This window comes from Brachyistius frenatus, unplaced genomic scaffold, assembly GCF_029030835.1.
Source record: "Brachyistius frenatus isolate BFR_SWC_R1_liver_20210118 unplaced genomic scaffold, ASM2903083v1 Contig_25, whole genome shotgun sequence".
Lineage (NCBI taxonomy): Eukaryota > Metazoa > Chordata > Actinopteri > Embiotocidae > Brachyistius > Brachyistius frenatus.
In genome coordinates this window covers 1560929-1631954 of record NW_027210624.1, presented here as the reverse complement: position 1 = coordinate 1631954, position 71026 = coordinate 1560929, and the positions used below count along the sequence as shown (strand labels likewise).

The 71026-nt window shown below is 41.1% G+C and overlaps 5 protein-coding genes across 10 annotated transcripts; 3 read left to right on the top strand and 2 right to left on the bottom strand.

Moving 5' to 3' along the window:
* Positions 1 to 3782: 3782 nt before the first annotated feature.
* LOC138620575 (agouti-signaling protein-like) lies at positions 3783 to 7576 on the bottom strand. The gene is made up of 3 exons (XM_069697912.1): positions 7444 to 7576; positions 4232 to 4308; positions 3783 to 3992 (listed from the first exon to the last, which is right to left on the bottom strand). The coding sequence occupies exons 1-3, from the start codon at positions 7574 to 7576 to the stop codon at positions 3783 to 3785; spliced, it is 420 nt and encodes a 139-aa protein (XP_069554013.1).
* An 11519-nt stretch (positions 7577 to 19095) lies between these two features.
* snx16 (sorting nexin 16) lies at positions 19096 to 31904 on the bottom strand. 5 transcript variants are annotated; one of them, XM_069697996.1, is made up of 9 exons: positions 31777 to 31904; positions 30186 to 30714; positions 29390 to 29476; positions 26839 to 26987; positions 26476 to 26545; positions 24910 to 25046; positions 24578 to 24700; positions 21334 to 21370; positions 19267 to 19353 (listed from the first exon to the last, which is right to left on the bottom strand). In XM_069697996.1, the coding sequence occupies exons 2-8, from the start codon at positions 30591 to 30593 to the stop codon at positions 21352 to 21354; spliced, it is 993 nt and encodes a 330-aa protein (XP_069554097.1). In that variant the 5' UTR covers positions 30594 to 30714; positions 31777 to 31904; the 3' UTR covers positions 19267 to 19353; positions 21334 to 21351. The 5 variants fall into 5 exon arrangements, with proteins under 5 accessions (XP_069554095.1, XP_069554097.1, XP_069554099.1 ...); XM_069697998.1 differs by having other exon boundaries at positions 21334 to 21367; XM_069697995.1 differs by having other exon boundaries at positions 19270 to 19353; positions 21329 to 21370.
* Positions 31905 to 33184: 1280 nt separating this feature from the next.
* Positions 33185 to 41521, top strand: LOC138620627 (leukocyte elastase inhibitor-like). Its single transcript, XM_069697993.1, has 11 exons — positions 33185 to 33229; positions 33334 to 33360; positions 33494 to 33675; positions 35211 to 35369; positions 36072 to 36233; positions 37110 to 37227; positions 37969 to 38111; positions 39988 to 40065; positions 40360 to 40449; positions 40613 to 40793; positions 40896 to 41521. Exons 3-11 carry the CDS (start codon positions 33499 to 33501, stop codon positions 41120 to 41122), a joined length of 1335 nt encoding a protein of 444 aa, XP_069554094.1. The 5' UTR covers positions 33185 to 33229; positions 33334 to 33360; positions 33494 to 33498; the 3' UTR covers positions 41123 to 41521.
* A 2066-nt stretch (positions 41522 to 43587) lies between these two features.
* LOC138620625 (leukocyte elastase inhibitor-like) lies at positions 43588 to 53669 on the top strand. 2 transcript variants are annotated; one of them, XM_069697991.1, is made up of 10 exons: positions 43588 to 43737; positions 44829 to 45010; positions 48074 to 48181; positions 49758 to 49898; positions 50146 to 50263; positions 50728 to 50870; positions 52052 to 52129; positions 52924 to 53013; positions 53089 to 53269; positions 53406 to 53669. In XM_069697991.1, the coding sequence occupies exons 2-10, from the start codon at positions 44834 to 44836 to the stop codon at positions 53630 to 53632; spliced, it is 1263 nt and encodes a 420-aa protein (XP_069554092.1). In that variant the 5' UTR covers positions 43588 to 43737; positions 44829 to 44833; the 3' UTR covers positions 53633 to 53669. The 2 variants fall into 2 exon arrangements, with proteins under 2 accessions (XP_069554092.1, XP_069554091.1); XM_069697990.1 differs by lacking the exon at positions 48074 to 48181 and having other exon boundaries at positions 43597 to 43737.
* Positions 53670 to 56435: 2766 nt separating this feature from the next.
* pigm (phosphatidylinositol glycan anchor biosynthesis, class M) lies at positions 56436 to 62173 on the top strand. The gene is made up of 8 exons (XM_069697989.1): positions 56436 to 56820; positions 58286 to 58459; positions 58591 to 58711; positions 58848 to 59085; positions 59316 to 59419; positions 59587 to 59741; positions 60277 to 60378; positions 60984 to 62173. The coding sequence occupies exons 1-8, from the start codon at positions 56650 to 56652 to the stop codon at positions 61143 to 61145; spliced, it is 1227 nt and encodes a 408-aa protein (XP_069554090.1). The 5' UTR covers positions 56436 to 56649; the 3' UTR covers positions 61146 to 62173.
* Positions 62174 to 71026: the final 8853 nt, after the last annotated feature.

Below are 71026 nucleotides of genomic sequence, written 5' to 3'. Positions count from 1 at the left end.
ATATTGTCATTTTAGTAATGTAGAATTTGTCTTCATAATGTCTGAGGAATATATTGACCTAACCTCATCTTTTCTCTCTGACTTTGCATTTCCTGCACTACATTTCCCGCCTGTTAGCTTGCTAAATTGTTAGCCTCTGTGGCTTCTAGACTGCATCCATGTTGGTGTTGCCTTGCAAAGTTTTTTATGACTTAACGACTTGAACGCCAACCATACAGTGCACACTTTACAAATTCCCATGTTGTAACCACGAGCTCACAAGTTTCATTTGAACGCAGCATATGTAGAGGTCTTGATTATTGTGATGAGTTGCTGCAGCTCTTCTTTTTTAGGCTTTCTCTTCTTTCCCATGAAAGTACGGTGTATGTAATGTCTTTACACAGGTTCCATATGAATTATTAATATCATTTATTAATATTGCTGAACCTTTGTGTTTGTTAGTGCCCACATTATAGCACTTTGTTGAAAATGTATTGGTGAAAATTTGCCGTGTGATAAGATGTTTTCACATATCCTCCATGTGCTACCATTGAATAAAAAGATTTCTAAAACTTTCCCATATACTTTTCTCATGTTGTCATATGTTGCAACATCTGGTAAACATGTGCCATACACGTGATCACGTGTCCCATGGGAAACAAATATGTGTTTTTTTTGTAAGCAGAGTCTTGGTGTTTGGCAACTCTGCAAACATTACACCTATGAAATCTGCAGTGAAGAGGATCCAAAAGAATGGAGAAGGGGAAATGAATGGTAGCTGGCAGTATACAAACTCTTTGATCACATGCTTCCTGACATCAGTGTGTTACTTCATGGTCAGACACCTTTCGACACACCACAGGGCTTTTGGGCGCTACATAGCAACTTATACATCAAGAGGAAGAAGCAGAGCCTGTCGAGCATCTGAGGCTTTTCAGGAAATTTAAAGAAAATAGACAAATGTGTTGCAAAGGACTGCACGTGACAGAGTCCTCATACAGACACCCAGTCAAACTGGATCACGAAGCTGTGAGGAGCCATCTCACCTGATTTTCAAATCCGTCCATCAGCTTGTTGCTCTGGGACCATGGATGACCTCTGTGTATACAAAAACAGTGCCTGTTCCTTTCCGCTCACCCACACGGCCCAGACCCTGTGATATTGCTTTTCTGAGATATAATTTATTCAGGAAGCCAGGATATTATATTCTAGACAACTGAGGAAATTGGAAGGACATCAGCCAACTCACTTTGTTTCACAACAAATGTGAAATAATTCTTTACTTTTACAGCCGACTTCCTTTTGAGCATTTTGGGTCTCCCCCATTAGTTTGGAGGGAGATAACAGCCAGAGGTGCAGACCTGACCCACTTGTGTACTTTATATTTCTTGAGCTGGATGATGAATTAAAATATTTGAATTGTACACAGCATCATGGATATATAATACAAATTAATTTTTCAGGGTTGGATTTTTAGCTTTGTTTGTCAGTACATGATCTCTCATCGATTGGTTTGGGGAGAAGTTTGTCTTCAGGGTGTTCTTTCTGAGAGGGTCAGGGGTAGGGGAAGAGGGAAGGGGTAGGATTGTGTTAGATACGCTTTCTGGTAGACAACCCAGAGGGCAAAGTTGTCTCTCACACTCTAATGATCAAATCTGTCCACCATGCTGTTCATGTAGTTGCCTGTGTATTTTCTAAACCAGCTTTTTTTTTGTTGGTATCTACCTCACTTTAGATTACAGTAACACCCCACGAGAAATAACAATCTGATTACATGTATTTGTTATATCTGAAAAGTATGTCCATGTGTATTGACTATTTTCTAACTTTTGCAACTTATGGAACACATTGGTCCTTGTGACAATAAAAAGACATGAAAACAGACAAACACACACACATGTTTACTGGGAAAATCTCAACAGTAAACTTGACATGAGTAAATGGATCTGACTTTTACAGACCATATAAAAATGTCCAGACGACGATTATGGAGCTCAGGAGTTAAACTGAGGATGACCACGATATAACAGCTGTTTTGAATGGAGTCTTTAAACTGACTCTTTGTGTGACAGCTTACCTACTTATTGTGATTAAATCCTGGCTGATTCTGTTGTCCTTGAGGATTAATTATGAATAATAATGTACCACTATTGTACCATTTATGTAAACGTGCACAGCTGTCTCGCTTTGACGACACTCATATGGACCCAGCTGCTGTATGAAGCTGCAGGTATTTAATACATTCCAACTTCTACAAACAACTGTAAGCCACAAACTAAACTTTAGCTTGTGACGTTTTGTTTTTACATAAACTTTTGGTGAATCTCATTAATCGAACCAGGTAGGCTCTTTATCACAGTTAGTTGTACAACTTTCATGGACATTCCATTTTCATATTTGTCATGAAACTTGTTTTGGCTGTGTGAGAACGTAACACTGAATCATAAAGCTACAAATGCCAACCCTGTCTCACACATAACTGTGGTATTGATCTTCTCATCTAACTCTCAGCAAGAGGCTGAATGAGGACATTCCCTGAAATGTCAAGCTATGTGTTACTGATGTAAAAGATGCTTATTGAGCCACAATGTTTGCAAAGAAGCTGCTGTTCCCGGAAAACCGTTTCTGACTGTGATGCTGAACTGCAATGAATTTTCTTTGAGGTGTAAAATCTTTTTTTTATTTTTACTGAATTTGCTCACATTTTAGCAATGAGGGATGCTTTCATTCTCCAAATCTCACCATCCAATTAAACCCTTATTCAGGTTTGAACTGTGGTGACTACATACCATTTTCCCTAAAGAATACACATTAAAGACAGCAGATATAGGTTCATGTAAAAAGACCATTTAGCTTGAATTCATTTCCAAGAGAGAATTAAATAACTCACTGATTACGACCAAAGATTAGTCTGCAAAGAATGCTCTTTAATTAGATAAAGCTCTCGTGTAATTGACACAATTCTGGACATTATAATATCATAAAAGATAACAAAACAATACAAAACATGTATATGTATTCACAGGACACTGGTGCTCCAAGAACTAGTGAAATTCAACAACAACGTCAGCAATATCACAAATAACAATAAGGATCATGATAATACCTGTAGCGGTGCTCCGTCTGATTTATCCAAAAATAAGCCACAAATGAGGTGACTTTCTTTCTGAATGACAGGAGATCTTTTTTTTTTTTTTTCCAAGAAAAACATTTACTGAAAACACCAAATATTACACTCTGTCACACGATAGAAAAACTATTTGATCCCGTGTCTAATGCAGCTCTCTGTTTGGCACCTGCTGCCATCATGACGTCATTAAATCACAAATAACAAATGGAACGTCAATTGTTAACATTAAATGGACATGAACTTTTCTTTCAATATATTTTCCATCACTACTTCCTGCAAAATGAGCATGAATCAGAAATTTAATTATTAATATTCCTGAAATTCAAATTAACTAATATTATACACTTGTGGCTCTTACAATACTGATAACAGACAATATATTGTTCAAAGGAATTTACATAAGAATAAATGAGTTTTAGGAGAGTTTAAGCTTACGTATATGGTGGGTAGTTTATCAAGCCTTTCGAAAGAGGTGTAAAAGTCATTTAGTTAGGTTTAATTTACCGTCTTAAGAGGCTGGCATTGTGACGTCATGCCTGCTGTCCCATCAGTCTGTGTGTTGAGGTGGTCCAGTAAACTGCTGCAACACAATTGTGGCGGTGTGGGTGAGGGCATTGCTGTTCACGGGCAAGTAGCGTGCGCTGCAGTTTATTTTTTGTCTCAGCATTGTGCTCTATCCTTTCTTGTTGCATTGTGAGTTTACCCTCCAACAGAAGCAGATCGTATTGAAGAAGTGGCAGTGGCATGTAGCACACGGGTCACAGCAACCAGACTGGGGAAAACAGCTTTGTGTAAGCTGAGAGCAGTTGGAGATCACAGGATCTGTTGTCACTTTGGCAGGAGGAGCAATGTTTTTCGGAGCAACAGGAACCACTCTTGGCCTCTGGAGGGTGAAGAAAGCAGAAATTTTAAGAGTGTAAGAAAAACAATCTGAGTCTTGTGGAGTGTTTCAGTATTATTGTCTCAACTTCTTGTTTTGATGAAAGGTTTAGTCTTTGTTTCCTGGAATCAATTTGGAATGCTTTATGGTTCCAGATATTCACATTTATTGAAGGGGGCACCATGAACAGCTAGGGCCCACAGCTGTCAATGTTTCATGTGGCTGGCAGATGTCCATCTTACCGGCACATGAATCCTTTGACGTTCGTATTGTCCTCTCCTGGCAAACAGCGGTCTCACTCTGCCTTTGTTCAAAGACCCTGTTGAAACAACATTGAGAATATTTGATCTGGTAAAAATGCCTCAGAACATCTCTGCCAGCCTGCTTTGTGTCTAACCTTTGTTCACCAGCAGCCCCAGTTTGTGGCTGTTGTATTCAGCTCAGTATCATATTAAAGTGTGTAATACACCTGTCATCACGAGAGGAGGCCGTGTTTCGGGGAAGACGGAGGTCATGTGATGGAGGTAGTGAAGTACAATGATTGATGAAGTCTGAAGTCTTAGTTGGATGGAACAAACACAGGACATCGCTTACTTACATCAACAAATTTAAGTTACGAACGTAGAATTTGAACCCCAAACATGATCTTTTTCACACACTGACCAAGTAGCTTTGTTGCCTAAAAATAAGACACCTTACTTTTCTGACACGCAGTGGACCGAGGAGGGTATCACATGCTGTGACGTAATGTTGGGTTGATATATCACCTTGTGTGTGCTCTGAATCTGGCATCCTATTTTATATAATTAAATTGCAGTCATCTTTGAAATCCCAGGTTGTTTAATAACACATACAAGAGATTTGTATGAAAGTCTTCTACATAATAAAAAATCATTTTTAAACATAGTTCCCAAGGTGTGGCTATATTTCTGGACCAGTTGTCAGGGAATGTCATCTCTACATGACGCAAGAAAAATAGTAATGTGATTTTTTTTTTTTTGGCATAAAATTGTAATATTCTACAATATAACAACAAATGTCGACAAATATAAATGATAGTAAAACTTTTTTGTTTGACATCAAACAAATCGAGTAGGTATTAATCACTAAGGTATCATTTCCAGAAACAATGGCACAGCAAAGACACAGTTACTACTCATGGCACTGAGACATCACTACAGTCACTAAAGCACAGCGTAAAAACACAGTTGCTCAGCAACAGCAACGTGGTCGGTGACCAGAAGCCACAGAGGCAAGTAGATTATCAAGTTTACAAGTGGGTAATATAAAGCAGGAAATGCAAAAGCACAGAGGGGAAGTTGAGACTGTTGGGAAGATCAACATTTTCCTCAGACGTAGGCTATTACCTAAGTTATGAAGATAAACTCTCCATGACTAAAAACAATATATTAGCTTAATCTCCAACAAAAAAATTAACCTCATTTTGCTGCCATTTCTTTAAACGTCAGCAAACACATCACAACTCTTGAAATTGGAGTTTCCAGGGTGGTAAATAACTCAAGAGTACAACTTATCCACGAACGCAGTTAACACGACTCCATTTAAAGATATTCCTGCTACAAGTCAGCAGATGCTTGTAATCTTCTCATAAATCTGTATGAGCTACTGTTAACAGTTCCTTCCTAAAACCCAAAACACAAATAAACACCATCTTTACACAAATTCATGTTTTGTCCCATGAGAGGAGAACTCCATATTAAAAGATCGGCATGTACTTTCCTGTAGAACTGTACCACAATTGAAAATATATAGAGCCCTAAAGGCCCCAAGTCACATATTTTAGACTTTAGTTGCTGAAATTGTGCAACAATAAATCTGGACAAACATAAAATTGTCTCATTTAAGAGATAAATCACTCAAATACTTTAACTATGAACACGTGTGAACCTGACCACAAGCGATACATCAGAGAATAGGACTCCCTTACACGCCTAAGTATTCCTGTCACTCTGTGTCGTTTACCATCTAAACACTCACTGCATGTTCACTTCCACTACTCTTCCTCCTCCTCCTCCGCTCCCTTCACTGGTTACCAGTAGCTGCTCACATCCATTTCAAAACATTGGTACTTGCGTACCGTGCTGTGAGCAGATCGGGTCCAGTGTACATCCAGGACATGGTCCAACCTTACATCCCAGCCCGCTCCCTCCGCTCTGCTTCTACCAATCGGCTTGTCCCTCCCTCACTTCGAGCTAAACACTCTACAAAATCAAATCAAGACTGTTTTCTGTCCCAGCTCCTAAATGATGGAATGAGTTCCCCACCGACATCAGGACAGCAGAAACTCTGTACATCTTTCGCCGCAAACTAAAAACACACCTCTTCAGACTTTACCTTGAATCGTAGAACTTTAGTAGCTAAATGTCACTTACTGATAGAACTTTGTAGTTTAGCTTTCTTGAAGAAATTGTATTTTCTTGATTCTTGTTGTTCTGGGTTTTGTTGAAATGCACTTATTGTAAGTCGCTTTGGATAAAAGCATCAGCTAAAAGTCTGACTGGTTCCACTTAGGCTGAACAATATTTCTGCTGCTGCTTTTTAAAAGGCATTGTGACTACAGTGTGAATTTTTTTTTTTTTTTTTAATGCAGTGGACATAAATCACCCACATACACATAGACCTCAATATGAATTGGTGACCATTCATTATTCTTTTCACATCACATTGCGCCTAATTCCCCACAGTCTCTCTGATCGGCTTTCGGTCACATCACAGAATATACACATCTGGATCAGTCTGAGGTCTTTACAATGATCATGGACCACCAACATGACCAGAAATAGACTATATACAACACAGGCAGGATTGTAGGTCAAGTTCAGCGTCTTTTTTTTTGTTGGTTTTGTGAACAACATAAATTGACCTAAAATGTTGAAGACAAAGCACATGACATATTCTATATTTCACACTTGGACTGAAATTCATTAATGTGAAGTGAGTGGATAGAGTTTGAGGTCTCTTCAAATTTGACAAAATTTGCACTTAGCATGACAAACTGTACAGTTGCATCACGTTAGCAGGTTGATAGTAAACCCATAATAATAACGCTAAATAGGAAATTGCATGGTCATAATGTATAATAACGCAGTCAATTTTACGCGAGTACCACATCTCTACAGTTCCGTATTTTCTTTATAAAAAATAATAGCCGCTTTGCAGTTCATACTGTATGGGATTTTTTAATTTTTTTATATGGTATTTAATTGTGCTTATTTAGAGCCTACCTTTGTCATCATTTTCTACAATAATTTGTATTTCCAGGACGCTTTTTAAATCACTTCTATTTTCTTTTCATAGATTTCAGAATTTCCTTTTACTGAGTGTTGGTTTTCATGATTGCTTTTCTCAATTTCTGTATTTATGAGCGGTTTTCTCTGATTAAAACCATTAGCGTCCGTGCGTAACGAAGAGGAGCGCAGCCCCCGGCACTCACCTGTGCTCCGAGGCGCCTGGGCCTCGCCGAGAGACAAACTGCTCTCGGCTGCCTGGAGATCGTTGCGCGCGAAGAGACGCGAGCTCACCAAGGCCAAATGCAACATGCACAAACACAAGACTGCCAGCTTCATCCTGACTGACCGGCCACTTCTTCTACGACGCAACAAAGGAGCAGGAAAGATCTCGTCTTGCTGTTGCCATCTGAAGCTTGTTAAAATATAACTTAGTGCCTTGCTCCTCTGTCTCTGCCTCTCACTCGTCTCCAACTTTAACTTATTTGAGAGGCAGGCTTACACACGTGGAGTACACGCCCCCCTGTTTTGTCTGGACGCCTGTCAGCAGAATTAACACCAGTGACCTCCATGGTTTTAGTTTATAGTCCACTCTTATAGATTATTTTCTTATTACATTGTTGTCCTTTTTATAGAAATAGTTTCTGTGGCTTTAAGGCAAGCAGGTTTGTACAGGGGTTTAACTTTTATTTCTCTGATATAGAAACTCGAAATCTAATAAAAGAATGTTAAAACATAAAACCGTATCTATTTATTTATTTGTACTATTCTATTTTGATCATACAAACATACAAATTTACAGTGTAACCTACTTATTCAAAGTGTCAGTGCTAATTTTACAATAGCAGTAAAAAGCCTCAATATTTGAGAAAAATAACATAATTGCAGCGTTTTCCCTGGCCTTACCATCTTTTTCTTCTTTGGTTTAATATACACTAATTATTGAGGTGTTATTTGTGGCTTGGAAGCGGTCTCGCCTACTTCAGAAGGCAGTTCTCTGACAAGCAGAGTCGCCGCGGCGGATCCAGCTCACCTGGGGCCTTCTGGACGAGCCTACAAATCTGGCCCCTGCTCCACTCTCTCTTCCATCCACCCGGCTTCAACAAATGTGTATTTGCACTTTCAACCACTCACACACATCCACCCACTGCTCACATTGCTGATATTGCACATTTCCATGAGTAGCGAATGCAGCGAATTATATAAATTTTTTTAAGGAAACACGATGAGCATATTTGCAGACTTTCCTAACATGCCTTGAAAGGGAGTTAAAAGACCTCCTATTTTAATAGCTTGAAGTCATGGATCATTCCTCTCTCTTTGATGAGTTGATAAAAAACACAATGATAACCACACTTAGTACAGCGGGACAAGTAGCTCCAGCAGCTACATGATATCATACGAACTCTGAAAAAGTAAATTCGTTGTAAACATTTGCTGGGTGTGACTGAACTGTTACTTATCAAACCAAAGATCTTGTATTGTTTTTTTGCACCTCATGAATTGACTGATGAATCAGCTGAGTTGAGATACCTCACAGTTTTAAAGCAGCAGGAGGACCCTCATTAGTAAGATGAAGCGCGCGGAAATGATTTACTTTTATGAACTGGATGTGCAATCATATCCACCGTGATAAAGAAAATCAGCTACCAAAGGCAGCAGCTTAACTGGCCTTAACTAAAGCATCACATTGAAATCTTACAATCTTAATTGTCACTGATGGGTTTGGATTGTTGGCCAGTAGTTCATCAAAACATGCTGTGCTTCAGGGCGTACACTCCCTCAGTTCCCCCGTTGATAGAGAATGTTAAACCCATGTGGATGCATTTTATAATGCATCATTAGGAACTAAAATGTCAGTCCCATATTTGATTTGGGATCTGATAAGATATGTTTGAACAACATCTGGTTTCCATGTGTTTATACAGCTATCTCTGATTGGTTAAATAAACGCATCTCAAGGCATCCAACGCTCCTTTTCTTTTTTCTGAAAGACCCCCTTATTCCTCTACATCTGTTAACACCGAGATGAAAACCAGACGTTCTTCTCTTAGACAAATCATAATACACTCAGAAAAACCTGGACACTATGAGAAAGGTCATGTTACAGCCTTTCTCTTTGAGAAGTGACGGTCTAAAAGGAAGAAAGTAGTCACATTTGTCTCCCTATTTGAAATATGTTCTGCCACCCACAGTTTGGATGACCTTCGAGGTTCAAAAAGCACTTTTGAAAACTACAGCACACTGGTTAATGAGAATAAATTGGAAAGAACTCAAACAGAAGCAACACTAGTCAGGCCTCGGTGGCAGAGAATTCATGAATAAAGTAAAAACTCCATCAGGATTCAATACCACAGGAAACCACAGGTCAGGCCTCGCAGCAGATGATTTCAGGCAAACATGTACTTTAAGAAGGCACTATGGAGTCTGCAACAGAGCAAAGAATCAAAAACAGCAGCAATTTTACTTACGTGTTCCCAGATTAATTACATTTGATGTACAAAGTATGTATGCAAAGAGCATTTCAGAGAGACAGAGTCTCTCAGCAGGGAGGATGGAGAGGGGTGAACAACTCGGTGAAAGACTGTGTGGGCAAATAGTGCAAGACTTGAAGAATAATGTTTCTTGACGTAAAACTTCAAAGAATTTGGAGATTTCAGTACATAATATGATTCCAAGATTCAGAGAATCTGGAGAAATCTCTGTACACAAGGGACGAGGAAGAAAATCAACATGGCATGGGTAGCTTGCACACCTGAGGAACCGTGAATGCTGAATGACAGGATTTGGAGCAACATATGCTGCCATTCAGACAACATCTTGTTTAGGGAACTTGTCACGAATAGAAAACATTTGCAGCATCATGAAATAGAAAATATCTTTCTTTCAAAACTTTAGCAACTGGTCTTTTCAGTTCCCAAACATTTAAAGAGTGTTGTTAAAAGAAGAAGTGATGCAGCTCAGTGGTAAACATGAACCTGTCCCCACTTTTTTAAAATGTGTTGCTGGCATCAAATTCAAAATAAGCATATATTTTTAGTACAACAATAACATTTCTCAGTTTCAACATTTGATATGTTGTCATTGGTCCATTTTTGATTAAACATGGGTTTATATGATTTGCAAATCATTGCATTCAGTTTTTTTTATTTACATTTAACACCGTGTCCCAACTTCTTTTGAAAAGGGGTTGTCTAACTTTGAACAGAAGGCCAAAACAAGTCCCATAATACTTCACTCCGTCAAGAAAAATCTGACCCAGGTGCTTCGTTTCCAACTAGTAGCATTGTGCTCAACGTCCCAGTTATTTAGGGACCTCCTTCAATGTTAGAAGAATCTGTCAGTCATCATTGCATTGTTCTCATGTTGGAATAAGTCATGACAGTTTGAGAGTGAGCCGTTATTCAGCTAGATGGGCTTCATTCGTCATAGTCTTACTGCATTAATCTGGAATGCACAGAGACTGCTCACCTTACTGAGGTCAGGACTCGCCAATAAATTTGATTGACAAATATCAATTCAAGATGTAACTCCCTAAAGCAGCCTAAATGACTCCCCTGAGAGGCTTTTTACCACTTTGGGAAGTTCACACTCTTGAACACGGTGAAGAGTTGACCTCAGCCACCTCCCCCACAGAGGACAGAAATAAGCAGTGCAAAAACAGAGACACACAACACCCCAAATAAGGAAGAGGGCGAGATGCAAGCCTGACTTCAAAGCTCCCAGTAAAATTTCAAAACTTATCCTAAAACTAATTCGCATCCCACAAAGAGGTGCAGCAGAGGTGTTGGTGTCTCAAATCTTGATTTGAGTAAATGAATGTTGCTGAAGAGCGGGAGAAAGTGTGACTGAAGCCAAAACGGTAGGAGTGATGGTAACGTAAGGAGGAAGAGGAAATCAAAACACCTCATGTGTGGAGGGTGCAACATTGGCCATCACCAGTTGGAGCTTTTGGCCTACGAACTGCAATACATCTTAGAGTCAAGTAGAGGGTAAAGATCAATAGTGAAAAAACATCGACCTAATACGATGACTCCACAGTACAATCCACATACACAAAGTATCAGTAGTCCTCTGGGACACCCTTGTTCGAACTTAATACAGCAAGCAGTCGTTTATGAGCACTTGGTGACAGTGGTTTCATTAGGAAAAACTGGTACAATATTAACGTCTCCACAGTTGTTTCCCTTCAGTTGTTTTTATCATCACTTGGCCGTTACCAAAAAAAAAAGGCGTAAGTCTTCTCTACAATCCATCATTTTACAGACCTGACATGTTCATGTTGCATTGTATTCCTCAAGGATCACACACTAAAGCTCTCATAGAAGCTGCTTGACCCAGTATACTCTTGCTTTGTAAAAGTTATCCTGTATTTTATGTTGTTACATCACTTTCAATATTAATTCCATAAGCCAACATAGGATAATGGACTTTACTACTGCAATAACACTTTGGAAACCTCAAGACACCAGTAGATAATCAACTCTCTTCTCGGCCCAGTTTCTGTAAAAGATTGTTTACACGCATACACTAATCAACCATAATCAGCCACTTCTGACTAGTGAAGCGTCAAGTACAAAAACATAAAATCCTCCTTTCATTTAGATAAACTGGGTCAGGCAAATATTAGGAACACTTATCCGTATAACGCAGTGCAGTCCAACCGCACCACAAATTACAGTCTCCAAAATGACCATTAAATTAAATTAAGACTCATTTCAGTCAGACTGTATAAGAACTAAAGATTATAATCAACCTGAAGGAAGGATTTGGCTGAAGGAAGGATTTGGCTGTGAAACTTTATGTTTCAATCTCAGAGGTTTTGATTTGATTATTGCATCATGCACCAACAGAATGGCCCGCTTCAACAGGCTTACAAAACAACATTTTTCAGAAAACCAGAACCAGAAAGAGTAACAAGATAAATTACAAGTGATTGTGAACAAATAAACTGACGTTGTTTCTGTGCTTTTGCAACAAAGGCTGCATACCACTTAACCCAGATATTCTTTACTCATTATTTACGGGGACAAAACAGAAGAAAATATGATTCATTTGCAACTTTACCCAAATCACATAATTCACACAGTCTGTTTTCCTTCTGGATGTTTCTTAAATCTGTCAACTTTCAGGGCACAGAGGAAGATCTGCTGCTCTCAGGGGTGCAACTTTGATTGGTTTTAATGTAAAGGCTGATGGGTGTGTAAACCACTACACCACATTCATGTATGTCGTATTTTCTGACTTACATAAGTTCCAACAATCCTCACAACTCTTCACATCCATCCATCCATCCATTATCTATACCCGCTTTATCCTGAACAGGGTCACGGGAGGGGCTGGAGCCTATCCCAGCTCACTTTGGGGGAAGGCAGGGTTCACCTGGACAGATCGCCAGTCCATCACAGGGCCAACACGTATAGACAGACAGAAACAAAGACCATTCACGCTCCCATTCACACCTAAGGGACATTTGTAGAACCACCAATCAACCTGAGGTGCATGTTTCTGGATGGTGGGAGGAAGTCGGAGCACCCGGAGAGAACCCACGCAGGCACAGGGAGAACATGCAGACTCCACCCAGAAAGGTCAAGGCCCGTATTCCAACCCAACAAGTCTTCACATCGTAGAATTTGTTTTTTATATTGCTGAAGTAAATTCGTGCTGTACTCCCGTCTGTCTTTTTTTTTTTTTAAATGTTTAAGCCTAAAAGCCTTCAACATGTGCATGAACTTTTTCCCTGAAGACATTCTTATTCTTATCATTAACCAGCGAGGAGGAGTGGCAGCAATCTTCCACTCAAATTTATCAATTAATCCAAAGCCTAAACTTAGTTATAAATCATTTGAGACTCTGACTCTTTGTCTCTCACACCCAAACTGGAAAGCACAGAAACCGATTCTATTTGTTGTTGTTTATCTATGTAATATGAATAAAATCAGGAAAATCCTTCCTCAGCGTGACACAGAAGAACTCATTCATGCGTTTGTTACTTCCAGGCTAGATTATTGTAATTCCTTGTTATTAGGATGTCCAAATTACTCATTAAAAACCTTACAGCTGATCCAAAATGCTGCAGCAAGAGTACTGACGGGATTTAGCAAGAGAGATCATATTTCTCCAGTTTTAGCTTCTCTTCACTGGCTTCCTGTGAAATCAAGAATAGAATTTAAATTATCTTGATGACTTACAAAGCTCTACATGACCAGGCTCCATCATATCTCTCTTTTTTCTTTTGCAGATGTCCCGTCATGGAGCTGCATGTCTCTGTCCTGCGCTTGTCGTCTCCACCAACAGTTCATGTTTTGGATCTCTATGCTGTCCTTTTCTCTCTCTGCTCTCCTCTCACCCCAACCGGTCGAGGCAGATGGCTCCGCCCACCTCTGAGCCTGGTTCTGTCGGAGGTTTCTTCCTGTTAAGAGGGAGTTTTTCCTTCCCTCTGTTGGAGGTTTTTCTCCCTTGCTCTTCCCTCCTAGCCAATGTGGGAATTGTTGAATTGTTGGGTTTCTCTGTATAATGTTGTAACGTCTTGCTGTAAGGACTTTAATGTGTTAAGTGCCATGAAATAACCTGTGTTGTGATTTGGCGCTATAGAAATAAAGTTGAATTGAAATAAAGTTGAATTCTTTTCTTTTCAGATCTGCACAGTCCTCACTGAGAATAGATCCCAGTGTTGCTCTCAATTTGAATAAATTTCTACCTAATTATGCAACTTGATCTGAAGAATTTCTTGTGCCTGAAAAATCTTCATGCGCTCACAGCTGCCATATAAAATCTGGCTGTCTGTGAAATTTATAACATTCAGAGTCTTGTTAAGTCATTAGCTCTGCAGTTTAGTCCCACAGATTAGATTTTTCAATCTTCCCCAATTGGTACACTTCACATACTTAAACATGTCTGTCATGTCAGGTGATATATTTTTGTCTGTAACTTGTTTATAACCTGCCCTACAGATGACTTGTGGAAAATCCCTTCAGTTAAAGTCACATGAATTCACATACCGACGCGTGCCGAGTTCTAGTTGAAAACCTTTGGCTTTAAATCTGAAAGTGAAAACTCACCAAAAGTCTGTGGTCCTGAAGGTCAACATGTCCTCTCTGCTCTAGGATTCAGGCAAATCTTGTCTGATGCTCCAGGGCATTTTGGTGATAGATGATGCCAGGGGGAGTGAAAAAATGTCTTTAACATCAATCATCAACCGGTGAGACTGTTCAGGTTTAGATTGAGAAACATTAGTCTCAGTCTTTTTGCATTATGTCGTTCATGGGCTTCATGTTGAAGAGTTTTCAGAAAACTAACTGAGCCAAAGTTAGTACTTGATCACATCTGACGACTTCTAGCACAGAAACATTTCCCAGATGTCTGGGATTCCTGCTGTTTTCTCTTTGTGAAGTTTGAATACGGGTTTGCAGCAGAGGTCAGAGTGTGTCTGCTGGGCTCAGCGAGCCCACAACACCAAAGCTCAGGCTTCTGCCCGTCCACTTGGGGCTGCAACCCCGTATCACAGCAAAGCGTGAAACAGACACGTCCGCCCACTCCAGCAAATCGTGATAAAGCGAAGCTTTGGGCTGTCGAGGTGTGTCCCTGTAGTGGACAAAAATGAAGCCTACTGCATGCTTTGAGCCATGTGATATACAGGAAAATGAAACTTTTTGCAAAAACACAGGGTTGGGGTCAGAAAAAAAAAAAAAAAAAACTTGGTTGGTGTTAGGAAACAATAAACAACTCAAGAAAAGTGTTGTCACCTCCTGCATTTGAACCTCATCATCCCATATGGCAGTTTAAAATGCCCTTTGTACTTGGTCTCAAAACCTGTTTTTTGTGACCTTGGTCACATGATCCTGCATCACGTGACATTTAAGTGTGTGTCAGTTTCACACTTACAGAATGTGTAACTTTCACACCTAGACAGGCCAAAGCGTGGCTTTCTCACGTTTTGCTGTAGTGGACGGGCGTGTCTGTTTCATGCTTTGCCGTGATACGGGGTTGCTGGCTCCTAGATTTGCTTTCCTCAGCATTTATCCAGGACTTTGGCCACGTCATTGTAAGGTGGTAGCCTTTCCAGGTGCTTTCAGACTGTTCAGCTCATCTGCCTTTGGTCACAGAATCCAAAATCTTTTGCACTTTGACATCCTTAACAGTTTTTGGGACCTGTTCATACACCTGTTTATATATTACTGTGTATTTTAAACTTAGTATTTTATTGTATTTTAATGTTTCGGGCACCTACGACATTTTATTTTCCCTCTGGAGATTAATAAAGAAATCTTTCTATCTATTCCCAGACCTACTGTACTCTAATTGCAAATCAGGCCCAGAGAGTTGGGCTAACCTCATCACACCCAGCTGTTCCACTTCTTTTAATGCAGCAGTTGTTCAAACAGCCCCATCATTAAAAAAAATCTGTCAGTAAATCAAAAGATGGCCGATGGATAAAATGATATCTCATGTTCTTAAGAGCCATTATTACTCTTCATAATGTGAAAACATTCTACATACACGAGTAAAAAAGTTTATTTAGTGTATGCAGGTTGCGTGTGTATACTGTAGGTTTTTATTTTACATTCTATTCTATTGTAATTTTTGTATTTCTTTTTTTCCACCTGTACCTTCTATCCTTAAGCTGCTGTAATCACTGAATTTCCCCAGTGTGGGATTAATAAAGTCTTACCTCAATAAGTGCATCTTAAACCTTTATTTCCACATAAGCTGGTGAGTCACAGCAGACAAAAAAGATGATGTACCTTTGGGGTAAGTGACATCAACCTGTGCTGCTGTCTGTCTGAGCTGTGACTGACAGCCTGTCTTTTAAATTGACAATGTAGGACATACACTTACCTCATGTAACCTTACCTTTGGTTTAACTGCTGCTGTTGGAAAAATATTACAGTATCGAGAAAAAAAAAAAAAAAAAAAGGCAGATCAGGAAAATTGACTTAACATTTCAGACTCTAATGTCATGGTATCATGAAGCAGCTTCAAATTAAAAACATGCAGTTTCATTTAAAATTATAATTTTTTTTCCTGAATAAAAGCTGGTCGGTGATTCATTTCTAACTTTATCACAGACATCAGGAAGATCTTTTATTATCACGGACAACAACAAGAGACAGACCACCTGCTTTCCTGATCACCCATTACGCTGCTGAGGTTATTATCGGTCAACACGCACATCTGCCAAAAGCCTGTTTGAAGCGTAACACATTGTAAAGTCAAATTGCTGAAATCTGCAGAACAACAACAGGTCTTACATGGGTGCTCCAACTATTTACTGCTCAGACTCACGCTCTCAGGAGTCTTCGCAACAAAGATATATTTAGGGTCCGAACAGGAATTCAAGGAATTATTATTATTCTAAACTCATGAAACAGGCGTGACGAAAAATGACATATTTTAGTGTTTTCACGTGTGGGCGTTGGTAAAAGACTCGCTGGTTCGCTTTTACTTTTTTGGCAGTAAAAGTTGATCCCTTTTTAAAATGTTAGCCTCTTAACTTCTCAGCAGACTTATCAGACCTTTAACACAAACCTTTGACCCTATAAAAGACTTCAAACGTGACGAAACAGGAAACAGACATGTATTCAATATATCACTTCGTGTTTAATTGTGTGTGAATTAAATATTTCTGATAAACGTCTCTGCTATAGCACGTGGAACAGTATACATCTCAGATCTATTCAGTGAATTATCCCTTTAAATCTGGGGCATTATTGGTGATATCAAATGTTACTCATAGAAATTTTTAAAAGTGCAACTACAGGTGTATATCTGAACTAAGAAGCAACAATGATCCATGTCATATTACAAAAAAACTTGTCATATTCGGTCGATTTCCGAGCAACGCCATTTACACAGGAGAGTTATCTAAAACAGTGTTTCCATCCGAGGGACAGAGTGCATCTATAAAGCTATTCATACACATGGAGAACAAAAGCAACGTGAAAGATATTCAAGGCACTTAGAATTACGTGAAAATTTACAGCGCAAAATATAAACAAAAGTCAATAAAGTGAATCAAATATTAACATATCAGATCCAGTCGGGAATCAAGACAGACTCAGTGATGGAAAAAGGCTTCGGTCTCACAATAAACATTAAAAAAAACAAGATCCTAGCGAACATTACGTGTTGCCATTCATCCATAAAGTGCATCACGTGACCTTTTCCAGGCCGGGTTTGAGACCATTCAACATCAGCTGCGTCTATTTATACACTTTATCAACTCATATTCTGAGAGTGACAACAACAGCTTGTCGGCACGGACCACCACGTGTGAAACCTCGGCTTCTCCAGTGGTGTTTAGGTCTAAAAATATGGCTTTTTGTGGAGAATTTGTTTATCTACTGAACAGTCTTGAAGCAGACACAGAGCCAAAAAGGCTGAACCAGTACGATGTTTTTCCACCTCAACTTCAAGGGCCATGATTTCTGAAAACCAAGACAAGGAAGTGTAACGTCCTCTTTCTTTCTGAAATGTGTAGATCTCAGGTCAGAGCTACAGGATTTTTCAAGGTAATTTAGCACCGCAATGATACAGGGGTGTGTGTGTGTGTGTGTGTCCTCTTAATGCCCTTCTGGACTGAAATTGAGGTTCATTGAAAAGTAAATGAATGGGCTTAAAGGGCACATTTCACCCAAATGACACACTTTCTTTAAGGGGTATCTCACCCTATTGGAATTTTGAATGCCATTAAAAACAACGAGGTCAGTGGATTATCTTGATGAAACAGAATAAAGTTGCAGTCGAGTTTTACAAATGTCATTTAAAATACTTCGCGCACAAGGAGCAACATTTGATTCCCCTAAATTTGATCAAGATATTGGCAGAAATCATAGAGGTGGACATCTTCAAATCTTCAGCAGATAACAAAATAAAACTGCAGGGCTGCACACCTGTAACGCGGGGTGTACACGCCTGCAAGAGATGAGTAGAAATGTCTTATCTTTTAACAAATTTGGTAAACTGATCCTTTAATTACACCTGCGACACCAACCTTAGCAGACCGTTGAGACATCTAAACAAGTCCAGGTCCAGTCTCCACTCTTTTAACAGGAGAGGTCTGCTGTTTATATTCATGCAGTGAATTCAAGTTGGCATAATCAAGGTCTTGAAGCGGCATATGTTGACGGGGGCCGTTACATTCCTCGGCTCTCTCTCTGGACACGGTATGTTTCAGATTGTCCCTCACAGGACGCGGTTCACCACGAATCACACATGACACTAAAAACGAGCGGGAACGCATGTTTGGATGAAAACTGAAGTTTCTCAACAAAGGACGTCTGTCTACGATGATGGCAGTCAATGGCAGTACGAAGCAATGACAAACGGAAAGTTACCGATCCTCTGTGATACCCATCTGGTTACCGAGTGCTCATCCTGAGTCTGACTTTGTATTTACTTCTACAGCCACAGGGGGGCGCTGTTCCTCTGGTTGCAGAAGGGGGGGCTCTTGTCACTAATAAGGAGCCATAAGGCGATGCAGAAACTGATGAGATGATGGTTCAGGTTTTCTGTAGATTGTCACACTTGTGAAAGTCATCGAAGCACTAGTGTGAGTCTTCAACTTGTCTCTCTCTTTTTTTTTTTTTTGGTCAAGAGGCCAAACTTTGGCTTTGTGAGCGCAGGACCGAATCGATCCAATCTGGCGCAGCAGGAAATTCAAAAGTGAACTGAGGGCCGAGTCTGAGGTTGTCAAAGTCTTCTGTAGGTTCCAGATAAAACATCCCCATAACCCGTTGAGTAGTGAAACAGATAGTTTCAATGTAAAACCATTCCCTCTTAACTATACACAGATGTTCAAGAGATGATGCATCAAATCCAACGTCAAGACTGGAAGGTGAAACAGCGTCTTCCGTCTGGAGGGTGGAAAACTGAAATGCGATGATGTCGTTCAAAACGACTGAAAAAAAAACAAGAGATGGGTGCGGAGTACTAATCCAGCTTAAAAAACATTGTTGGAAGTAGTGAAGCAGTGGAGGATGAAAGAGGAGGTTTGTCATTCGTGTTCCAGCTTCTTGTGGTACAGCTGAGTGACCTGGATGACCGGAGGAGAGACGCCGAGCGTCGGCCCGCACCAACAGGCGGAGGATCTCACCGGCTCGACCTCGCACCGTCCACTGGAGAGAGGGAAGTCACAGCAGAGGAAACACACTCAGCATTTGACTCAAATTAAATGGAATATGAGAAGTTTTAAGACTCAGACAACATGAAGGCCGACAGACCGAGAGGATCCGGGAGGAAATGTAGAGGGCAGACACTCCAATCGCTCAATTTGAGAATGAAGCTATTAATGCTACAACACCACAGTTAAAAGGTCCACCGAGAACACAGAGGACCACGGCTTTTCTCTCCGACTCTTCCATCTGTTCCTGCATCACTGACCACAGAGAAACGTGTCGGGGCCTTTTACTACTGGTCTGCATCCTCAAATATAACATATAGCACACAAAATATTGTAAGAGTTTGCGATTTAAAAAGTTCAGAGACGGCTCTTGTTGTGATCAAACGAAGCTCAGCACGGAAACGTGCACAGAGGAGGAGGAGGAAGCTCTGCCATTGGTGAAGAAGTACTCCCGAGTTACATCCCTTGACCAACATCAGCGCCTGACCTGCACACGTTTTTGTGACCCCCGTTTTGCACGTTTGCGATTTCACCGTCGACATGAGCAGACGGAAAAATCTAATTTTGTGTCAAGACTCCGGAAGTCGGCAACAAAGAGTCTTGAAACGCTTCAGAAAGCCAATGAAGCAACTCGGCGGAACGAAGTGCTTCAGGTCAGGAGCAACCTGCTGGTTTTCGTTGCCATTTGTGGGGTTGTGCACCGTGAATTTGTCCCCCAGGTACAAACTGTCAACACAGAGTTCTCCTGTGACTTTCTGAGGGGAAACGTTTGGTACAATTAACCTGAAAACATGTCTGCTCATTCAACACAGTTGTACTGTTCCCCAAACATGTGTCGGGTCCACAGTGAAACCTCAAACGCGAGTGCGTTTGTATGTGCGGTTGCGCTTCCTTTTTTTTTGTTGTTTAACCTATTTGATTTTCCTCCTTTGTTTCAAGCCCAGCGTATTGAAGTGTTTGCTGCAGTGTTTCATGTTGACCCGATGAAGCCACGAGCTGAAACGCATCGGTCAAACAAGAAAGTTGTTCCACGCGCTGCAAGTACCGCTGAGGAAAATCTCAAATGTGCACGAACCAGCGGCCACAAAAACGTGTCCAACTTGGGAGCCTATATTGATCAAGCTACGTAACGTGGGAGTATTTATTCACAGACATTAAAGCTCCGCTGCTGCACAACAAGAACCGTCTCCAAACGTTCTGACTGCGCCTCGCACACAGCACCAGGAATCCACGTTATTTGTGAGCAGCTGAGATCTGAGCCCGACTCTGCATAATCAGAAGTGATTGATACGACAGATGGAGAGAGGAAGAAAGAGAAACCTGAAGTCCAACAACCTACGATGTCCACATAAGTGAGCTCACATCACCAGCGGGAGGAGAGGCGCTGACAGCATGTGTTAGTCATACATGAAGCAGGGATGCAAGTGTTACAGCCAAAAGCTTCACAGAAACACGCAGTCCAACAAACACACAGCTGAGGGCAAATCATTTTCAGGTTTACATCATTCAAAGAGCGGAAACAACCGGAGGGTCTGTAATGTTACTGCAGTCAACACATTTAAATTGTAGCATGCAACAGTGCTGATAAATAAAAGTTGTCAATTTGACTCTCTGTTTATTGGCCATCTCGGTGAAGGAACTTTCCTGAAAGTGAACTCACCCCAGCTTCAATTAACATCCGGACCGCAAGCACTTAAAAGATAGGTTGGGTTTTTTTGGCAAGTAAATCCTAACACAGTACCAACATGTAAAATGTGCAGGCAGAACAAACACAACAATCAACTGCACATTTAACTTCAGAGTAATGTATTACGACAGACTTGAAAACAATCTGAACCGATCCTTTAACACCCCGACGCCACAAAACAAGGACACCTTTATCGTACAGGTCATGATGGGATGCGTGTTACTGTGAAGAAGAAGATGAAAGGACCAGAGGGTTTAGCCTGCTGAGATGGAGTTTGAAGTACCTCACATGTTATGGGCTCTTTTTTCAGATTGGGGCAGCACTGCTGTGAAATATGAGGGTTAAAAAAAAACACAAGAAGTGAGGTGAAAATGTGTAGAAAACAAAACAAACTAAAGGGTTTGACTGTGAGGAGCATAATGACATTGACAATCACCTTTACTTTTGAAATAATAAATATCTAATTAATTACTACTACCAGTGATTTATTACAAAAATAAAACAATCAGAGACTGATTTATTTACTCAGACAAGCACTTCAGTCTAAACGTATGGCTCTGATGAGGGCCTGAATTGCATTAATTGAAACTCCGGGTTGAGCTGTCCCCGAATAAAGATTCTCCTGGTTGAATAATATTTGTATAGTACATGAAACCAGGAGTTGATTATTCCTCATACATTTATATCAATTTAATGATTCAAATGCATATATATTTTTGGGGCATCAAAAAAATGTTCAAGTTCTGGGTGTGACAAAGAATGTAAGAAGTAACTTTGTTAAAACTGTGATACACTACAGAAAAAGACAAAACTGTAATTATGAGCTTTTAAAATGTAACTTGTACAAGAGCGCACACGAAGCCAGACGCCTTTTAAAGGAACTCTACGAAAGCAGTGATGATTCTGAATGTGTGGAAACAACCAGCGATTAGACTGAACTTCTTATTTCAACATAGGAACTAGCGACTACAGTGCTTTAGTTTAGTTCAATTTAATATTATTCTATTTTTATATAAGTTGTATATAATGTGCATTTAAATTAATTTACCTCTATTTTATATTCTGTAATTTATTGCTTTGCCCTGTACATGCTACTGTCACACCAACATTTCCCATTGTGGGATTAATAAAGTACCTATTTCTCTACAGTGATGACCGGAGGGTGATAAAAGGACCTGCAGCATGCGTATCTAATAAATCTATCGAACCAGATCCAGGGCGCCATCTGTCTTGACTCTGCTCTTGCTTTCAGCTTTTACTGTCTAGAACAACTTTGCATTGATGTAGCCGCACCGTCGTAATGAAACATTAACGGGTTTTTATTTCTGTTTATGGGGTGTGTGACATTTGAATTTAAACTTTGGCTTCTCTGGACACTTTACGACTGACGAGTCAGTAACCTAATCACTGCTGTCAGCATGTGCTTCACAGCGGCTACAACTCCTGCTGTCAATGTCATTCTCCCACTGGACCACCTCCCTACAGGGAAAACCTGAACAAAGCTTTCTGTGTGTTATTTATACCGTTTTTAACAAGTCCTAGTTGGAGTCTTGTTCTTTCTTAGACTAATGTAAACTTTGTTGACCTTTTCTCACCGGCTATCACTTTGTTCAGACTGCAGGAAGATCCGATTTTTCTCTCATATCAGCTCTTTAGGGACAGACTGTCCGCAACTGACCAGATCAGATTTGGTGTGTCCAGACTGATCCAGACATCTCCAACCTGTCTGCAGGGGTTGCTGTGGTAACGACGTACGCGCAGCTACGCTGGTGGCGCAGCTTTCCAACTCGGAAGCTGTCGGCACAGAAGTGGCAGCAGACAGTTTATTTCCGCATCTTTCTGTGGACTGTTGTCGTCGTCGTCCTCCACAGCGCTCTGCCGGCGGCCGCGTAGATTCTGTTCACTCTTGTCTCTCTAGAAATGACGTTGTCTGAGCCAGCAGAGCGTCCGGACTGAGACGCATCTGTAGAAATGTGATTGGAATCACATTTTTACAGCACCTCCAAATGTGGTTTGGATCCAGATTGCGAAAATCGTAGTTCATGTGTTTTTTTTTGCTGTTCAGACTTTCAAAAATCAATCTGGATATGATAAAAAAAATCTGATCTGGGCTGGCGGTCTGAACAAAGCCTTCGTGGAATACTTCAGGCCAGCTCTACTTTGAGTTATACGTTTCTTGATATTAGAACGCCAGAAAATCCAGCAAATACATCAAAATACTGGAATAATCACCAATATTAGAGCCTCAGTGAACACACATTGTTCACCACCCACTTTATGGCCAGATACATTTCAAAGTTCCTCCAGCATTTGATCCTATTTTTGGAATTGCAGGTTTGAACATGCTGTTCATCTGGAACCTTTCTGCGTGTCAGATCCTTAATGAAAAGTTTTTACATGTAGTGGAGTAAGTTTCCATTGTGGTATTTATGCTTTTGCTGAAAGACTTTTCACACTATGGGGAGAAATGCATTTAAAACGTGTGCTCCACGAGTCTTGTTGCTGTATGAAATCAATACTTAATAATTGAATTAGGTGGTAGAGGCCAGCCCGCACTGTTCAGGACCTTTCAATCAAGTTCACCGCCGTAGATCGTCAATCAGTCACTTAAGAGAAATCCATGTCTGTAGAGGAGACGGGCCTTTTTTACCCTCCTGTTCTGTCACACGGCTGAAACCAAGCGGCAAACAACAGTGATGTCACCCGTCGGTTTGTGAACGGCTGTGATGAAGCCTCGAGTTCGGATACTGGCCGTCACCATCTTGCGAGCGGTTTGGAGACGGTTGTGACCATATTAGGACCAGCTGGGGAGGAGCGAGCGCGGGATCTGACTCGATCTGACTGGAAACCCGACGATACTAAGTCGCACCCAGCGATAGTAGAAACCTGACTGCAGCACAGGACTGTCAATCAAACAGACACGCCCCCAAAAACATCTTTTTGAAGCTTTTTTTCTAATTAATGACGGATTATTTTCAGATGGACCGCCAGAAAGTAGGAGGGACTTTAACTGTTAAAAACTTGATAACTTGTGGAAAAAGAAGTTGAATGGGAGTCTGTGGAGCCGGAGGTTGTTTTTTTTTTAAGGTACAACTGCATCAGCCTCTTTATTCAGACCTGGAAGCTACGAACACATTTATATTCAGTCTGTGGCTGAAACATCCGCAGGCAGCCTGTTAACTCAACCTTACTATTATATTACTTACTATATAGACTGAATTGAATTGAATTAACCTGACGGGTGGAACGAAGGCCTCAGTGCATAAATGCTCCTTAAGGTGATAAATGTTCAGCATTCAGTCTTCCATCCCTGAGCTACTTTTTAAAAGCATTAGAAAATTAACTGTGGGTTCAAACCAAGAGTGGTTAAAGATGTAGTGAGATTTACTGGGGAGTGTTAAATTAATTACTTTAATTCATATTGATTTGATTAAACGTGTTGTTTGTGTGTGTTGCCGCTGCCTACGACTTACTTCCTTATTGTGACAAGCTTCGGTGTGTGTGTGAGTGTGTGTGTGTGTGTGTGTGTTACCCCGTGTCGGCAGGCATGTCCTGGTCGGCCTCTATAGCGGACGACTGCACGTCTGCATCAGCGCTGCTCTCGCTGCCCTGAGCTGAGAGACCACACGGAGACTCGGGACTCGCAGCTTCACTACTGAGACACGGACACACAGACAATACACAATCAGATGGACTTAGTTCCACCTTCAATGTTGTTCATGATAATGCAGTTAAGGAGCACATGCTGTGAACAACATGTGACCTGTATCTGTGTCCTGAATGTGTTTATCTACCCTCATTGGTACATCTTGTACTTACTGTGTGTGTGTGTGTGTGTGTGTGTGTGTGTGTGTGTCTACTGACTTGACATGCTTCTCCAGCTGCAGGATGGCCTGCTCCCTCTCCTCCAGCCTCCTCTTCAGGGAAGTGATCTCCTTCTGCTTCTCCTGCAGCTCCTTCTGGAGGCGGTAGTTGCTCTCCTCCAGAGTCTCACAGAACGCCTGGACGGACAGACGGAGAACATTTAAACCCAAAATTACATTTTTAATGGTTTCTATGCCGTGTGTGTGTGCGTATGTGTGTGTGTGCGTGTGTGCATGCGTGGTGCCAGTTGCTGAGTCTGACAGGCAGTCGAGGAGGAGAGCAGACTCACGACATGCAGGCGAGCATCTCCTTTGGTTGCGTGTTATTTAAATACCGGTAATAAGCCTGCTGATTTTAGTTGACAGGCAACAGAGGAGAAGACGAGGACGAGACTAGTAGATGCAAAAGCCTTCAACGGGCAAACACGAAGACAAACTGTACTTTCATCTCAAGTCATTTTCTAAATCCGTTTTAAACATACATACATAGGTTTACAGTGTCAGATAAAGTAGGCTGTTTTACGAGGGCAGCTGTAGGCGACAGGGCAACTGGACAAACGTATTGTCTGGTGTGATGAGAGTCTGTCTCCATCGTACATTCAGCGGCGGGGCGCATTTGAAAAGGTTAATGGTCAATTTTATAATACGCTGTGGATCCTTATCCTGTTACAGAAGCTGTCATCAACTGTCTGCATGACATTTGCATCCAGAGTTTTCCTGACGTGAACTCCCATCCAGCCCCTCTGTCCAGACAGCTTCCTGTTCCACCTGCTGCCGCACGACCACACAGCAGAATATTTCCCGACAGTTGGCAGCAGGTATCCAAATGTTGCTTTGCAGATTTTAGACGTAGATTTCGTGATGAGGTGAAGTTTCCCTCTGATGACTCGTCCATGTAGATCCTGTTTGTGCACCCGTCTGCTGCCCTCTTGCAGGGTCATATGGGGGTTTTCTGTGTTGCCTTTCTGCCCAGCATTTTTCTTCCACTGCTGCCCTTAACAACAATTTCTTACTGACAGTTAAGGCAGCAGAAACTGCAAGTGAGAAGATATTTTTTTTTTATAGCCTTCACTGCTTCGTAAGGAATCAGTCAGCTTCATTTTGAACCTTCAGTCAGCTGCTTGGAAAAGCTCTCAGGTGTTGAGATTTAGCAAAAGGTATGAAGAGTCCACATTTATCAGGATTTAGAGTTTCTGATGACATTTCTAAAAAGTCCTAACAAGTCACTGACGACCTAATGAGTTAATGAAACTCTGAGACTTTTCAAGTCTGCTCAACATATGTATGTTCCTGCAACTTACCAACGTGCAAAGTGAATATATAATGTTGAGCTCGTATCTCAGCATGTTACCACATCAGAGGAACATTATGACAACATCTGTAAGACTGTGTTGCATCACCCACATGCGGACATGCGTGTCCCCGTGAGGTTAACAAATCAAACTGGTTTGTAGTTCCACAGGAAACTCTTAACATTGGAAGGAAATATTGGGTTCCACGGTTTTAGTTCCAGAAATCATCAAAATACATCATTTGTTTTTCATGCATTGCATATTTGCACACTTACCCTGCTCTCCTCCAGACTATCAAAAGGCCCTGGAGGGTCATCGAGACACAGAAACTCTCTCACTGCCAGGCTGTCAACGAGAACAAAGGATGTAACATAAGAGTGTGAGCGTGTATGTGAGAGATTGTTGTTTTGAACGGACCAGCGTGCTCAGTTCAAAAATGAAAAAATACTTCATTAACTTTATAAAATAGCCCGACGCTGCTATCAGTAATCTATGTGGAGATAAATATGCATTCTGTGTAACACCGATCCAACCAAACACAAAATAAAGAGTTAGGAAAACAACTGTGTCTGCACTGATGTCTCAGCATGACACAACACACGGGTCAGTGACTGTATTTCTAACATGGTGTCACACACCAGTTGGAAATGTCCTTGTGTGCGACCAGGTTTTGCAAAAACGCCTGAAGTCCCAACAGCCTGTCCTCCAGGAAGTCACTGTCGTAGTTATCTTTGAACCACCGCTTGGGAGGCAGCGAGAGGCGGAAGCCTGGAAACATCTCCTTCAGCTGGACAGAAAACACACACACACACACACACACACACACACACACACACACACACACACACACACACACACACACACACACACACACACACACACACACACACACACGGGAGTGAGTATCACATGATCGCCCCTGCATACACCTACAGCAGTTAATAAAACAATACATGTCAGCGCTCAAGCCAACGTAATGATTTGATCAAAGAGATTTGTGTGGACGTAATGGGATAAACAGTAGTGTACACACACACACACACACACACACACACACACACACACACACACACACACACACACACACACACACACACCTCCTCCAATCCACATCCCTGATTAAATAACCACAATGTAGAGGTTTCACAATTAAAAACTACCTCCACATTTAATATAAATGTTAATTATAATGTTTTTATTTTTTCATTTCTTCTGTAAATTAAAACATAACTTGATATTTTGAATTACACATCATGTATATTTGGCTAAATAAAAGAGTGATAATTTGTTTTAAGAGGAAACGTGGAAAAACAGTCTCCTCTTTTGACTTAACTGGAATTCTTTATTAAATCTACTCATGTGTTCGTTTGTACTGTGGCTTAATAAACCTGCCACCCTGCAGCCAAGTACAACCACACTTGATGCATTTTTTTTGTGGCATTACAAAAATTTGAGTTTCTCAAAATGTGGATAAATGGTTATTATATTAAAACATTGACACATTTTGATATAAAAAAAAAAAAATGTCTTCAATTTGAGTACAAAACTGCATAACGTGACACAATACTGATCAAGTAATTGTGTTGTCACATGCAACAATAGATCTGGTAAAGGCTGCAGAAAACTGCACTGATACGACCGTCTCCTCACAAACGGTTCCTACAGCCATGTGAGTCCAGAACAAAAAAAAAAAAACGCTGCATCTGTTGCCAGACCTTCCTTTAACCCCGGCCTCATCCTGAATGACTGAATATAACAGGATTAAATATTCTTCACATGTAAAACCAGACAGCTTCTAAAATTTCACCTGTGACCCCACAGCGTCTCAGCGGGTTGGAGGGCAAGTTTCATAGGAACACTTGTGGAGTGATGTTTATGATACCTGGAACACATTTTGGGACTCTTTTGAAAACACAAATAGGAGACATGTGCTTTATACTGGGATGTGCTAAGAAGTTTTTTTTATAGACGTTGGGATACTTTTTTTTGAAACCCTTGATCTTCAAGGAACGAGGACGCCAGTCGGCTTCCTTTACGTAATTCAGCCATTTTTAGTTAAAGTTGCTGCATGTATTTAAAGAGAAATATTCCCAAATGCTTCTCTTACATCAATTCACTGACCCGTTTGCCTCCTTTTTGACAGACGTCAGCTGTTCAGTGTCCTGTGATGACTGCCTCAAAGTTAACCATGCCGACCTCCATCTATCTCTGCCATCAATCCGTCTTCACTTTAAAAATGTTTGTAATCAGCACTAGGAGTCCATTTTCTTATCAAGAAGTGAACGTGTGTGTGTGTGTGTGTGTGTGTGTGTGTGTGTGTGTGTGTGTGTGTGTGTGTGTGTGTGTGTGTGTGTGTGTGTGTGTGTGTGTGTGCGTCACACCTTCTTGTTTTCATACTTGGTAGCCGGAGCCATTGGCATGACCCGAGAGTGAAGCGATGTTGGGTGAGGTCCACGCTACAACACAAATGCTGTGGAGGCGGTGCTGTGTGTTACAAACTTAATCAAGTGGTGACAGGGTTCGGTTCTCTGCTGACCCGTCTCAAAAAAACTGTGTTCGGCTTCTCTCACAGCTGGCGAGCTCTCCTAAATAACTTCACTGCTTCTTGTAATATTTTTAAGACAATTAGACGGAGAAAAATCATCGAAAGATTTGCGCCAAATTGCTGAAGTTAATAAAATAAATAGTGAAATGTGTGATGAATGAGACTTCTACAAACACAAACAGCATGATCCACGGAAATGGAGGAAAAGAAGCGCATGCTTCCTCTGTCTTCTCTCCTTTCAATGTAAGGTGATCTCAGCTCCTGTGTTTTCATTCATTTCGCTTTGGATTAATGTGTCTGTATCACTTTTAATAGTTTTAATCAATCATCATTTTTTTCAGGTTTTTACCCCCACATACAATATTGTCAAAGGGCTTAATTTTGTCTCCCTCTTTAATCTACGACCAAACTATCCTTCCCGAAACCGCCAGAGAGTCGTCCTGCTCGTTGGCTCAGGCCTGTTGGGCTGTTTGGGAACAGAAGGCTTCATTGTGCGCCGCTAATCACTTCCACAGAGCACTCAAAAACAACAGAAAGCACGCTGAAAGCAAAAGCGTTGATGGACGAAACCAGTTTCTGCAAACATGGAAGGGACGGACGGTTACAGAAGGAGGTTTCACACAGACAAACACATCCGGACACACCTTGTCGTTGAGTCTGGAGAAGTCTGTGTACCTTCTGAACACAACCCAGCTCTCATCTGGAGTCTTCTTCACCAGGACCTTGTAGACCTGCAGCAGAGAAAACAAACTGAAAGACTGCAGAGGTAGATACATGTTGCACTTTTTAACAGGTGGACTTGTGAGAAATTGTTCTAATATACACAAAATACAAAATGCTTACAACGAAAAATCACACAAAACAACCCGATAAAGACTGAACTGAGGAGCATCTATGTATTTAAATGTAATTTTCTACTATCATCATTCAAATATTTTGTTACAAATGCACTGTCTGGCATACAAATGATCCCCAAACATTGGTAAACAAAGCTCATAGTGAAGCTACAGCGCTTTAGGTGCTGTGAAAAAACACTTGTGTGCCGCTCCCAATTATAATGGTGAGAAAACCCTGATGGAGCGACTTCATTGTTCACTCACATATTGTAATACACTGTAAATGTAACGGACTTCTGTCCTGTTGTTTCCCACATTTTACCCCAATTATACCCAAAATTCAGCTCCTATAAGGGAGTGAAGTGAACTTCTTCCTCTGGAAGTGTAGAAAGACTTGTCTCCTCCTGTTTTATCAAGTGTTTGTAGGATCTAAATGATGACGAGTCTGTGTGCTGAATAAATGTTGACACTAGAGTTTCAGTTTCTATGAAGGCCTCTCCCATTATGCTTGTTCTGTTTAGTGCATAGAGACTTGATAATGGAGCACTTAAGCTGAAATGAGCACATTGATTCGAGGATATTAACAAATGCTCTGGGTTCATACCGTGAACTTGGCTCTCTCCTCCATGACCTCATACCCCAGTAAAGTGGGGGTGATGGGCCTCTCCTCCACTTGCTGGCTCCCAACAGGATCCGATATGGAGCGAGGGCAGCTCGAGTACTCCACCGAGGTTTCCAGCGTCCCGTTGACCCGGGCCAGCGTCACGGAGCTCTGGAGGGGCGGCGGTGTACGGCTGCGGCCGGCTCTGTCCGAGCATCGGGACTGACTCCGCGAACCTGAGCATCCTCTTCCGTGGTCCTCGCCGGGGACCTTGGTGACGGGGGAGGAAGAGTCCGAGCTGCTGGAGACGCTCCCAAGTGATGAAGCTCGCTGTGGCCGTCTCGGCTTGTTGCTACCGCCTGACAAGGCTCGGTCCATGGGCACGGCGACAGGCACAAAGGGTGATGCCATCCTGAGTTGCGTGCTCCCGCCCCGCCACCGCAGTCGTCAGTAAAGCTTTTCACACCGATGTGTGATGATGAAGTCTGGTCGCGATGCTCCGCCCGCGGGGCTGACGATGCCTTTGAAGACCCTTTGCAAAAAAAAAAAAAGGATCAGAAGAGTTCGGTGTAAGATTGTATTTGGGAAGATTTAAATTGCAAACATCTTCCAAAACTTGCACAAATGTGGCCCTGTGTGTCAACACACATTACCCTGAAGTCAGTGTACCAGACTGGAAGGGCACATCAATTATTGACTTGAGCCACATGTCATTCATAATTTATGATATCTTCTTTTTTTTTTTTTAATATATTTTATATAAAATTCATTATGGGAAAAAGCCTGTAAAAGATGTGCAGATAATCAGTGTGTCGTTGGATCAGCTGCATGAGGAAAGAGCCTTAAGAAAGAGCCTCGATGCTTCGGGTTGAGATAAAGGAGGAAGAAGCTGCATGATGGTGAAGACAGATGTCTTCTGCAGCTGGTTAAACATGACGAAGGAGCTGGGATCCAACGTGTCTCGCATTATTATCCAGCTTCGCACTTTAACTCTCGTTTTTAAAGTCAGGTGACTAAAAACCGCAGCGAGCCTTTGATGGGTTCAATTAGCAGCCGAGCTAACGTGACTGCGGCAGGACGAACTCCATTAACAAAACGTGGCAATTAAGTTAATGCGACGCTCCCATGCGTTTCTATTTATGGACAGTCGGCAGCTACAATGACAAAAGACTTTAGAGCACAAAGGTAATATAACATATAAAATACCGCTGCTTTGCCTGATGTTATATTCTCACTGCTACAGCTAACGCTGACGCTAACTAGTCTCAGTTAATTACTATTCACATCAACCCAAACAAAGTCAACTAACTCTAATTTTTTATTAAAGTCAGACCTGCTTATGATAATAGTCTCAAGCCGAATTGGGCGGACATTCCCAATACGTCATTAAAAGTCTTTATTTATCTTCTTTGAAGCATTTTGCCGATCATTTATGAGCCAACGCTTTAACCGACAGATTTCTGACCGGGGTTTGGTGTGTCCGCCGTCCCGCTGAAAGAGGCTATCGCCTTACGTTCACGTTAGCTGAGCGAGCTACCGCGGACAGCGTGGACGAAGCTCGGGACGGCGCGGAGTGAAAACGACTTTGGCTTACCGTGGGAGTGCAAAATATCCTTCCCCACCGGAAAATGATGTTCCTATACACATAAAACCCAACGTGTGCTTGTCCCGGTGTTGTTTATCCGCTGTCCTGTCTCCTCCTGTGTCCTCTTCATGTTCGCAGACCGCAGCAGTAACTGAAGGTGACCGCACGAGGGCGCTGCGACACCCATAATATTATTACATTACATTTAATTCAGCAGCGTGAAAAAGAAAGAAGTTTGAAGTGGTTATCAGTGCGTGCCAACGCCGGTGACAGCACATATTGGCCCTGAATCATGTGCAGAGTTAGTTCTTTGTCATCTTATATTGTTTACAGTCTGATGTAATATCGACAGGCCCGTTTAGGCCTGTGTAGCTCCTGAGAAGTAGCTGTCACTGATGAATCCTGGAAAAAGCAGACCGAAACCACGCCAGGAGGTACATTTGTTAAATGTAATTGGTTACTCACACTTACCAAGTTATTTTGCACAAAGTAGGCATATCATAAAACTCTACTAATTCCAGTTTGAACTTCAACCCAAATCAAGTTGTAGGGAATTCCTCATTTTGGCTTCACGAAACTAAAGACTTTTTTTTTTTTTTTTTAAAGCAGACACAACAAAGGATTAGGACTTCCAAACAGATTAATTTCAAAGATTTGCAGCCCTTTAACACCAGAGACGGAAGAACAGTGTTGGTGATTGCTGAGAAATTCAGCCCTCTGTCATCATGCAATGGCCCGACTCCGCCAAACTAATGCTCACAGCTTCAGTTTTCCTCCAGTGAATTTGGGTCTGGGTATGGAAGGCTAATCCTGCAGCAGCCAAAATTGTGATCGCAAGTTTTTAAATGCTTATGCTCCACCCAAATAAATGCAACGGATGCGTCATTAAATTGGCAAACCAATATGTTTTTGTTTTTTATAACCCAAACTAAATAAAAATCTGAGCACCTTATTTTTGTTTGTTTTTTCCTATTGAACCATTTAAATCCCATTATTGCCATGGCATTCATGTACATGATGAATGGAGGTAAACATAAAAATGTTCAGCGTTAAAAGCAAAATAATAATAATAATAAAAACAGAAACATTTCTCCCATCCTGTTTTGTTGATCTCCTGAAGAAACTGATGAATAATGTTCCACTTTGATCACCTCAAATTGACTTTATCTTTGTGGACTTTATCAGAGCAAACATCTTCATCTTAGCATCCATTCATTCTTTCAGACCCTTTTTGTATCAGTTATTCATGTGGAGTGGTTTGGAAACGGCTTTAAAACACACCTACTGGCACCAGTCAAGCACCCTATTACAGTGGGTGTAGCTTTCACTGATGGGTGTTATCTCTGGATTCTTTGTCACACTGAAGCCACGCCTGGTGTGTCTGAGTATAAATCATCAGAGATAGTTTTAACAGAGCTTTATTTTACTGAAACGGTGTGGATCACTTGTTGGTTTAAAGAAGAGTGTCTGTCAGTAAGTACAGGATGTTTCTCACTGTCACTTGATTTTAATGATGAGAATAAAAATCAGGCTTTAAACAACTAACAGTTGATTCTTTTGACCAGGTTTATCAGGTTCGACAGAGATTTAAAGGTGAGTGAAAAGATTATGATGAGGGAATGATGGGTATTTGTCGACACATGTCTGGGAGGATAGCATTGAACACTGTCTTAATTCTAACTAATATATGTTTCACATAATTCAACAAATCTGCTCTTTGCACCAGACACAATGGCACCATCAACCCCTCTGTCCAAGGCCAACACCACCTTCTCTCTGGCAATGCTCAGAAAGCTGAGTGAGGACGACAAGACGGCGAATGTCTTCTTCTCCTCTTTCAGCATCTCTTCGGCCCTGGCCATGGTGATGCTGGGTGCTCGGGGCAACACATCTAGACAGATGTCAGAGGTAACAGAACGCACACACAGTGAAAAATAACGGCATAAAAGTTACAGTTCTCATAGAAACACACCCTTTTGGACTCACTCAGACATGCATGCTGCAAATCTGTGGATCTGATTCATCATGCAGCTGGAATTTTACTTAATGATTGCGTTGGGTTCAAGTTTCAAGCTCTGTCTTGTGTGCAGTTCACTGAGTGCACAATACACTCAACCTCTTAATCATGTATTAAGAATCTAACAGGATAGTGAGAGAGGATTCATTTCTATTAAGCAGAATATCAGATAAAACAGCTCATGAGTCTATGGTATGGTGTCACTGTAGTTTAAATGGTTGTTTAAGTTGAAACACTGTAGAAAACATGAGTGGTTTGTTTGCTGTCAGACACAGAGCAGCGTTACAGATGACGGGAGTGTTTTGTACTGTATTTCTACTGGAAACCTTTAAGCTGACTGACAGTGGGGTGTGACAAAAGAAAGTGTCTGCGCAGGCATGCATTACTCATTCAGCGTCCAAGTATCAGCAAATATGGCTTTTCTTGACTCTGAATCCAGGAAAAGAAAAAGTTCATGTAGATCACAAACATGTTTTAGCCAAATAAATCAACAAAAAAAGACAAAGGATAGATTTTGTCTTCAGTAATTTTTAGTGATTGAAAGATTAACTCGACTGCCTTCATAGTTCTATTTTCTACTTTATTATCACTTTACTTCCCTCATTTTAGAGACCAATATTTCACTTTTTACTGCATTTAGAAGTAGCTGTATGTCCTCCAATCAGATCTGATGATGAGCTTGTAAAATATGCAGGTACAGTATATGGATTAAACAGCTCAACAGCCACCTCCGCCTACTATAAAATTATGATCTTAAAGCATCAATAATATCAATCACATTGTAATATGTAGTATAACACTGATTAAACTATTTTCTTGTCACTCTCCGACATCTTGCGAATTTTTTTTTATATAATTTGTCTTTTAATGCTGAAGAGATGTTTTTGCTTATAAGGGATCCTTCATACAGTGCGGTGCTGCTTCTGTACAGAAGGAAAGGAGCTGACTTTCTACATTTTTACAGCAATATTACACAACGTGTACGTGCACGCCTTCTGGCATGAAGCTGCAGAGAGGTGAACTTTTACTCAGTTACAACAGAGAGCAGTTTTAATGCCCAATTGTGTGTGTGTGTGTGTGCTACAAACACACACACACACACACACACACACACACACACACACACACACACACACACACACACACACACACACACACACACACACACACACACACACACACACACACACACAGTCATTCTTACACTTAATGATTTTATGTTGTGATGACTTGTTTTCCTCGAGGCGGATCCCCACAATTTAACTGTTTAAACCAAAAGTGACCAACGTCTTTAATATTGAGGGCCAAAAATGTATCTGGAAGGAGGGTGGACAGCCAAAATCAAATGTTTATGTTATGTGAAACTACATTTCATTTAAAGGTAATCTATTTTACTGAAAATTAAAATGACCCATCTGCCCCTCAGGTCCTCAGCTTCACGGAGGCAGAGAAACTGAAGGAGGAGCCTGGAGCAGAACTGATGCAAACGCAGTCGTCGATCCAGACGCCAATTCAGTCAGTGCTGCAGATGAGGAAGCGGACGCAGATACAGCAGTCAAGCAGGCTGCCGCAGTATCTGCTCAAGGTGGTAGCAACATTATTTATGATTAATGACCAGGGCGACAGGTGTCTTCTGGTGGGGAGAAATTAGATTTTGCTTCCAGATTATTTCAGATTTACTGTAATTTCCCTCCTCGTGTCAATCTACTTCCAACATTTTACAGCAGATATCAAATTTTGGTAATTTGACACTATATTACTGTTAATGGTGTTAGGGATTTTGTTTGATCTGCTTTTTGCTGTTTGCATAATTTTTCCAAAAAGTGGAGGAGGTTGTCACAAACAGAAATGAAACGTCTGAAATCTTCAGTATCTTGAAGTTTGTAGATAATCGTTCTTGTGGATATAAATGATGAGAGCACCGTCCCCAAAATAATTTATTTTACTGTTTCTTATCACTTTGCTGCCCTCCTTGTTAGCATGTTAGCTGAGAGAAGTTAAGTAACATTAATACATGAATAGAAGGTCAATATAGCTTCATTTAAAAAAATAAAATAAAAAAATAAAGACAGCTCAAACCCAGTAACAGAAATGGAATGTCATTTTAAATTTATTATTTATTATTTACTCACTATAAGCAGTGTAGTACGTCCGCCTGAGGCGTAGTGTGTAGCTTGAGGCAGAGCGACTGATGATTTTGATGTATTGTCTCATCATTCAGCAGATAAACTAACCCCAAGGTTATAGCATGCTTTATATAATCCAACTCTTCTGTTGCTGTTCGCAGTGCCTGAAAACTCAGACCGGTCAGGATGATGATGATGACGATGATGATGATGTCCACGCCAGCTTTGCCAAACTCCTGACTGAGCTCCACCAGGCCGATGCTCCGTACGCCCTCAGCCTCGCCAACAGGCTGTACGGGGAGCAGTCTTACCAGTTTGTAGAGGTGTGTGTGCATCGGAGCTGTTGGGCTCAGAATTACTGAATTAATAGATGAAGAAATAGATGCAGCCCTTCAATTTGATACGTAAATACTTTGCATTTGATTTGATTTGTTAATAAGAAACAAAAAGAAATGGAGCCTACATGTAAGCATAAATTTGGATTTAAGCAGTGCCTTAAATTTGATTAAAATGATAATAATATATCAGCTATTTCAGTCAAACAGATTACTTGACTGTAGTTTTTTTTTTTTACTGGACACAATTCATCAGGTATTTAGTACTTTTGCATGGCAGTCAAATAGAATAATCAGAAATGAAGAAGCAGTAGTGGTGATATTCAGACTTTAAGATATCCTATATTTGACAGGAGTTAAGCGCTTAAAACACTGGAATTCTACAATTCCCATAATGCAACTTAATATGCTCTTCATCATGACTAGTTAATGCCTACATCTTTCAAACTTGACATTGCCAGTATGTAATGCAGGTTCTCTGTCCAACATCGGCCCCAACTAAAACAACCATGATGATACAAGGTTATCCTGTCAAACTTTGAAATTATTCAAGGGCTGTGTATAACTGCACTTGACAAATAAACAAACCCCTGTGTGTAAAATCAGCCCCTATAAATTATACACAATAAATTCTGTGTCGCGGCAACAAACTTAGGGTGCTAGTTGCCTTTATTTCAAAATAAGAGTATGCTGTTATCCAGTATGAACAAAGCCACGTGAAATTCAAAGAGCTGAAAACATACAACTCAACTGCATGCATACTAAATAATAGGTTATTAATTGAAGTCTCTCTTGCTTGTAAATGGGTTAAAGTGAGTATTTAATTGTGGTATGTGTATTCTAATGTGTTATTTATGATTCCAGGATTATTTAGCTGAAACCAAAAAGCACTACGATGCTGAGCTCGAATCTGTGGACTTCAGCAACAGCGCAGAGGAGGCCAGAGTCAACATCAACAGCTGGGTGGAGAAGCAGACGCAAAGTAGGTCCCTGTATTAGCATACACTCATGACATCAGAGTGTAAATCCAAACTCTCATACCCAACCAAAGCCCTCTCCATCCCTGGAGAAAAATGTAATGACTAGTTTTTCTGCTGTAAACGTGCTCATCATTGAGGATCGGTTCGTGGTCCTATGATATGCTCTAATTACCATCCTAATCCACAGGGTAATGTTATTCTCTCATTACAGTTTACCCAGTTTCAATTCTCAGTTCAGTTTCTATCTAGTATCAATCAACTAAATCCAAGAGTTTTACTTTGAAATGGTTAAATGCATTTAAAGTTGTTATTTTATGTCCAGACAGTTTCCTAACAATTAAAAAAGCATCACAAATGTCAAGAATTCATCCTAATTACAGAGTATGTGACATTGTTGGTATTTCCATCCATACTACATGTGTGTTTTACATTTTGACATCACCTTTAGAGATCGTATACAGTTAGCTGCATCATGTACTCACCTTACATCTCTATATGAGCCAGAGTGAAGTGTCCCCTCTATGACAATTTCAGTGGCTCTGAACAGACTGCTGGTGGAAAAACATAAAACAAGCTAGTTCTTAAACTCAGTTAGTCAGTGGTTTACATCATTTTTTTTTTTTTTAAGTAGATGTAATTTCCAGTTTGCCTTGTTTTCTGGTTTTAATTAGAAAAGTTTTGCACGTTTACTTGTTTTTAGTGCTCCTAAAGTGATGATGATGTTACTCCTACCTGTTCATCAGGTAAAATCAAGGATTTGCTAGGAGAGGGCGCATTGGACGGAGCGACCAAGCTGGTACTGGTTAATGCCATCTACTTTAAAGGCAACTGGAACCAGCAGTTTGAGGAGGAGTTGACTGCTGATGATCAGTTTCGGTTAAATAAGGTAAGACTGCACAAAGACACTGAGGAAGAAAAGCAGCTCTTTGACTTCATGAAATGATCCAACATGATACTACATAGTTCAACTGAGGTTTGTATACTGCTGGCATGTGCAGGACAGTCTGAGAGCACACCTTGACAGAGCTTTGTTAATTTGCTGTCTGGAAATATAAAGTGCGGACCTTGGAAGTGGTATTTGTTATTAAAATGTTTGTAGTTTGATTTGCAGATCAGAGTTCAGCAAAGGCAGAAAACTATTGATGGTGGTGTGCAAAGTGAGAGAGCTCAGAAAGCCAGTTTAAGTCTAAATTTACTCTAAGTTTGAGGATAATGTGACATATTCCCGTTGACCATGGAGTCTCTGACAGGAAAAATCTGGGAATTTCATTAATTCTGAGTAATGGAAAGTCTTCTAAATTCATCACAACAAGACAAGAGGGGAGATTTATGTTTAGCTGACGGAGGAGAAGACTAAAATGAAAGACAAGGGATTCAGGTGGCTCAAACATCCAGAAGTGATATTGACACCAAAAAGCAGAATCCAAAAACACAAACGAGAAAAAGCATGGACCTAAAATGAGGGTCTGGGCTTTAAAAAGACGAACGGCAGGAAACTGAACCAAACTGCCAAAGAGTTTAGGACAGCACACAGTCAAAATACAGAAGGGAGAGGAGGACAATGAGGGACGGCTGAAACTAATCAGGGGGGGAGACACAAAAGGTGAGTCATTTCAAAGTAAAACAGGAAGCACAAAACTCAGACTGAACTGAAGACTAAGAAGCGGTAAAGAAGTCCAAATCACGACAGAAAGTCAATCAGGAAAAATGTTTGTATGATGTGGATGAGCATAAACGTTTCTGTAAAGAGTTCAGGTGGAACGAGAGGATGGTCAGTGACATTAATATTTCTTTAACTGGCTGACTAAGAGAAGACTACAAGGAGGATTACAACTAGTTGTAGTTACCACAGTAACACTATGTAAACATCATCCTTCAGGTTTCTTTCTCTCTTGTGCAATTAGCCCAGCATTACATGTAGACACTGAAATGACTCATGTCTCCTTCTCAGTATGTGTAGACGTCTATATTCATCATCATGGATCAGGGCTGAGTTTCACTGTGAACTCACATTATTGAGAATGAAAAAAACTCAATTATGCTGATCTGGGATATGAGCGTGTGCCTGCAGTATTCTCATCCAAATATACACACAACTGGAGCATATTGGTGTATGGCATAATTAAACATAATAATTGATATGTCCCACAGTACTTTTGATTTGATTTTCCCCTTTTATTCCATCTGTTTACTTCCTTTGGTTATTTTGAATAACTAATATCTTGCCTTTTCACCACCAGTATGATTTACACAAGACTTTAATATTGACTGTTTTTCTTCCACTGACATGAATTCAATTCTCTATTTAATAATTATACACATTTTTGACCAAAGTCTCTCGTGGTGGAAAGTAACGAAAAAAGCCGTCCCAGTTCAGCTTTTACAAACCTCACCGTGTTTGCAGTGTGAGAAGAAACACCTTCTTTTTTATTTTACTTTTTGTAGGAATTCGTCCACGCCTGCAATGTGTAAGAAAGTGCACAGGGACACGCCCGTGTTGCATGGCAGTACCTAACTTGTCCTTTCTTTGTTTCACGAGCCATGATTCACCAGTGTGGGTCGAGTTCTCTGACGATCACAGACTGCTGAGGAAACATCACATCTCGGAAAATTTTACACCACAATCAGAAAATGTTAAAGACAAATGTGTGGCCACAGGGCGTGTACTCTGTATCATAAGTTAGATTACCTACAACAATGTGTGCAGAATCTAAAAACCTTAGTATGTATGACATTATTATTCTGTTCCCTGTTGTCTTTAGAATGACACTAAGGTGGTCAAGATGATGCGTCAGAAGAGTAAATTCCCTCTAGCCTCTAACCTCCCTCTAAACTGTAAGGTAATGTCCATTATTATCAACTGTATTCTTTTGTCCATGTCTGTTTGTCTGCCATGTGTTTTGATATTTCAGTAATTTATGATCAGATTTCAGTGAAATATAGTGAGAAGATTTTATTATCATCTTCTAGAGATCAATTGAAACCACTGGATTTGTTATTTTTAAGATAATTTCCACAATTTTATAACTAGTAGAGATTAAGATTTACTTTTACAACCATCGACCTGTTTTTCTGGATGAGGAAGTCAGCTGATCTTCAAATGGAACTAAATCAAAAACTTTGCTTTTGGACAGATCCTCGAGATGCCCTACAAAGGAAAAGACCTCAGCATGCTCATCTTCCTGCCTAACGAGATAGAGGATGATACAACAGGCTTGGAGAAGGTAGGACACACACACACACACACACACACACACACACACACACACACACACACACACACACACACACACACACACACACACACACACACACACACACACACACACAGTACACACACGCCCACTGTTAAACACACAAACTAACCAGTGACTTTGTCCACACCAGCTGGAAAAAGAGCTGACCTATGAGAAATTCGTGGAGTGGACTCGTCCAGAAGAGATGGAGGAAACTGAGGTGGAGGTGAGGCTGCCTCGATTCAAGCTGGAGGAGAAGTATGACTTGAAAGAGGTCCTGGTCAGCATGGGCATGGAGGACGCTTTCGATGTCACAAAGAGCGACTTCTCCGGTGAGACATAACGAATACGTTCTTTTTAACAGCATGTGCAGGAATTTAAACATCACCTGTAGGAAGTCCAGAAAAGCTTGATTCTCTCTCCTTTCTTGGCAGGAATGTCTCAAGCGAACGACCTGGTGCTGTCCAAAGTCTTCCACCAGGCTTTTGTGGACGTGAACGAGGAGGGAACCGAGGCTGCTGCGGCCACTGCAGCTGTCGTGGCGGTACGGTCTCTAAAGATTCCAGCCACCTTCATCGCAGACCGCCCCTTCCTCTTCTTCATCCGACACAACCCCTCCATGAGCGTCCTCTTCGCCGGACGTTACTGCTCCCCTGAGTGAGCACCGCTGCATGACACGGACACGGACGGATTATAAGACATCGGACGCCTGTTTAAATTCTGTCTCTTTGCCGGTTTGTATTTTTTGGACCTTTATAGTCATGAAGGCAGTACAGTAAAACAGACTTTGAGCTTTGTCCATCACAGTTATTCGGCTGCTATAAAAACTATATTTGTTTTACAGGAGAACTCTGAAGAGACTTTTTTTTGTACCTGATTTTAAATATAATAAAATGAGATTTTATCAGCCAAAAAAATAAGGTATTCCTCACTATTGCTATAAACACCGGAAAGAGTGCTGCCGAAACAAATGTGCATGTTTTGCTTTATTATATAATTCCCTGTCAAAAAATAGTTTTTGCAGCAACAAAAATTCATATCAAATTAAAATTCAACAGCATGTGTGTGTGTTTTTTTTTTTTTTCTGTATGCATTTCTTTACTTTTTCAATCAAAGGTGGGTGGGTGGGTTTTTTCTGTATCTACAATTACACAGATGCTCTAAATGCCAACTGCAGTGCACGCACCTCATTTGTGACCAAACTGGTTTGAAAAGTGTCAAATAAAGTTTTCTAATATATAATTGAAGAGGAAAATCTAGTCTCGCCCCCTCGAACAGGAGCCCCCGCCCCCCCTGACAGAAACACGCTGGATGGCTTTTAATTTGAATGTGATCTCTCACTCTAGACTTTATAGCTCTGACCCTGCTGTTGCAGTCCAGCCAAAACTAATTATGTTATTTACCTAATTTATGATTACCCATTTCTTTCCAGCTCAGTGTGTTAGTCTCTCACATAAAGGTCTCCTTACAGTACACATCTGGTCCCCATACCTTTGTTTACGTTGGTTTATAATTTTAGATAGTCAGTAAATTCACTTCAATTCAAAGTATAGATGTCACCATGCAATATTGTCCCCATAAACTTTACAACAGGTATATTTAAACTCAATGGCAAGAGTGCTGGATAGGAAAATCACTGAGGCACGAGGACCTCTTGGTTTTAATATTGGAATAACATACTAATCACGGGCATCTCCTTTATGGTATTAATTTCAGACAGCAAAATACAAAATGAACCAAGTAAAACAGTTTGAGGCTGTTTATGATTCAATCAAAACAATTCCAAGGTGCTTGTAGCAGGTCCATAACCATATTTGTTAAAGGCGTTAACAGTGAAACAGTATCCAGACAGCCATCTTCTTGTGGGCCATAGAAAATATCAAACAGGCCCTATCCAGCCCATGGACCTGAGTTTGAATATCCCTGCTCAAAAGAACATACAAAATGTAAATAAAGTGATAAATAATCACACGTGGCAGGCTAATCCTGTAGGATTATAACTGCGGGGTGGTTCAGGGTCACCAGAGACAATCCTAACGATATCCTCCATTAAAAAGGAAAGTTTTAGGCCTCATCTTAAAGGTAAAGATGGTGTTTGCCTCCTGAACCAAAACCAAGACATTTCTTACCCCCCCCCCCCCCCCCCCCCCCCCCCCCCCCCCCCCCCCCCCCCCCCCCCCCCCCCCCCCCCCCCCCCCCCCCCCCCCCCCCCCCCCCCCCCCCCCCCCCCCCCCCCCCCCCCCCCCCCCCCCCCCCCCCCCCCCCCCCCCCCCCCCCCCCTCCCATTGTAGTTTTGGTTGCATGAGACACTAACAGGAACTTAAAAACCGAATGAGTGAGTGAATGAGTGAACAACCAGGGAAAAAAAAAAATCAAATACTGGCTGTGATAAACCAGGGTCAAGATTAACAGATAGGTGGATAAAAAAAACAAAACCACAAGGTGGATCACACATTAAAATACACTGCGTCATCAGTTCATCACATGACCCAACCTGTCCAATGCTTATTGATGATGAAACCTGGAGGTGAGCTCCATCTGGTGGAAGACCATAGTCATGTTACCAGATCAGTCTTTTATCAGTCTCGCGTTAGCTCGGTGATATTTGATGCCTGGTTGGATCCACCAACTCCAAAGACAAATATCTGGGTTTGGTTCATTTTCTAAAAGTTTGACTTGCTTGCAGCCTCTCAGAGGGATTTAATCAAAATAAGCAAGCAAAAATAATGAGCAAAAACTTCCGATCTTATGTATATATTTTTTTAATCATTAAAGATGACTTCTTCTTCTGTTTGTTGTCTTTAGAATAACTGCACCAGAGCAGACGATCAAATTTCAGAGAGAGATTATCTGTGATTCCAACATATTGTGTACATTCGCATGTATATTTGAAACCTTCTGTCTGCTCCTTATCTTCATCTTTTCCCTCTCTCGTTTGTGACAATAAAATAAAAGATAATAAAAGACAATGAGAAAACCGCAACTCTTTTCTGATTGGTTAAACAAGGCAGAGTAATAATCCCGTTCTCCTTTATAGTCAGATTCCCGATTCACACTCCGTCTCGTCGGTGGCGGTAAAGCACCGGGACGTTGTTTAATCCGTGAATATGAGGAAAAGAAGAAGCCGACGGTGACGCGTGAGAATACGGAAACTCATGCGATCAGTTTTTTTCGGGGCGTGCCGGTTTGTAAATAATAAAGCCGATGCTTCAGACAGAAGTCTTCCTGTAACCTAAAAGACTCTTGACCGCTTCAACACCGCGAACATCTCTGTCGGTAAGTAAAAGATGAATCTCGTTCAGTTTGTTTGAGAGATGCTGTATTATGTGTAGATGGTTGGTTTGACTTTTTGCAGGCATCAGCTACAAGGATGTTTAAATGATTGTGAGCGGACAGGTGGGACAGGACAGGCTTTATCTCAGGTGAACAGACTAGTCGGTCAGTCTTTGAACGTTGTCTGTATATGTGATTGCAATCGTAATATAATGTATTATTTATTGTACGATGAATAGTTTCCACCCTTTCAGCACACTTCTCCACCCTCTGAATAATCTGGAAGTTTAACACTAATTTACATGCATATTTACAACCCGATGGTAAACTGCCATACAAACCAGTGAAGATGCATTTAATTTAGAATAAAATCCTCAATGACAGTAACCTCTACATTACTTTGTTATGGGTAAAGATTTAGTAAGGTGGACCACAGTAACACTGAATCAACCCAGCGTGGTGAATTTAAATGTTTGCTGAAAAAAAAAAGGCCGATGTTTATCACCCTAGAAATTGTTATATTGTTTATATCCAGTTTTTCTTGTTAGAGCTACTTGTTATAACATTGGAGCTATTAGTTGTGTTTAGTTACTAAACATTTATTTGTGTATTCTGTTGCTGTTTTGTTTGAGGAATATAGATGAGTTTGTCTGGCTACATTATTAGTACCATTACTTTGAGTAATTGAGTTATTTTGAAGGCCCTGGGCAGCTTGTAGTACAGACAGTCACTGAGAAGGGTTTCTGGTTTTTACCGGGGCAAGTTAGGCAGAAGACGCGATCGTTTTGTTTGTTTGCTTGCAGATATGGTAAAATAAACCTTTCGAAATATTATACATGTCTGGACAATGGACCTTTTACTGTGCATAAGATTTATTCCTTGGAGCTTCAGAGGCTGTTTGAATCTGAGTTTGGTTTATTTTTTCCTTGTTAAGTCTGAGGACACATCACTACTACATTTATATTCATAGATAATCTGTGAAATTGTAAATTAAGTAACTTTTCAAGCGGAGCTTGGTGTAACAAAAGAATAAAATTCTCAATAAGAATGTTTTTAATGCAATAATTTAATGCTCTCTCCTTTCTTTGTACCAGACACGATGGCATCACCAAGCCCTCTATCCAAGGCCAACACCACCTTCTCTCTGGCTTTGCTCAAAAAGTTCGGCGATAACGACAATAGCGCCAACGTCTTCTTCTCCCCTTTTAGCATCTCTTCAGCCTTGGCGATGGTGATGCTGGGAGCCCGCGGCAACACCGCCACACAGATGTCAGAGGTACAACCTCACATAAACACTTACTGCCTTTGTAAAAGTAATACACTCATATTAACAACACCTGGTTGAGTTTAATCTCTTTTACAGATTATAATCTTACATAGTGTATGTCAATATGTCAAAGGGGTCAAAACGATGCCACCAAAACACCACAAAGAGCTGAAATTACCGTGACATTTACTCAACATCCCTCTGACACAGTTTGAACAATAAAGCCCTCTGAAAGTTGAGTTTGATAGAAGTGGAAACAGAGTGGAGCACCGAGGGCGTGAACGCCGCCCCGCCCCCCCTTCCCCCCATGAATCACCCGTTTTGTCTTCCGCTGTTGGCAAAAATGATGAAGCGCTGTTCTATGTTGTTTTATGAGGGGCAGCTCTGTGTTGGGTTGCGATGGGAACGTGATACATAACATGGACGTGTAAGGGCAATAAAGAGCGAAGCAATCTGTCCATGTTATCAGCTCCCATTATGTGCAGCAGACAGGTCCACCTGCTAAACCTTCCTGCTGCGCTCGGGTCTTTCGTGACCCGTTTTCACAGCCATTTTGATGCAACGAAAAACCCGAGTACAGCAGGAAGGTTAAGGTTCATGAATGAGCTCTTTTTAAAAAAAGGAACCTTTTTCTATAATTACAGCCAATTATCTGCAATTAAACAGTGAATATTTGTGACTGGTTTTGAGACAGGACATAAAATATGAATGTAATGTAGCATCTTAAAAAAAAGTAACAGATTAATACTGAAACACCTTGAAGAGAAAAACGCCCTCACACCTTTGAGCCTGTAATTCATCTTTAAAGAGACAAAATAACATTTATTGTTAGAATTAGTCCGAGCCCTGAGTAAAATCAGCGGTAACCTTTGCACTGAGTTTTTTTAGGAGAGGTCGCTGGAATGTAGATGGAAGTTGACATTCTGTTGAAACAAGAAGGTTTTGCTGACATTTTGATGAAACGATTGCGAAAGCTAAGCTTTACTCAGATGAGTGGAGCTGTTGAGTGTGTGGGAGGATACGGGCCTCGCCCTTCACCCATCACGACTCTGAGGGGGAGGAAACAACTGCAGTCATTTCAAAAGATAACGTGCTGAGAGAAAAGTGGTTTGTTAGACAGCAATTAGAACATGACAGACACTAGTAAGATGTTAATGTTAATAGCAAATACGACCGTGTATTTTGTCTTCCTGCTGCCTTTATGTCATCTGATGCAATAGTTGTGGATCATCACCAGGCTGTTTGACAGGGTCAGAGACAAACTATCTTAACCCTCGTGTTGTCCTCGGGTCAAAATGACCCGCAGCTGCGTTCAACCAAGTTCTATTTTATTTTCATATTTTTTGGGATCATTGGTGACAAGGAGGCTGTGAGGGTTTCTTTAAAGAATGATGACCAATGATCCCAAAAAAATATAAAAATATAGAAATAAAATAGGACTTGGTTGAACACAGCTGCGGGTCATTTTGATCCGAGGACAACACGAGGGTTAAGAGTTGACTGTTCATGACCCTGATGGGATGTCAATGAATCAGGAGGCCAGCTGATTATTTTGCCAGTTCCTCAGAAAGGGAGATTCAGCCTGAGTCAGGACTTGTAGTGTTAAAACTATGTGAACATGCAGGGCATGGTGAGTAATTGAGTGGTGGTGAATGCATGAAAGAGAACAGAGGTCAAAGTAACCAGTTACCAGATACTGGTTTCTGTTTACTTGTTCATTTGTTAGCTGGCCAACATTTCTTCTACAAATACTTCAGTCTGTTGACGGGAATAAGATATGTGTGTCTCCTGTCTCCTGAATTTGCAGGAACTTGTTGTCACAAAAAAACCCCACAACAATCTAATGGTTCAGTCCAATTTAGAAATGTGTATTTACTGTCACTTGCACAACCCATTGTTTTTCACTCAGTATGATGGTATAAAACACCCAATGTAATTCTTGTGTAAATGAACATGAAAATATACACACCCTGGATTAGCAGTATATCTGGTTGGGATTCATTTGTGTTGCCTAGAAGTTCCCAAACTTTTCAGACCATCTATCACCACAAGTACCACTTCTTTCTGCAGCTACCAACAGTTTTCTTTCACAAATTCACTGATTTAACTCATGCAATAAACTCACATATGCTCAATTACAACCACATAAGGACACCGTTTCCAAATCAAAATCAGCAGTATCTCTTTCTGGTCTGTCAGGTCCAGTGGTTGTTTCAAAGCTCCACTAATTCCACTTGAAATCAACGTCTGATGTGTCTGAATTCGACTATGTTGGGCACGATATCACCTTGGCTAAGCATAGGCAAATTTTATTTCTAAAATATTAAAATGTTAACAACCAATTTGAACATCTTCGTATTGGGATGTGTATACAGTATATAAATGTTGGGTGATACAATGAATTTAAATGGCCATGTTTTTGATTTGAGCCCATTTGGAATAAAATTGTGAGGTTGTTGTGGACCACCAGGCGGAGCCTCACGTATGAGGTCCAAGGTGGGGAATCACTGCTCTAAAAAAATACAACTTTAACTTTGTCCAGATTAAATTATCAGTAAGAAATGAGTTCATAATCAGTGCTGTCATTTATCTCAAAGAATAACAACCAGATACCTGCTTAAATAATGATATAGCACGCTGGGTCTTTGAATGAAGAATGTAAGCAATCCAGATTTAAAACTGACAATTTCTTAGATTTTCTCTTCACTTCTGACTTCGTGCTCGCTGGTGCAAGTAAGTTGTATAGAGCAAACCCGAGCAAAAGCAAGAAAACAACCTCCCGAGGTTGGAGATCACAAACTGCCCCCGTGTGAGTGTACTCAGGGTGTGGTGAGTCCAACATGACATCACTGCTGGGTGTGATTACTCCGCAGCGCCTCAACACACCATCACACAGCGAGACAAAGACGGAGAGCTGTGGCTGAAGATGCCAGCGAAATTACTCTGAACACTTCAGCCAATGTATAGACGGAAGTCACGTACATCAATTTACTGTGAATTGCCAGCAGGATACGACTCAACACACACATGACAAATGCCGTCTGAGCTAACGGTGAACAACTGCGCCCCCAGGTTCTCTGCTTCACTGAGGCAGAGAAGCCGCAGCATGCAGGAGCGCAGCAGATGCAAATGGAGATGCAGCAGCAGGTCCAGTCCAGGCTGCCAGATTTTCTGCTGAAGGTGGTAAAAAAGCAGGAATTATACTCCTAACAGGTGGTGTGGGTGGTGAAGGGATCCTCGGAGACAAAGAGACAGTGAAAATGTCTTTCTTATTTCCTTACTAACCTCCTATATGCTGCCATCTTTAACTGTAGTAGAAAAAAAAACCTGTGTGAGGGAGCTGCTCTCGTTCTGTGCAGTTTACTGAAGGCTGTGTGTGTGTGTGTGTGTGTGTGTGTGTGTGTGTGTGTGTGTGTGTGTGTGTGTGTGTGTGTGTGTGTGTGTGTGTGTGTGTGTGTGTGTGTGTCTCTCTCTAACATCTTCAAGTCCCACAGAATTACATAACACACAGTAATGTGGTCTTATCCTTTTATGGCTGCTTCGTGTTGTGCTTTTTATCTCCTATTAGCAGCTGCTGGAAATTGCACTTAACCTGCAAAACTCATCAAAGATATCAGGAAAATAGAGTCCACATAAATTTCCTGTTTATATGAATGCCAGGAAATTACTCTGATAACACTCTTCTATGTGGGTAATACCGATAGCAAACATCATAACGACTGTCTTTGGAAAATAAAAAGTTAATGTTTTGCTGATTTTGATGCACACCCTCAAAACATCCAGAATTCTTATGGAAAAGACGAACTTGAAGATAACTGTGTAAATAACAACTCAGTGGAGGGATGAAATGTGTCTTCATGTCCTGTAAATGTTTGTGAAAAAGCTCCTCAAAGCTCGGACAATGGGATCTTTAAAGTCGGGGTTAAAGGTGTTGAAGTCTTTTCTCTGCTTTTTCTATGTTGTTGTTGTGTTGTTGTTTTTTTGCCATGTTGTTCTATCAATGGTGACGGTTTGTACATTAAAATTGACACATAAAGGGGTCATGTAGGATTTAACTGCTGAAAGCTACGAACATAAAGGAGTACACCAGTACATAAAAACTTTACTTATTAAGTGATGAGAAGCCAGTTAGCAATGTGCAATGTTCAAGGACAGTTTTTGTTGTTGATCCCGTATGTTTTTCTTAAAAGTAGAAATTTAAAAAACGACTAAAAACATTTTAAGAGTGTTGCCACAAAGCATTTGTAAAATGTTTTTAAAGCATATTGTCCAACTCTAAAATACATTGTAACATTCTGGTACAATAAAAAAAACTTGCTCCTGAAAACATTTGAAGAATCAAGACATAATAATCTGACAATGTTAATAAAACATTTAAAGAATTTTAATATAAAATATTTCTAGAATGTCTTTAGAGAACATTATCCTAATTTTATTTACAAAAAGACCAAAAACTTCCTGCTAAAAATGGACATTAACTGCAAAAAATTTCAATCCATTCAATTAATATCCTATCAAATTTTAGATAACTGACTTTTTAAAGATTTTCTTTCCATGATTAACATGTTTAAAAGAGAGAATTACAACCAGATCTATCAAGGTTATTTATGGACGTGTTTTAGGCGAGCAAGTCATTCATAAGATGGTGTACCAACAATCTCCAAATAAAACCTTTGTCTCATCACTTAATAGTCAACATGACTGGTCCATCCTTTGGTCAGTGCGTTTTTGTAACAGTTGTCTACTTTGTCCGCAGTGCCTGAAAACCCAGGATTGTCTGGATGAAGTGCACTCCAGCTTCGCCCAACTGCTGAGCGAGCTCAACAAGTCAGACGCTCCGTACGCCCTCAGCGTTGCCAACAGACTCTACGGAGAGCAGTCCTACCAGTTTGTTGAGGTGTGTGGTCTTCATGAGCAGGTGTGGTTTTTCTACACATTGTTAGGCTGGAGTGGATGATGGGAACAGAGCAGAGAGGAATTTTTACGAATGAATAATGAGTAAGGGAGTGGACAACAGGCCGGCATACGGTAGAAATACTATTCTGATCTCTGTAAGGGCTTTTTAATTCCACAAAGTAAAGCAAAGATGTTATCTTGTTTTGTTGTTCTGTAAAGTCTGTAAAGGTGTCTTTGATTGGTTCCAGGATTTCTTAGGAAAAACCAGGATGCACTACCAGGCAGAGCTGGAGTCTGTGGACTTCATCAACAGCTCTGAGGCAGCCAGGCTCAACATCAACAGCTGGGTGGAGAACCAGACACAAGGTGGGTCTCACACAAGACACGAAGCAGAACGTTAACACACCTGCAGTTAAGGAGAAAACTGAAGAGTCATCAGATGGTGGAACATCTCATGTCTCACATTGTGTCCGTTTTTCCACACAAAGAGTAAATACCTTGTATTCAGACTAACTTACAAACTTACATCTTGAATGAATGCAATGTACTAAAGGTTCAGCAGTTTTCTCTACGGTGGCCAAAGAAGTAACAGAATGGCTTTGAGTTAGAACAACTGACGGCTAATTAACGCCGAATGTTTAATGGTAATTTTGAAATATTGCTGTAATACAAGGTGCGATTTAAAAAGTTCAGAGACTGTTCCTGTTGCACACAAACGCAGCGCAGCACAGTGATGCACACTCTTCTGTGCTCCAATAAATCTGATGGTGCTGATTTCTATTTTGCCATATGTGACATTACTTCATGTACGTTTTAATGTCATTCACCAGGTAAAATTAAGGATGTGCTGGCCCAGGATGTGTTGGACAGCATGACCAGGTTGGTGCTGGTCAATGCCATCTACTTCAAAGGCAACTGGAACAAGCAGTTTCCAAAAAGAGCCACACATGACGCTCAGTTCAGACTCAACAAGGTAACACTGCAGCTGGATCAACACTGATGCGTAAAATCATATCAGTGGTGGCCTTCACATAGCAGGACATTTTAAAAAGAAGAGTATCCTGTACATTTTCAGACCAAAGCTTCAAGAGAAAAGACAAGAGTACTGAAAAGCCAGTTCATCATTTTTGGTCAAACACATCGCTGACTGAATATGAAAAATGCGTTTCATTCTGAAGTCACAAATTTCTAAATTGTTCAGGAAGACTGAACATTTTTAGACCATGGATGCTAATTCCAGCTTTTCCTGAAACGTGTTGAACAAGTGTGAATCAAAAGAATTCAACATCTGGGCAGAAACCTCTCCACAATGAACGGTGGAACTCGGGGACAAAAGAAATCGAAATCTGATGACATATTAATAGTTGATTTGTTGGACACGATGAGTGCAAATCAGACAAGACGAGGAGAACGTGTTTCCTTGTGGGTTGTAGAATATAAGTAAGTTATGATTTTTGTGGGGGAAGGTGCTTTTCTTCCAGATCACATGATGCGGATAAGAACAGTCTTACAATCTATATCAACTCTCTTTGACAAATGATAGGACAAAGGTAAAAAAAAAAAAAGTTAAGACCCTGGACTTCCATCAGAGTAATAAAAAGTGATTCAGCTTTGAACTGGTCCATAAAATAGTCAGACTGCTTTAAGTGATTTTGAACCAGCAGGTGACTGAAAAACAGATAATCGAGTCAACGGCGCAACTCGCACTTATCAGCTTTTCCAGTTGTGAGGCTAAAAACCAACAACTGGCCATCAGCAGACTGGGAGAAGTGGTGCAGCATCGCCATCCCAGTACTGGTTTTCCTACCGTCTGATGAATGGAAGCCAAAGTTTCACTGGTGTTTTACTCAAGCTGGAGTTGAACAATCACTGAAACATCAAATATTCATTTTTTGCAAGTCACTCGATTATTTATAGTCAACAAATCTTATGCACTCAACAACACATAATATATACTATGTTTATTATTTCCAACGATTATTTCTGGGCTAGCTGCAAGTTTGAAGTATGTGCCAACTTGTGCCACATGTGATGTCACAGTGTATGCTGATGACACCATGCCATACATTTCCCATCACTGCAAGGTGATGTGTATAATATTTCAGATGGTGGTATGTTTGTCTAACAGGTTCATGTTTTGTTTGATGTTTTCAGAATGAATCTAAACCAGTGAAGATGATGTACCAGAAAACAAAGTTCCCTCTGACCTACGTCCCTGAAGCCGCCTGCCAGGTAATGCAGTTAACTGATCAATTTATATTGTATGTTAGTCAATATGTCAGTCAATCACCTGTTAAATGACCAGTTAGTATTTTGGCATAATTGGTTACATGATGTCTTGTGTCGAATGAGATTTGAGATGAAGTATTGGCCTGTCTCTGCTAATGCTAATGCTAATGGTTTGGGTGTCGTTGTGATTATCGTCTGGAAACTCTGTTTCACGAAGGTTTGTTCAGCACCTCTGAAGGGTGGACCAATAAGGCACCAGTGGGCGTGGCTAAGGGCAATAACATTAAAGTTAAACATTCAAACGTTACAGCAATGGTGACGGTGGTAGAACTACATGAAGCAGTATGAACAGTCGCAAAGCTCTGCTAGCAAATATTGAGGAATTAAAGTCAGAGCAAGAAGTGTTTAAAATTAAAAAATTAAAAACAGTCTGCAATGGTCATTTACCAACATGGCGCTGCACTCTGCTCACATTAGGGGAGGGTCTCTCCTTTCATGCTGTGTTTATGAAGTTTCGGTGTGCTCAATACTGATTGGTTAACAGCTGCTCCAATAATTTAAATATTAACCCAACGTCTACGCCCAGTAGGATGTAGTAGACCAAACCCACATGTTCACAAATATATTTGGGTCTTGTAATACAAGACTACATCAATATGAATCCACCTAACAAGGTTTTTTTTTTGTACGTAATCCCATAAACTATCTCGTCAATTCCCAAAAAGAAGAAAACAGCTGCAATACCAGTGTATATATGTTTATATTTACTGTAATGTTTGAAACTTTCTGTTTGCCAGATCCTAGAGATGCCGTACAAAGGAAAGGAACTGAGCATGCTCATCTTCCTCCCCATGGAAATGGATGACGCTACAACGGGGCTGGAGAAGGTACGACATGCACACACCTGAAGAAACCCACAAACACAAGGGAATGAGTGATTTTGATTTTGTGTCGGCCACCAGCTGGAGAAGGAGCTGACCTACGAGAACTTTGTGGAGTGGACTCGTCCTGACATGATGGATGAAGTCGAGGTCCAGGTGGGTCTGCCTCGATTCAAGATGGAGGAGAAATACGACATGAAGGACGTCCTGGTCAGCATGGGCATGGTGGACGCCTTCGACATGTCAATGAGTGACTTCTCTGGTAGGACGTGTTCCTGGATCGGATATATTCGTAGTCATGTGAAGAACAGGCACCTGCAACCTGAACTGACCACTCAGGTTTTCAATTATGTTTCTATATTTATTTCAAATGCTCTCCCCCTTTTTTTCTGCGACAGGCATGTCTCCCGCCAACGACCTGGTGCTGTCCAAAGTCATTCACAAGGCTTTCGTCGAGGTCAACGAGGAGGGAACCGAGGCCGCCGCCGCCACCGCTGTGGTCATGATGCTGCGCTGTGCCATGATTCCAGCCATCTTCATCGCAGACCACCCCTTCCTCTTCTTCATCCGACACAACCCCTCCATGAGCGTCCTCTTCGCCGGACGTTACTGCTCTCCGCAGTGAGCGCTGCATCGTTTCGAGCAGCATTTCTCAACCGGATGGAGGTTACAGTTCATCTGAACAAAAACGTGCTACTACTGGAAGAAAGTTGAGAATAATTGTTCCTTTTGCTAATCACACCCTGAGTTCCCGTCCTAGATTTTCAGCACCGGGATGAGTTAAAACTGCGGTGTTGGATTTTCTTGTCTGCGTTACTTCTCACATGAGTGGTTTAACCTCTGCCTTCCTAAACTTTGTTCTTGCGGTGTTGAAGTTAATCTCATCATTCTGCTTTACTTTATGTATCATTCACGTATGGCCCTTATTTGCTGCAGCCTGACACGCTACTCTAGTTTATACATCATTAAAGTCTAGTTTTTATTCTATACCTAACACACTTTAAAATAATGTGCCTTTATGCCTTTTCCAGGCAGCAGAAGAGACATCTGCTGTACCTTCTGGTTGTAGTATTCTCTGCACTTTATCTACTTTTACCTTTCTGCTGAAAGAGAATAATATGATGAAATCACAGTGACAGATATGCTTGTCTTTGGTAAATATGTAAAGTGCAATTACATGTAATTGTACCATTATAATAAATATAGACTATGAAGAACAAGAACTTGCATGAAGGTTTGAACTGGCTTGAAGACCAGGATATTTTCATATATTGTTTTACAGTTGGAATAAAAGTGGGTGGTTTGCAAAAATGTTGTGTTGCGTTTTTAATTTTGCCTATATTGTGTATACATATGCATAGATAGGTTATGAGAGAAAGGGTGCAGGATAGCTGGATTTGACCTGCGACGCATGTGGTCATGTTCTCTTTGCAGTGTGTACGCAAGGCTTCCTGGGTCACATTGAAAGACCGCCTACTAAGCTGACATCCTCTGAATAAGCAATAAAAATACATTTTGTGTTTTAAAACTCAGGCTGCTCCGTGTCACCTGTTTTACCAAAACCTCCCCGGAGTTTCTGGTTTTTTTTATTTTAATTTATGTTGTGTAATTTCCAACACATCAGACCAACAGTTGTTGGGGAGCTGCTGACGCCTCGCGCAGTTCATTGACCCACAGCAGTGGAAACACGCTGGAATAAATAATGAATCTGACCTGAATAGTTTGACTTCTCACATTTCAGATTGTGAATTAGGTTAGAAACTTGAGTGTTTCGACATTTACAAAGTGAAATTCATCATACATTTTCCACAGGCTTCAGAGAGCAAAGATGTCTAAATGCCTGTTGCTTTAACTCTTCATGTATCTGTTCGTGTTCTTGTGCTTATTAACGTGTATTTTCCTGATGTAGTTTATGTGTTCATTCTCATAGAGCAGGAAAGTGAGATCCGATTACAATTGGTCACTCTGGACAGATTGATGATGCCGGATGTGAACAGCCTTATTGATGACGTAGAGGCCTCAGAAACTCATGCAGCCATTATGATACAAATGGCCTTAACACTTCCATACATCAGGTCGGTCTATCTTTAATAACAGGCTTTAAAAGTTGCTGAAAACACGTCACTCTTGATCCAGGTGTTTTAGACTAATACCGACCGATATCCGAACTCCTCTTTATTTCGAAGATCCTTCAAAAACCTGTTGCAGATCACCTTTCTGCACTGTAATGGCTTGTTTAAAGGAATCCTGAAAACTTCACACAGGAGGTACACATCCTCCCGAAGCTGCACCCATTGCAGCCAAACTAAACTATCTGTCGGAGAAACGACTCATGACTGAGAAAGTCATCTTACCCGACTGCTGTCTCCACCGGGACCATGTTCTCGGGATCAGGATGCTCAATCGAGATCTTACTTGGAGGGATTGTTGGAGATGGACCACGTTGATCTTGGTGGATGATTGTGGAGTCACCCTCCATCCGAGCACTGGCTCGACACTGAACACTAAATACACACACACACATTGTTGAGGAATTATGACTGTTGTTGCCATGACATCTTAAAAAAAATACGGTAAACTTCACACATAATCCCAAAGCTGCTCTCATGGCAGCTAAACTGAACCATTTTCTCATCTGTCTAAGAGAGAACTCCTGACTGAGAAAGTTATCTTACCGAACTGGTCTCCTCTCATCTTCCAACAGCACCGTATCGACCATGAACACACCTCGTGGGATTGTGGGAGATGGACCACGTTGTTCTGGGTGGATGTTGATGGTGTCAGCTTTTATCCAAGCAGTGGCCTGGTGCTGCAAACTAAACCTAACGTCACTCTCCACTTTGTATATCTGCAGGCTGTCGACAGCTGATGCAGGATCAACTATGATCACACTGGATAGCGGATGGGTGGAAGTTGGACTTGTGTTTTTATCTGGAACTGTCTCCTTTATATACTTCTTATTTATTTTGTCCTCCTTGTTGTTGCCACTAAAATACAAAATCTTAACGTTACACTGATGGCCAGGAAACACAAGGCATTAACACAGCAAGCAAAGTATGAAAATCAATCAGTAATCAAATTCTGAATTGATCCTGTCTGTTGTCTGATGTGCTTGAAGCGCAACCAAAAGCACTTACTGACTGTAAGAGAAGTCTGTCTTGCTTCAGTAACGAGCTCGTGTGCCTTATCAGCAATTTTCACAACCATACTCAACGGCAGAATTTGAGCAATATTATTATTATTCATTTATTTTGTATTCATTTGGAACCTTTCTGGGTGTTGTTCTGATTTTATTTAACTGTTTGGTAGAAGTAATACGAAGAGCTGAGCTCGTCTTACGCAGCCTCCAGGTCAGTAGGTGGCGCTGCCGATCCGGAAGCTCCTTGCCGATCGCCATTAAAAAAAAAAAAAAATTAAAAAAAAAAAAAACGAAGAAGAGCTTCCGGATTACTTCCCAGCTGTCATGTTTGAAATCTGGATATTAAAAAAACAAAAACAAAAAAAAAACGAGTCACTTCATAACATTACTCGCCGGTAATGTTGCTTGAAACTTCTCCAAAAAGAAGGAAGAGATGACCACGGAGAGACGGACAGTGACTCAAACCGCACGAACTCACCGGAGCTCCTCCTGCACGGTGAAAGATGGACAGGCTGATATCCGCGGTCACAGGGAAACACGTCCTGTTCACGGCCTCCTTCGTTACGCGACTGGCTTTGGTGGCTTATGGAGACTTCCAGGATCGGACCATGGACGTGAAATACACCGACGTCGACTACCACGTGTTCACAGATGCTGCGAGGTTCACAACGGAGGTGAGAGCAGCATCACAGCTGTTCATGTGTGTGTGTGTGTGTGTGTGTGTGTCCACAACAACAATAACAACAACAACAACGTTGTGCAATGTAAATAAATACTAAAATACACTTCGAGAGCAGGTGTCATTTATAATGTAGAGCTTCTTCAACTCCACCAAACTAAAACTTTCAAACCAGTTTTTAAAACAGGGAACAAAAACTGAATACTGTTTACATGTTAATACATCAGCAATAATACAATAACTATCCAGGTCCTTTACTGAAGCACTAATACAAGTTAAAGTCCTGTATTTAAAGGCTTAGTGCCGTAAAAGTATGTAACAATTATCAGCGAAATGTAGTGTAAAAAGTCAAAGTACAGTCTGTAGTAAATGCTCCTAGTCAGTGTTTTACTATTACACATGATGTTATTGGATTAATATTACTGTTGAATTGATGTTCATCAGTGCTGTTGTTATTTTAGGTTTGTGCTCATTAATACTAATACAGTGTTGGTTAGTTGAATCTACAGTCATGCGTCATATTCTACAAGATCATCATGTTGTTTCTGTCTATCTCTAAAAATAATAATAATCACCAATCGAAGGAAAACAAATCATTTTCCAGCTTTTAAAATAGTTTATTGAGCTTCAGTAGTAGGAAATTATTCTCAACGCATAAATCATCAAATGTGGTACTTTTTTTTTTTTTTTTTTTTTTTTTACTGTAAAGCTGTCAGAAAAATCTAGTGGAGTAAAATGTACAATATTTGCCTCAGAGAATTAGCGAAGTAGAAGTATAAAACACAAAATGGAAACACTCAAGTAAAGTTCAAATACCTCAAATTCCTACTGAAGTACAGTTCTTTGAGTAAATGTACGTCGTTGCATTTCCACCGATAACAACAACAACAACAACAACAACACTGACGGGGGTGTTACGTTTGATACAAGAAAATTGTTTTAATACTTTTGCACTTTTACCAAGTACAATTTTTAATGCAGAACTACTACTACTACTACTTACTTGTAATTAAAGATGATTATATCATGGCATTGCTATTTTTTTTTTTTTTTTTTACCTCCACCGAGGAGGTTATAGTTGTGGGACAGCTGGTTTGTCTGTCACCATAGTTACGGAAATAATTCCAGCCAGATCCTCCTGATCTTTGGTGGGAGAGTGAAGCGTGAGCCGAGTAATAACTCATTAGGTGTTGGATCAGATCTGAACCGCGGGGCAGATCCTTAAATCTTTTTATCGCTTTCATTAACAGTTTGCGATCAGGCATTTGATCAACGAGATGCTGCACATCTTTAAACCCGTTAGATGGTAAAAAAAAAAAAAAAAGCTCGTTCTAGAAAGCCTCCATACCATAATCACCCCTCTCACAGGAACCAGTAAATGTTCTTGCTTAAACTTAAAACAGCGAGCAGTCGTTACGTAAATCATATTCATCCCTTAACTGTCGGAAACGTCTTCACAGGGTGAGTCGCCGTACAGCAGGTCAACGTACCGCTACACTCCTCTTCTGGCGTGGCTCCTCACCCCCAACGTCTACCTCGGCGCGGCGTTCGGGAAGATCCTCTTCATTGCGTGCGACGTGCTGTCCGGGCTGCTCATCTACAGGATCCTCTGCATGCGAGGTCTCGGCTCCGAGGTTTGTCAGTGTGATGCACTTCTCAACAGAAGTCATGCGTCTCACAGCAGAGTGGGTTTTTTTGTTGTTTTTTTGCTCCTACAGATAAAAACAAAGTTTTTCTCTTTTTCTTTCGGTGGATTTATGTTCAGACTTCACGCCGCGTTTCCTCTCTGTGGCTCCTCAACCCGCTGCCCATGGGAGTGTCCAGCCGGGGGAACGCCGAGTCCATCCTGGCAGCCCTGGTGCTGGGGACATTACTCTGTGTGGAAGGTAGGAGTGTGTGTGGACTCTCACATCTTCAACAATGTGATACTGGGACATTGTCGCTCCGTTAAAACAATGTAGAAATTGTTCATTTTTTTAAACGTAATTGTAAATTTTGTTTTTTTTTACATTTTTCTTCCAGCCCGGCGGCTGATGTGGGCGGCTGCGCTCTACGGCTTGTCAGTTCACATGAAGATCTACCCCGTCACGTACGCCCTGCCCATCGCTCTGATGCTGCGCTCCCCGGCGGAGGACGGAGAGAGTCGGAGGCGGAGGAAGTTCATCGTGTTTATCGGAAGTTTCCTCAACCGAGAGCTGCTCCTCTTCGCGACCGTGGCTGGAGGGGTTTTCTGCGCGCTCACGGGATTCTTCTATTACATGTGAGATGAACACAGACACGACCGGCGCACGGAGGTCGCGTCCCGCCGGCTGTAATGCAGAGTTGACTCTGAACAGCGAGTGTTACGCGTCGCAGTTAGCGTTTCTATTGCTGGGAACAGAGAGATTTCAGATTTGTCTTAATATGACTCTCTACACCTTCTCTGATCTGAACCACAACGCCCACTTTAAATGGAAACGCAGAATCACCTGACTCCTCCTGTAAATTCAGGTACGGCTGGCAGTTTCTTCACGAGACGTACTTGTACCATCTGACCAGAAGGGACATCAGACACAACTTCTCCCCGTACTTCTACATGCTCTACCTCACCGCAGGTACTCATTCATCCACACGTGTTAGATGTGTTGTATAACTGTAAGTACGTTGTTTTTTTGTGTGTTTTTTTTTTTTTTATTTTCCTTTGCGTTAATAGTCAGTAAAGTTTCAGGAGGCGATGCAGCTTTCTAGACTCGGTCCATTCCTGATGTACTTGGTGTTGCAGACAGCAGGTGGAGCCAGGCGCTCGGCCTGGCGGCGTTCCTGCCGCAGCTCTTCCTGCTGCTCGTAGCATCGTGGGCTTTTCACCGCGACCTGGCCTTCTCTTGTTTCCTCCACACGGCCATCTTTGTCTCCTTCAACAAAGTCTGCACTTCACAGGTACGTAAACCTCCAACTAAACAAACAAACAAACAAAAAAAAAAAAAAAAAGAGTCTCAGGTCGTCGTCAGCTCAGGTTGTGAATGTCACTCTGACATTTTTCATTTTTCCCTGTCAATCATCCACTTTACGTTTAGGACCGAGATGAGCTGTGAAAAAGAAAGGGACGGTTTGTTTTGTTAAACACGATCCAGTTCAGGATATAGGCGGTGTTTTTAAGGAACAAAGTCCAGGTGACACAACAACAAAAATAATAAAATAAAGAAATGTTTCATTTGAAAAAAAAGAAAGAAATAATATATTTTTTCAGTTTTTTACTCTTTCACTTTCAGAGGATCACGAGTTTTACTTTGTTCACCGCTTGTCTGAAGAATATCTTGGTTAGTTTTGGAAAAGAGAGTTTTCCTTCAGCATTGTCTCCAGCCTCACTCACTGTAAATATTAATGTAGTGTACGTCATGGTTATAATAATATATTTATTTTAGATATATCTTTTCCCCTTTACACACAATTTAACAGTGTTGCCTTTTCGTAGTACTTCCTGTGGTACCTGTGTCTGCTTCCTCTGGTCATCCCACACCTGAGTCTGTCGGTGAAACGGGGTTTAGGACTGCTGCTCCTCTGGTTTGCTGGACAGGTAATCCGTCTTAAATTATAATTTAACATGAAAATCATGACATATCTTTGTGACAGACATCTTGCCGTCACCAAGGGTTCTTCCGGCCCGAACGCACAACGGCCAGCCAAAGTGTGGTGTGTTAATGGGTTTTATTCCACACAGCCAATCTCACGCCTCCGTTGGGTTCTCCTCTCAGTCATTGGAGCACTTTCCCCTCGCACCGTCCGCAGCCAGCCTGCTGCTCCGTGTCCTCCCGAGTGACCCCCCCCTCCCCGGTGTCCTCCCGAGTGACCCCCCCTCCCCGGTGTCCTGCTGCTTGGGTTTTTAAGGGCAAGAGAGAGTCAATCAGTGATTGATTTCAGCTGGGGTTAATCAAGCCTCTTCCAGGCACCGGTCCCTGAACCACTCCCCCAATCAGTCCCTCCGGCAGCTGAGCCAAAACACGCCGCGCCACCACAATCGTATTATTACATAATCTCTTAAATTTACTGGTTGGAAAATGGTACATCCTAAGTGGGAGATGTCGACCTCATAAAAATATAGACTGAACTTGTTTTCCAGCGGTTTTGATAAACTGTGATTAAACCTTTTAATAAACCGTTCCATCTTGTCTTCACGAACAGGGCGTCTGGTTGGGCTCGGCCTACTTCCTGGAGTTTGAAGGCTACAACACCTTCCTGTTGATCTGGCTGGCTGGATTGATCTTCCTGGTCATCAACTGCTTCATCTTGGTTCAGATCGTAGCTCATTACAAACCAACTCCACACAGACTGAAGGCTGAGTGACATTCAGGCAATTTGAAGGTGGAAGAATTTCTCGCTTTGATCAAAACTTCACTGTGAAGCCTGGACGGATGTTCCTGCACGTGCTGCACGACGGACACACAAACAAACCGTGTACAGCTGGACCTCGTTTGAAACGCTAAAAGGCTTTTAATTCGAAACGAGGGCGTTCAATTCGAAAGGGATACGGGAAGTCGTGATATTCGGTCTGTCTTTGGTGTAACTTTGATGACTCAGTAAGTGACAAACACTCACGTTTATGCTTTTGCAGGCAGCTGTGTATTTGGTGGACTTTCAGTCTCCCCAGTTTTTTTATTACTTTCTCCTGTACTCTAAATGATTTGAGTTAAACCCATGAGTTAAATGTTTGCCCTGCCGAGTCGGAACACTAAAATCCACAGTGACTCACACAGGGCAGAAATCTACCGTTGCACTTCCTTCTCTCCACCTGTGGCCAAGTCACATGATGGAGCAGATGTTTTCAGTTTGCTGTCAGCGGCCAAATACCTGCTTTAGATCAGAGATCACACAATGTTCCCCCGCAGTGTCAGCAAACAGCTCCGAGCCAAAGTATTTAACACGCCCTTCAGGGGTGGTGGTTTTTTTTTGTTTCTTTTTTTTTCCCCTCATGGTGATGGGAAGCAACTTTCTCACTCCAAAGGGAGAAATAATCCAATTGTGAGCAGCTGGGAATCATGCAGCTCAGTCTGAGTGTCTCACTTTTATGTTGACATTCATGTTGGCACTTACTTGAAGTGCACTTGAAGCAGGGATTGTAATGTCACACCTGCACGATGCATCCCGAAGTCCAGGGAATTTAGAAATGTGGAGGCTGACCTGCACATGAGTCTCAGAGGTGTGAGATATTGTCTTTGATTTGTGGGAAAATACTTCATGTATGAGGCTTCTTGCTCTGCTAGATCAAATTTGTATTGATGATTGATTAGAAAGTGATACAGTCAGATGTTTTTTTGATGTGACTCACTGATACTGTTGAATGCTTGTACACATAAACATTTGAATAGTTTACACATTTGAGTCTGTGTGGTTTCCCATCATGGTTTGTCAAAAACTCAACAAATGTATCGTCATCTGTGCTACACAAGTAAACATTCAGCACATGGTTCAAATTGCAGTGATGATCAACAGGGAAGAAAATGTTGGCCATCGGACAGCTGACGCTTTTTTTTTTTTTTTACAACTTGAGTTTAGATTAACAAGTTTTATGTTTTTGTATTTCCATCCCTCCCTGGTTCAGTAATGCATCCAAATAAAATAAAACAAAAAAACCATAAAGCACACCTGATAATGTCATTGGCACATTCAATTTTAATGTCTTTGGTTGCTTATTGGAACCGATGAACTCTATAAATTGTGATCAACCGTGTGATTTCAGACCAGCATCGTCATTACGGTCCACATCACATCAGATTCCCTTTTAAACATGTTTCACGTCAGCTGCTCAACACTACAAACTAATTGATCACGACAGCTGTTCCATATGGAGCTCCACCATGAAGTGAGATCCATTAAAACGGCTCCTCTTCAGCTGCAGTTTGCAGTTGTGATCAGTAGGCAGAAGCATTTGCCAGCAGAAGAAGCCGCCTGAGTTTCTATCCTCGTGTAACCCTCGCGGATTAATCAGTCAACTGGAGCATAAACACAACCCAAAACAAACAGCGCTGGCAGTGGCTCCATAATCTCACTGTACTCCTCACCCTAATCTAACATGGAAATTATTAGAGCATTCACTTTGGTCCTGCAGGTCCTGAGTGTGTTTGCTGGTCCGGCCCCATGAGACCGACAGAGAAATGATTATACATTCAATGCAAGTGTGAATGAGATGTACAGTAATCGTGGTTGAAGCTTTCAGGCACTTTCCGTGAGGGTCCAATGCTGACCTGCTGGTGTGCTGCATATTTGCGTGCATGTGTGTGTGAGACTCACAGTCAGCTGTGGTCTGCATATCTATTTTATGAATCACAAGGTTGCACTCGGTAACCTTTCAACCGGCTTGTTGCCCCTGGGCACATACGTACATACACCGGTCTGTTTTAACAACACATCCCACCGAATATCAGCACATTCACGAGTTTATTTTTAAATTCTGAGGACTAAAAAAAAACATCTGAATGTTGTTTCCTCTTATTTTCATCTCAGTTTTTAGAGCAGCCAATCCAAAACAAGACTACTTCAGCAAGGGCTACTTGATTTGACAAAAATGTAAATTACAAGTTCTGTAAAAAAAAATTAAAAAATACATAAAATTCTGAACTATACTGGTTATTTCAAATAAAATTAATCAAATCAAAATGTATTAGTATAGCACATTTAAAACACAACAGAGGTTGCCCAAAGTGCTGCACACAGACAAACAGTCATGCATTTGAACAGACTGAATTAATACAAATAAGTAACATCAAAATCAAGACAAACTAACACAAATCACACAAAAGTACCAAGTCGTGATCAAAGCCAGTGAAAATAAATCGGTTTTTAAACAGCTTTTGAAGGTTGGTGAAGTGGTCGACTGCCTCATATGAAGGGGAAGGTTGTTCCAGAGCTGACGGGCAGCAGCAGAGAAGGCGGGTCGGCCCGGCTCGTCTTTTTAGTTCAGGAGAAAGTCATTCGTGCATTCATCGGGACCCCCAAATGTATTTGGGGCAGATGTCGATATTAGGAAGTAAAACAATTCCGATATCAGACGATATTTTGTATTTCTTTATATATAGTATGAATATTCCCTCGCGTGTGTTTATCAAACACTTTTAACACTTGTGATAAAAAATATGTAATACTTGCCAGATACTTTTTAAGTGCACTGAAACAGTGAACTTCTCTGGGAATTTAATAGTTACAAATACTTTAAAAAAAAAACAACAACAACACATATAGAATAATTACTAACCCAAGCATCATTATCTGCGTTATGTTCTGTACAAAAAGTATTCATATCGGATTATATTGACCAAAATATATGGCGATACCGATATATTTAGGCCAACGTTAACCAATACGTCGGGTTGTTATTTTTATATCATCTGGAAACTCCATATTGTGATTCATAGAGCTTGAAAAATGGTTAACAAGTGAGCAGAGAAGTCCAAATAATGATCCAAAAGGAGCGGGTATATAGTTAAAATGTCAGATAGCTGATAGATAGCTAAACATTTGCATAAATTATTCAAAAATAATGGATAAACGGCTGAAAACATTTGTCTATATGATATGTAACGTGAAAATGCTGACGAAGGTAAAAGTATTAGATTTCATTCAGACTGTTCAGTGTTAAATAAAACCTTGAACATCAGCTGGGTGGTGTCCGGGCAGGACAAACCTGTGGGGGTGGGGTGTGTGTGTGTGTGGGGGGGAGGGGGGCACAATAGACCTGATCGAGGTGCTTTGACGGGACTGAAGAAAGTAAACAGTGAACCTGTTTATTGTTAATGGTGCTCAAGGAAGCAGGGAGGTTGTGTTGTTTACAGGCAGAAGGATGGCGTGACCGTTTCCCACGTGTTTAGTAGGGTAGGTGTATATGTGAGGACTCTCCTCATTGTCACCGGGAGGGGGAGGGGGGGGACACGGAGAATGGGTGTGACCAATTAGGGCAAATAGTGTGCGGAGCAGCAAAGAGTTGGGTATGAACGGTCACGCAACCTCACATGGTATAAGATTATGGGCCTTGGTCTGTACACACACACACACACACACACACACACACACACACACACACACACACACACACACACACACACACACACACACACACACACACACACACACACTGCGCCTCACAGATACAGCTGTCAACAAGCATCAAACACTGCTTACATTACAGTTGCCCTCAGCAGTTACTGCTCTGCCTTGATTGGATGTGCTCTTCTCATTGTTTTTGCTCCTCTCAGGAGACAACTTCTCTTTTCTCACCTCCAGGTTTTGTCTCACTCCACCTCTCTCCCTCTTTCTCCCTCTTTCTCTCTCTTTCTCTCTCTTTCTCTGTCACTCACCCTTTTTCCCGTTCCTGAACTGAACCAGGTCAGATGGCGTGACGATGAAAGGTTTGCGTGCGTGCTAACGAATATTAAACATTTAAAGTCTGCCTCATCCACCACCCCACCTTCCCCACACACACTCACTCACACCCACCCACACACACACACACACACACACACACACACACACACACACACACACACACACACACACACACACACACACACACACACACACACACACACACACACGCCCTTCTCATTGTCGTAGAACAACTACAGTGAGCCAAAAGCAAATCACTCCTTTGGGGAAGATATGAGAGAAGATATTGCAAACTATTTCAGTGAGCTGTTCCTCATCACGAGGAGAGCTCTGCGTGGACGCTATGTCCTGTAAGTGAAACATGGTTGCATGTGTAATTCATGCTGTACAGCTGGATCCCTGTAAGCGAACAGGGAAAGGCCTCTCCATTGTTCTGAGTGTTGAAAACAGTGCACTTAAAGACGTGTATATTTCACAGTTTGAGTCAAAAGCGTTCAAGCAAATAAAGAAAGTACTGATGAACTTCTTTCAGTTACTAATGAGGTTTCTTTACAGAAAACTGCAAGCCGTTAAGATCCATGGATTTTTTTTCATCGACTATTAATTACCGTGTAGAACAAAGTAAATTAATAATTTTGCTTTTATTATTCCTCCTATACTGTATTTCCTACTGTTTGCATACTGCAAAGCAATTCGTTAAAATGAAACTGCCACAGACAGCTTTATTTAAGATTTGCATGCAAATGGGTTTCATCTGAAACCTTTGTTGTGAAGGAACAAAAGTGTAAATAAAGTGTTTCCTCTCAGTACCTCAACCAGAAGAGGAAGTAGGATCTTAATATGATCACATTTAAGAGGAAGAGATCAGTTCTCCTGTGACTGTCTGGGTCTCTGTGGGTGTGAAGAACATTCATACTGATAAATATGTTCATTGTATAACTTGTTCCTTAGCGATGCAACAAAATAATAATTCTCCCGAAGAGTAAATAGGTTTATGGGAAGTGTAGTTTAAAACTGAGAAACGTGTTAATATTTACTGCGTGTTTTGTTAACTGTAATTATCAAAGTTGATTTGACAATGATACGCTGATAAACAATTCAACACACTAACACATTGATTAGACCAACAAAGACCTCAATTAATTCTAACATTCACATTGAGTTATATGGTTCTTGATGTAGGATAATGTACATCTTCATCTATTCTATTATAGTGGTGCTTGAAAGTTTATGAATTTTCTATATTTCTGCATAAATATAACCTAAAACATCATCAGAAGACCTAAAAGCAGATAAAGAAAACCCAATTATACAAACAAGACTAAAACATTATACTGATCCAACATTGCTTATCTGTGAGCAGTCTTAAGTGTTTAAACCTCCAGGATTAGCAGGTAATTTAGAGCTAAAATTAGAGTCAGGTGTTTTCAGTCAGTGGCATGATAATCAGGGGTGAGTGGGATTCCTTTTTCTTTTTTTTTTAATTTTTGTTTTAAAGAACTGGGATTTATGTATCATAGCATGAATAAAGGAGACTCATGAGGAGCTCAGAAAAACAGCTGTTGATAATAATCAGGCTGGAAAAGGTTAGAAAACTCCACCAGTCCAAAGTCAGACAGACTGGGTGCAAATGGAAGAGATTCAAGAGCATTGTTACCCTCCTCAGGAGTGGTCGACCTGCAAAGATCACTCCAAGAGAGCAAGGCGTGCATCCGTCAACAAGGTCACGGAGGAACTCAAGGGAACTTCTCAGCAACTAACGGCCTCTCTCACATCAGGAGAACACTGAACAACAAAGCACATGGCGGGTTTACAAGGAGAAAGACACTCTTGGTCCCATCTGTGAAACATGGAGGCCGTAGTATCACGGTTTGGGCCTGTTTTGCTGTGTCGGAGCCGCCATCATTGATGGAACAATGACTTTTCAATTCAACCAGCAAAATTTTAAAGGAAGATGTCACGACATCAGTCTGTGAACTGAATCGCAAGTGAAAAAGCGAGTTATGCAGTAAGACAACGACGCAAAGCAGACGTTATAGGAAATAAATATATAGGAATAAATAATAAATATATAGGAATAATAAGTCCTATAGGGAATGTCCAAATCAAAGTCCTGAACTTAATTCAGTAGAAATATTGTGGAAGGACCTGAAGTGAGCAGTTCATGTGAGGAAACCCTCCACCGTCCCAGAGCACCTCTCACACGATGTGTGTGTGTGTGTGTGTGTGTGTGTGTGTGTGTGTGTGTGTGTGTGTGTGTGTGTGTGTGTGTGTGTGTGTGTGTGTGTGTGTGAGTGGGCTGAAATTCCTCCCAGCCAGTGTAAACAACTTCATCCAGTTTTAGGACTTATGATGTTTTATGTTATATTTATGCAGAAATATATAAAATTCTGACGGATCTCTTAAACCTTTTAAGCACCACTCTAATTCCAGTGTTGTCAGAAGGCTATAGAAGAGGATCATTTAGCCACAGATTTATCATTCTGTTTCAAACACATTATATATAAATTTTACACAAAGATGTGAAAATCATCACAGGATTTCCTGTAATTTCATAAATAGTTTCTACAAACAAATGTAAGTTGCGGCCATGTGGTGCTCACTTGCTATATGAGCGTTCACGCAATACACACACTCGTGTGCGCAACTGAACGTACACGCTCGCAATCATCCTAATAAGTAAAATCCCCCACTAACTGATCCTTGTGCATCCTTGTAATTCCCAATAAGCTATAGACTGTCGGCAGTGAAACAAACACAGGCTTCTGGGAGGGATTAGAGGGACGACTGATGATACTCTAGATGAATCAGTGAGAAAGACTTCTTCCTTTACACCACAGCTGATGGCTGTACAGAATATTTATTATACAAAACCAGGATTCTGATGGCATTTTGGCATTTTTTTTTAGCTTTTTTTTTGTTATTTAGGATTAGGGACCAGATGAGTGACAGTTAAACAACCAATAACAGCAGCTTAAAGTTAAGAGTGTGCGTCCCTCCTGCTGATCCAATCTAGAACAAACCTAACTACATAGGGGAACTGCTCCATGGAGCCCCGCCATGTTTCTGTGGAAAGTATTCACAGCGCTTCACTTTTTGTTATGTTACAGCCTTATTCCAAAATGGATTAAATTCATTTTTTCCTCAAAATTCTACACACGATATCCCATAATGATAACTTGAAAACAGTTTGTTTAAAATTTTTGCAAATCTATTACAAATAAAGAATGAAAATATAACACGTACATAAGTATTCACAGCCTTTGCTCAATACTTTGTTGAAGCACCTTTGGCAGCCATTACAGCCTCAAATCTTTTTGAGTATGATGTTACAAGCTTGGCACCTATTCTTGGGCAGTTTCTCCCATTCTTCTTTGCAGGACCTCTCAAGCTCCATCAGGTTGGATGGGGAGCGTCGGTGCACAGCCATTTTCAGATCTCTCCAGAGATGTTCAATGGGGTTCAAGTCTGGGCTCTGCCTGGGCCTCTCAAAGACATTCACAGAGTTGTCCCGAAGACACTCCTTTGTTATCTTGGCTGTGTGCTTCAGGTCGTTGTCCTGTTGGTAGATGAACCTTCGCCCCGGTCTGAGGTCCAGAGCGCTCTGGAGAAGGTTTTCATCAAGGATGTCTCTGTACGTTGCTGCATTCATCTTTCCCTCCATCCTGACTCGTCTCCCAGTTCCTGCCGCTGAAAAACATCCCCACAGCATGATGCTGCCACCACCATGCTTCACCATAGAGATGGTATTGGCCAGGTGATGAGCGGTGCCTGGTTTCCTCCAAACATGACGCTCGGCATTCAGGCCAAAGAGTTCAATCTTTGTTTCATCAGACCAGAGAATTTAGTTTCTCATGGTCTGACAGTCCTTCAGATGCCTTTTGGTAAACTCCAGGTGGGCTGTCATGTGCCTTTTACTGAGGAGTGGCTTCTGTCTGGCCACTCTACCATACAGGCCTGCTTGGTGGAGTGCTGCAGAGATGGTTGTCCTTCTGGAAGGTTCTCCTCTCTTCACAGAGCAACGTTGGAGCTCTGTCAGAGTGACCATCGGGTTCTTGGTCACCTCCCTCACTAAGGCCCTTCTCCCCCGATCGCTCAGTTTGGCCGGGCGGCCGACTCTGGGAAGAGTCCTGGTGGTTCCAAACTTCTTCCATTTACGGACGATGGAGGCCACTGTGCTCATTGGGACCTTCAATGCTGCAGAAATGTTTCTGTACCCTTCCCCTGATCTGTGCCTCGATACAATCCTGTCTCAGAGGTCTACAGACAATTCTTTGGACTTCATGTCTTGGTTTGTGCTCTGACATGCACTGTCAACTGTGGGACCTTATATAGACGGTGTGTGTCTTTCCAAATCATGTCCAATCAACTGAATTTACCACAGGCGGACTCCAATCAAGTTGTAGAAACATCTCAAGGATGATCAGTGGAAACAGGATGCACCTGAGCTCAATTTTGAGTGTCATGGCAAAGGCTGTGAATACTTATGTACATGTGATTTTATATTATTTTTATTTTTAATAAATTAGCAAAAATTTCAAAAAAAAAAGTTTTTCAAGTTATCATTATGGGGTGTTGTGTGTAGAATTTTGAGGAAAAAAAATGAATTTAATCCATTTTGGAATAAGGCTGTAACAACTAAATGTGGAAAAAGTGAAGTGCTGTGAATACTTTCCGGATGCACTGTAAAACCTCAAACTAGATGCCACTAAATCTACGCGCTGCTCCTTTAATTTACAATTTACTTGTTCCAACGTTACTTGTCTTCCAATGTTTCGTACCTTTTATCCGTCCTCTGAATGATGTGTCCTGTGAACTGCCACTTCACTAAAACTAGGCACTGTATATCAGGAGTCATGTTCAGTGGAAGGGACCCTGAATGAAGACCTATCATTATTTTAGTACATGATAGTGAATACTCGGGTAATCCTTTAAACCAGATGCGCCGTGAGAATACAATTAGCTGCCTGGTAGGACAGAAATCCGGCTCTCCAGGGGAATCCCGGGAACCATGCAGGATCTAACCACAGCTTTTAGGTTACATCTCTTTCTCCTCTCGTCCCCTGCCTCTTTCTCTGCCCTCCACCTTTCTGTGGATGCCAACGCTCCCCTGGCTCCGGCCGCCACCCCAGACGGCGGTGAGAGATGGGCGTTACGTTCCCCGGATCGTGTGAAGGAGCTGTCGTGCCAGCGTTGCTGCACATTAATCATACAGGGCATGTGGCTAGATATACTCTGTATCCTGTTCTGCCCAGTATTTATTATTAATGGAGACACAAATCTGAAGGATGAGACCCCATTCAGTATATTTGAAAAATGCAAAAGCTAGTAAAGAGACAAGAACGTTAACTGAACAATAAATGTCGGCCATTTTTTAATTCTTGAAGGCATTTTTATGAAAGCAGGAGACCGTTACGTTTGTAGAAGGACCAACTTTTATATGATTTCATATTATTAGCTTTGAGCTCTGCGATGACAGAAGCTGACATGTGTAACTAAGGTTTAGCAGGAGATCATGTGGTATTTTGTGATGGCCCAGAAGCCCATATTATCACAACTCGCCCACCAAGCTGCCAGTAATTTGCTGCCTTGTTTATTATCTCCCTAATGACAAAAGAACAACACTGAACCCAGGTTTTCCATATAAAGAAAGATCTTTTAATAGATAAGTCCCATTTGCAAAAACACGTAAAAACATTGGAAGACACTGCATATGTACACCGTGTTCGCTACCTTGCAGCTACCTCCTCCATGAGACAAGTATGAGTCTTTTTTTTTTTTTAACAATTATCAAAAAGATAGCAAGAAAAAAAAAGAAAAGCCATATTTACTTACGTTAGTAAAACAGA

Coding starts and splice junctions, on each gene's coding strand:
- pigm (XM_069697989.1), top strand. CDS start 56,650: ATGGACAGGCTGATATCCGCGGTCACAGGGAAACACGTCCTGTTCACG. Junction 56,821..58,285: donor CTGCGAGGTTCACAACGGAG/GTGAGAGCAGCA, acceptor ACGTCTTCACAG/GGTGAGTCGCCGTACAGCAG. Junction 60,379..60,983: donor TCCTCTGGTTTGCTGGACAG/GTAATCCGTCTT, acceptor CTTCACGAACAG/GGCGTCTGGTTGGGCTCGGC.
- LOC138620627 (XM_069697993.1), top strand. CDS start 33,499: ATGGCACCATCAACCCCTCTGTCCAAGGCCAACACCACCTTCTCTCTG. Junction 35,370..36,071: donor TGCCGCAGTATCTGCTCAAG/GTGGTAGCAACA, acceptor TGCTGTTCGCAG/TGCCTGAAAACTCAGACCGG. Junction 38,112..39,987: donor ATCAGTTTCGGTTAAATAAG/GTAAGACTGCAC, acceptor TGTTGTCTTTAG/AATGACACTAAGGTGGTCAA.
- LOC138620625 (XM_069697991.1), top strand. CDS start 44,834: ATGGCATCACCAAGCCCTCTATCCAAGGCCAACACCACCTTCTCTCTG. Junction 45,011..48,073: donor CCGCCACACAGATGTCAGAG/GTACAACCTCAC, acceptor CTGCGCCCCCAG/GTTCTCTGCTTCACTGAGGC. Junction 53,270..53,405: donor GTCAATGAGTGACTTCTCTG/GTAGGACGTGTT, acceptor TTTCTGCGACAG/GCATGTCTCCCGCCAACGAC.
- snx16 (XM_069697994.1), bottom strand. CDS start 30,593: ATGGCATCACCCTTTGTGCCTGTCGCCGTGCCCATGGACCGAGCCTTG. Junction 25,047..26,475: donor ATAGTCTGGAGGAGAGCAGG/GTAAGTGTGCAA, acceptor CTGTCCGTCCAG/GCGTTCTGTGAGACTCTGGA. Junction 19,354..24,577: donor GACATGCCTGCCGACACGGG/GTAACACACACA, acceptor CCCTCTCTCCAG/TGGACGGTGCGAGGTCGAGC.
- LOC138620575 (XM_069697912.1), bottom strand. CDS start 7,576: ATGAAGCTGGCAGTCTTGTGTTTGTGCATGTTGCATTTGGCCTTGGTG. Junction 4,309..7,443: donor CCAGGCGCCTCGGAGCACAG/GTGAGTGCCGGG, acceptor TTGTTTCAACAG/GGTCTTTGAACAAAGGCAGA. Junction 3,993..4,231: donor GTCAAAGGATTCATGTGCCG/GTAAGATGGACA, acceptor TTCACCCTCCAG/AGGCCAAGAGTGGTTCCTGT.